The 72,089-nt window shown below is 37.5% G+C and overlaps 2 protein-coding genes, 1 long non-coding RNA gene and 1 other non-coding gene across 5 annotated transcripts; 2 read left to right on the top strand and 2 right to left on the bottom strand.

The window, feature by feature from the left end:
- The first annotated feature begins 9,426 nt into the window (after window positions 1-9,426).
- On the top strand, window positions 9,427-10,750 carry LOC127079106 (uncharacterized). Its single transcript, XR_007787899.1, has 3 exons — window positions 9,427-9,547; window positions 9,650-9,715; window positions 9,856-10,750. It is a non-coding gene; the product is annotated as an uncharacterized LOC127079106 (long non-coding RNA).
- Window positions 10,751-11,215: 465 nt separating this feature from the next.
- On the top strand, window positions 11,216-15,322 carry LOC127113920 (zinc finger BED domain-containing protein RICESLEEPER 1-like). The gene is made up of 10 exons (XM_051046511.1): window positions 11,216-11,312; window positions 11,402-13,408; window positions 13,512-13,578; window positions 13,648-13,777; window positions 13,870-13,996; window positions 14,076-14,166; window positions 14,367-14,454; window positions 14,547-14,668; window positions 14,869-14,958; window positions 15,063-15,322. Exons 1-3 carry the CDS (start codon window positions 11,216-11,218, stop codon window positions 13,565-13,567), a joined length of 2,160 nt encoding a protein of 719 aa, XP_050902468.1. The 3' UTR covers window positions 13,568-13,578; window positions 13,648-13,777; window positions 13,870-13,996; window positions 14,076-14,166; window positions 14,367-14,454; window positions 14,547-14,668; window positions 14,869-14,958; window positions 15,063-15,322.
- A 1,613-nt stretch (window positions 15,323-16,935) lies between these two features.
- On the bottom strand, window positions 16,936-17,007 carry TRNAP-UGG (transfer RNA proline (anticodon UGG)). Its single transcript has one exon. It is a non-coding gene; the product is annotated as a tRNA-Pro (tRNA).
- Window positions 17,008-20,405: 3,398 nt separating this feature from the next.
- On the bottom strand, window positions 20,406-25,951 carry LOC127079111 (uncharacterized). Of its 2 annotated transcripts, XM_051019535.1 has the most exons (3): window positions 25,795-25,951; window positions 25,440-25,493; window positions 20,406-23,649 (listed from the first exon to the last, which is right to left on the bottom strand). In XM_051019535.1, exon 3 carries the CDS (start codon window positions 23,544-23,546, stop codon window positions 20,622-20,624), a length of 2,925 nt encoding a protein of 974 aa, XP_050875492.1. In that variant the 5' UTR covers window positions 23,547-23,649; window positions 25,440-25,493; window positions 25,795-25,951; the 3' UTR covers window positions 20,406-20,621. The 2 variants fall into 2 exon arrangements, with proteins under 2 accessions (XP_050875492.1, XP_050875500.1); XM_051019543.1 differs by lacking the exon at window positions 25,440-25,493 and having other exon boundaries at window positions 25,795-25,930.
- Between the last annotated feature and the right edge of the window lie 46,138 nt (window positions 25,952-72,089).

Here is a 72,089-nt window from a genome sequence, read left to right on the forward strand (position 1 = left end):
CATTAATTTCTTAATTTCTTGTTTTCTCTGTAGGAGTGTTTACAATTGCATTTTGGGACGACCTTTTGCATCCATTCTGGACATCGTCGCCTCACCAGTCCACCTAAAGCTCGGATATCACAATCTACAAGGAGAGCTGACAACCATCAAAGATGATCTAGAGGGAGTCAAGAGAATACACCAGGCTCTCCATAAAGATCGGGGAGAAGGAATAGCCAAGAGAATACACCAGGCTCTCCATAAAGATATATAATTCAATTTGTTTGATTCATGAGTTTACTCGATTGATATTTCAAAAACATTATTTATTTTTTAAATTTATATAATTTATTTTAAATGTATAAAATTTATGTTGGTTGAGCATGTTTGTGATTGTTAGATTTTTATGTTATGGTTTTGTGTGCTGATTCCTTTTTGGCGAGGGTTATGAAAATTTAAGGATAACTTTATGCTTAAACTATTAAATTAATCACGACATCCGTTGTAGCTAGGAACGGTCTTCCTAACAATAATTGAGTATAAAAGTCCTATATAATCACAGAGTCTCACATTAAAATATCCAATTTTGAATGGGACATTCTGCCATGTTCCTATTGGTCTCACTAGTGACCGATCCGCTAAAGAAAAAGTGAAGCTAATTTGCTTCAACTTGTCATTATTCGACTTTTTAAATATATAAAAGGATCTTAAAATTTAAGGATAACTTTATGCTTAAACTATTAAATTATTCACGACACCCATTGTAGCTAGGAACGGTCTTCCTAACAATAATTGAGTATAAAAGTCATGTATAATCATATAGTCTCACATTAAAATATCCAATTTGAATGGGACATTCTGTCATGTTCCTATTGGTCTCACTAGTGATCGATCCGCTAAAGAAAAAGTGAAGCTAATTTGCTTCAACTTGTCATTATTCAACTTTTTAAATATATAAAAGGATCTTAAAATTTAAGGATAACTTTATGCTTAAACTATTAAATTAATCACGACACCCATTGTAGCAAGGAACGGTCTTCCTAACAATAATTGAGTATAAAAGTTTTGTATAATCACATAGTCTCACATTAAAATATCCAATTTTAAATGGGATATTCTGCCATATTCCTATTGGTCTCACTAGTGATCGATCCGCTAAAGAAAAAGTGAAGCTAATTTGCTTCAATTTGTCATTATTCAACTTTTTAAATATATAAAAGGATCTTAAAATCATAATTTTCTCCTAAGTTGCACAAGACTCTTTCAAAGCATGTATCCTTGATCAACCAAGGCCTAAAAAAGTTTCTTTGGTCCCTGAGCTTTGAAGATAACATAGTTAACACCTTGGGCCATTTCCTTTTGTCAAAGCTATTGTTTTGTTAAAATTATCCTTTTCCTTATATAAAATTTCCTTCCTCTAATAGTATTTTATAGGTTGATATTTTTAACAAGGCTTCGCTAAACGTAACATTCAATTTTTTTATGAATTTACTTAATTGTTATCTAACTTTGCCATGGAGAATGCTAGTGGTTGAGGTTAACTTATATTGGGTGTAAATGTTCCCTTTATTTTCTTCCTTCTTATCTTTCTCATTTTTTTACTTTCTCTCTTAATCACTTTCTAATTCACTTTTATTTTTTCAAGATTACTATCATCATCCTCACTTTTCATCTCATTAGGTCCATTTGTTTTGCCCTTTTTTAAAATAATGTTTACGGTGTAACAAAATTTTGTGTAAACAAATTTTTCAAAGAAACTTTTCATAAAAGTTTCAAATGAAAATTTGATTTGAATAGTTATTTTAAAATGTTATTTTAGATATTTCATCATTTTATTGAAACTTTTTTTATATCAAAATTTTATAAAAATCACTTAATCTTGAAGCTATTTCAAATAGCTTTTCATAAAAATTATTTTGAGATATAACTTTTTGAAAAACAATTACGATTTCGACTATATTTTGATCTTAAATAACAAATATAAAAAAATTGTAATATTTTGAAAAACAATTTTATAAAATTCATTTATTTAAAGCTAAATCAAACATATCCTAAATCAAATAACTTCTATTTATTCCTATTGTATAGTCTTATCATATTTAATTGGATTTTAGAGTTGGATTATGATTGACCCAGAAACATATCAAAATGTGGTTCTATGTGTTGCGTAGGTAATATCATCAAAAGATTTTGGTTTTGATGATGACAAATCTTCAAATGATTTTAATCACGAAGACACTTCAAATGGTTCCTAAGGATGACATTCAAACAAGAAAGAGATATCACATGCCTCTTTAGCCAAATATATCAAGTTCCAGATGAAATTTCTAGAGAAAGTTTAATCAAGTAAATGGACATGAAGATATGAAGTTGTGATCTTGGATATGTGAAAGTGTGAAAATTAGCTTGGTCTAGCGCTCGACATTCCATCTAGTTTTTGAACAATTAATTTTAAATGAAATAAGAGTAAGTTTTAGGGTACTAAGGCAAAGCACATGTGTCTGCGCGCGCGCGCACACACACATAAATAATTTCAAACCTCTTCTCTGAAGATTAAATGCCTTACAATCAATTGGGGCAACTAATTAGTTGATAAATAGCTTGTTTAATCAATTGTGAAGGTAAAATACTTTGGCTAATCAATTAAGAGGTCATTCTAATTGATTAAATCAAAATGTAACACCTACTAAATGATTAAGGAGGCTACTAATTGACTAAGTGACGTTAAAATAAATATTTTATATTTTTGTTTGGTTTATCGATTAGTACATAATTTTAATCAATTAAATCATTAAAGAGTATATTGTTTTTGTGAAGACAAGCTTCCTACAAGATTTTGATGAAGACAACATATCAAGCTCCCCATATCAAAAGAATGGAAAAAGAAGATCATTTCAACATTGCTCAAGTTTTTCATAGATCTAGTAAAGGTGTATGGAATTCTTGACAATATACTCCTAGTGCTCAAAAGTTTTTATCAAACATTAATATGACCACTCTAAACTTTTTATATCATGATTATTTGTTTTAAAATAGTGTTTAAAAATTGCATATTCAAAAGTTTTTTAACTTAGAATTTTTTTCAAAGTTTTGGATGTGTCAATCATTGATGCCATATTACAATCGATTGATCAAACTTTCTGTTTTAGAATTTTTCGTTTTTAAAGTTAGACCAATCGATTGGTGTTGTATGTCAATCGATTGATCTTAGTGTATTTTTTCAATATTTTGCTTATGTCAATCGATTGGTTATGAGGGTCAATGGATTGATGCTGAATTTTAAAAAAAAAATCTAAAATGTTATTTCACCATTCTTTGCACCAATTCATCATAACTCTTCATGACAAAAGCTTACATCTTTTCATCAACAAATCTCTAATTTCTATTCTAACCATTGTCATGTTATGATTGAAGGGATGCATTCATACTATAAATAATCCTTATATTTTCATTACAAAATTCACCTCTTTCAAATCAATTTGCAAAATCTCTATACATTCATTTTCATTTATTTTTCATATTAAGATACTTTTGAAAAAGATTTTTCATATCATTTTCTTCAAAAGTACTCTTGAGCACTTAGAGATTATTTTGTTTTGAACTTTCATATTGAAAGATAAGAAGATTATAATCAATTGATTAAAGTCTTATCCAATACAAATATTCATATTCATTCAATTGCTTTGTAAAATCCTAAGTACCAAGGATTGTTTGGTTTTAGGTGTATTGCTTATTATCCAGGATTGTTGGATATAAGTGTCAAGAAAAGGAAGGATTGTTTTCTTTTCTTGTGAGTTAAGTTTTCAAGAGGATTGTTCTTGATTACTTAGTTAGAGTTTTGCTTTAGGAGATCTAACAATAATAAAATCTCTTACACATTGTAAGGGGACTGGAGTACTTTCAAGTTGTGAGGGGAACCAGTATAATTCCTGGTGTTCTTTACTTTCCGTTCTTTACCGCTTTCAATATCATACCAATCCATAAAAGAAAAGAACATTTATCCATCAAATCCGAATAAATTTCTAAAGTCCTAATTCACCCCCCCCCCCCCCCCCCTCTTAAGCTCATTCCTAACTTACATTTGGCATTAGAGTAGGTTCTGGTAACTTGCTCCACAGATCCAGACAATGGCTTCCGCAAGCGTAAACCCGGTGTTTAAAGATGGAGGTAGTAGAAACAAACCACCTCTATTTTCTAGAGAATACTTCGACTTCTGGAAAATCCGCATGAAAGCACATCTAGAAGCACAAGGAGATGGTATATGGGAAACCGTAGAAAATGGTCCACATAATCCGACAAGTGTGGTCAATGATGTTAACACCCCAAAGATCAAAAGCTAGTATGATGAAGACGATAAGAAGAGAATACTTAATGAGAAGAAGGCCATAAATATTCTTCAAAGTGCATTAAGTATGGACGAGTTCTTCCGCATATCTCAATGTAAATCTACGAAAGAAATATGGGATACTTTGGTGGAGACTCACGAAGGAACCACTGAATTCAAAAGATCCAGATTAAATACATTGAGTCAAGAATACGAAATGTTCAGAATGCAGCCCGGAGAATCAATTGTTGCTTTACAGAAAAGATTTGTTCACTTAATGAATCGTTTAATCACTCTTACAAAGACCTTCACAAATGATGATCTCAACCTTAAAGTGCTACAATCCTTGACGAGAGAATGACAACCTAAAGTTACGGCCATATCAGAGAAGAAAAGCATTTCTACAATGATGTCCGCATCGTTATTCGGAAAACTCCAAGAACATGAACTTGAACTTGGACGACTTGAAAAGCATGAAAATCAGGAAATAAAATCCAAAGGAATTGCTTTAAAAGTTGAATCAAAGGAAGAAAAATATGAGGCCGCATTGGAGGAAGATGAAAAATTTATGCTCTTTGTTAAAAGGCTTGGTAAGTTTTTTGGTAAAAATGACAAACCTTTTCATGCTAAAAGAAATAAACATTTCAGGAAAATGGAGGCTTCCACTTCCACATAAGAAGTCACATGTTATGAATATGGAAAGCAAGGTCATATAAAACCATACTGTCCAAGACTCTCAAAGAAAGGAGGCTTTAAAGGCAAGAAGGATTTCAAGAACAAAAAGGCGTATGTTGCATGGGAAGATAATGAGATAAGTTCTTCATCCGAATCGGAGAGCGACGAATGTGCAAACTTAGCATTAATGGCTTCACACCACTCTGACAATGAAGAAGATGAGGTTAGTAGCAATTTTTCTCTTTTCGATAGTGATGCACAAGGTGTTATAAATGAACTTCTTGAAGAATGCAAAATTCGGTATAAAACTATATCATCTCAAAAGAAAACAATTTTATCTTTGGAAGGAAAAATGGTGACAATTGAAAGAGATGTCAACGATGAAAAATAAAAGATGATTAGTGAAAAACAGAATTTTGTATGTAAAAACTGTGAGTCACTTTCTTTCCAAATTGTCCAATTAAAAAGAGTTCTCGAAAGATATGAAAAAGGACAAATTGGATTGGAAGGAGTCCTTAGCCAACAAAGATATTCAAATGATAAAAGTGGTCTTGGTTACTCAAAGTTTTCCAAACCAAGTACCAGTAAAACCGTTTTTGTTAAGGCTAAGGATCAACCATCCAAAGTGAAAGTAAACAATCCCATAGTTGTTCATCACTATCCTAAAAAGAAGAGATTTCCTAAAAAGAAATCTTATGTTCCTAGATATAGAAGCAACTTTGAACCTACTTGTTTTTATTGCGGAATAATTGGTCATACACCAAATGTGTGCTATGTTATAAATTTCAGCGTAGCAAGTGGGCATTATGTATGGGTAAATAAAGACACTAATTATGAAGGATCCAAATCAATTTGGGTACCTAACAAAACTTAATTCTATTTTGTAGGTATGCTTAAAAACCACTTTAAACCTCTGGTATCTTGACAGTGGTTGTTCCAAGCATATGACAAGAGACATTAACAAATTTTCAAATCTAGCATTAAAGGCCAAGGGTTATTTCACATATGGTAATAACGACAAAGGGAGAATTCTTGGCATAGGCAAAGTTGGAGCACCACCTTTCACATCCATTGAAGATGTCCTTTATGTCGAAGGACTAAAGCATAATCTTCTAAGTATTAGCCAACTTTGCGACAAGGACTTCAAAATCAAGTTCACCAAAGATGAATGCTTGATTGAAGATGAAGTCTCTCATGAGGTAAAACTCAAAGGTACAAGAATTAATAACATATTTATGATTTCCCTTGATGATGTTTCTTTGAAGGTAAAATGTCTTATGGTAAACAATAATGAGTCATGGTCGTGGCATAAAAGATTTGCACATATTCATATGGAACATTTGAATAAGCTTATAAAGCATGATCTTGTTATTCGTTTGCCCAAGATAAAATTCGTCAAAGATAGGATTTGTGATGCATGTCAAAAGGGGAAACAAACCAAATCAACTTTCACATTAAAGAATGTGGTGTCCACTATAAGGCCACTACAATTGTTGCATATGGACTTATTTGGTCCATCAAGAACAAGAAGCTTCAGAGGTAATGTATATGCTTTAGTCATTGTTGATGATTTCTCTAGATACACTTGGACTTTCTTCTTAGTGCTGAAAAATGATGCATTCAAGGCGTTCAAGAAATATGCGAAGCAAATCCAAAATGAGAAATCACTAATTATTGCCTCCATAAGAAGCGACCATGGTGGAGAATTCCAAAATGCCACCTTCGAAGAGTTTTGCGAAGAACATGGAATATTTCATAACTTCTCGGCACTAAGGACTCCTCAACAAAATGGAGTCGTGGATATAGCGGGGTTTTCGTTACCTTTAGGTTTATTGACTAAACCAAAAGTAAACATACAATTCGAGTCGCCACCGCACTTTTATTTGTCCAAAGGAAAGGCTAAAAAGAGAACAAAAGCCAAGTAAGAAGTTTTTCAAATCAAAAACTAATAAAAATGTCAGAGATCTGGGTAAGGGGGTTGGTTATGAAATGGGAAGGTTTTACGCACCCAAAACATCCTTAGTACTCTAAGGGAACCCTTTTTGCAAATATGTGTTGTAGGTTGGTATTTGTGAAAAGATTTTGTACAAACAAGATTAAAGGGATGAGAAGAGAATAGATTATATTTACAAATTTTGTTGTTTGAATGGATGAACCCATTGCCTACGTACCATCACAAAGAAGGCTCAAAACCTCGTAGTTCGGGGTAAAAATCTCAAAGATTGGTGAATTGATTTGATCAAAAGCCTTAAGGTCTTTTGTTATCAAAGGGAGAAAACTCAACCTAAACCAACAATCCACCATGTGAGGAAGGCTTCAACATACTAGTGAGGGGTTAACCCTATAATAAGTATGGAAGACTTATAATCCAATCACTAAGAATAAGGTGAGATTTACATCAACCACTATGATAACTCAAACCTATGACTAATGTTTATGAAAAGGTTTTAATAAGATGGCCATTGGAACCACAAAAGCAACTTGAAGTGAGTTATATTTATAAGTTAAAGGTATGAGGCCTAGTCGCTCTTGAACTCCTTTAAGCATAGGTAAGTCCTAATTCTAAGTCCTTTCTCCTTTTTGCATTTGGTTCACACCAAAACAATACAAGACAACAATATATATATATATATATATATATATATATATATATATATATATATATATATATATATATATATATATATATATATATATATAATAATGAGCGCAAATGAGCCAAAGAAAAATGACATAAACATAAAATATGTGCTCAAGTGACCAAAATAAAAAGCAATATGAATAAATGAGCAAGAAATAAATGGCATTAAAAGTAAAGAGCAAGAAATTAAATGCTTAAATTAAAGTTAGTAATTAGTGAAGTTATGTTAGTTTGTCATAAGACAGTGTAGCGCTATGTTAAGCAATCGTAAGTGGACTAATGTAGTAGTCACACCTATCTGAGGCCGGTCAATAAAAATATAGGCAAATAAACACAAGTTAAAGATCATGACTAGTAAGTCAAGCTCCACAAACTTGTCATGCCAAAACAAAAGGGGAAGGGCCTTGTATGGACTTTAGGTTATTTGCTTGACCAAGAAGCAACCTATCTTGGACACAAAACAACTCACTTGATCATGGATCAAGTTGAGTTTGGTTTGGATCAAAGAAGGTTAAACCTCTCATTTGTCAAGACCAACCATAAGACATTAAATCATTGGCCATTAATGAAAAGAATGGGATGAAGATGAAAGGGAGGGAAAAAGAAGATAAATATCAAATCCAATTGATCAAATGTGGATCGAACCAACATCAATCAATGCCAAACAGAAAAGAAATGAAGATTACAAGTCAACAAGTCACAAGTCAACAATAATTTTTTGATATTTTTTTGAATTAAAATAAAATGCAAATATAAAATAAACAAGTAATACGTATTTTGCATCATAAGAGAAAGTGGAAGTTCATTATTTTAACTATAAGATATAATCAAATGAAGTAGAGAAATGGAACTTCAAATATGTCTTATTGAATTTCACTCTTACAAATAAGTAGTTACATAATATCATAATAATTGAATGAAGTTTCAAAAATGTAAGTTTGGTTATATGATCTATAAGACTATTATACATGTGTTTTTGTTCGAAAGACAGAATCGTTGTACTCTTCATTCAATTATTATGATATTATGTAACTACTTATTTGTAAGAGTGAAATTCAATAAGACATATTTGAAGTTCCATTTCTCTACTTCATTTGATTATATCTTATAGTTAAGATAATGAACTTCCACTTTTTCTTATGATGCAAAATACGTATTACAATAATGAGAACTACTCCAACATGGTAATGATTATAACAACAAGTGATTTAAAAGATATTATCTAAGTAAATGATGTTAATGCATAAATGTGATTAGGAATGTGGATAGATAAAGACAAATAAAGGAAAGCAAGCAAATAATGTAAATTAAAAAAATGATTAGATAAACGTGATTGTATTGAAATACTGTGAAAAGCTTATAATAATGAATAACAAAAAATGAAAACTTAAATTGAGAAATAAACTTAAATTGCAAGATAACAAGTACAAAAGATATAAGTTGTAATTCTATTGAAATTTTGTGTGTCTAAATTGAAGGTTTAAGTATATTATAGGAGCCATAATGGCCAATCATATTGAGGTGACTACATAGTATCGTAGTCTAACCACTAAAATCATGAGCATAATGGACTACATATTAGCGCTGGACAGAATAAAGAAACCCAGCCCAAACCGACCAAACCATGTGGCCCCTTAGACACCGGTTCGGGTGAGTCGGTTTTTCGGTTTGACGGTTTGAATAATCTTGGGTTCACATGGGTTAAACCGGTCGGTTTAGGTTTGAATTTATGGACCAGATGATATCCTAAACCGACCGGTTCAGTAGAAATTATGTTATAGACCATAAATTCCTAAATCAACCGGTCGGCCCAACCAAAACCAAGACTCTCTCTCAGTCTCAAATCTCAATTCATTAGTTCCACTTCTTCGTGAGATTCATACGCACAAACAGCAACGTTACTCCGCTAGGGTTCATCATTCTCTCAGGTAATCGGTTGATTCTAGGGTTCATCCTTTCAATTTCCAGTTCGTGGTTTCATCGTTTAAGAACTAACTCTTTCTACCTTCCAATTTTTCGGTTGATGCTAGTTCGTGGTTTCATCGTTTAACGAAGAACCGTCGCCGTCCATTATTCAACCACAAATCACCACCGATGTAAGTTACTCCTTATCTTTCTTTCTCTCTTTCCCTCTCTTTCTCTCTGACTATGGTTGAAATGTTAAGTTTGGTTGAACTATTTCTGATGGGTTTGACTTTGTTTTGTTTTAACTCCGATTCTAAAACTGCTTCTTCAGATTGATTTTGTGAAGGTGTTGTCGGTAAATATTGTTCCTACTCAGCTCGCCGACAACTTCCGGAATAAGAAGCCTGAGGTTTTACTCTTGGCCGTTATAAACTTCATGTTATCTATAGCTACTAATAACTAGCTGTTCAAATAAAAAGTGATTTTTAAAAAGTGATTTTTAAAGCTATAACTACTGCTATGAAGAATCATTAGTTACTGCTATGAAGAAATAATCATTTTCTTACACAAGTTTGAAATCACTTTTTTCAAGCATTAACAAATAGGCTCTTTATCATGCTAGTCTTGCATCTGACAGAAATAAGTTTAAGTTGTTATAGAGGAATATTTGTTTTTAGAATTAGTTATTTGTGATTGGGGCAAGTATTTTTGAACTACTGTTTTTGCAGCCTCATTGTTTCTGTTTTATTTTCTATTTATTTTGTACTTTCTTGATATTTCAATATGATTATAAAACTATTTCATTGTTCAGTTGTTTGGGTTGTGTGGCATTATTAGTTTTGAGTAAGCTAAGCTATACTTGATGGTTTGAGTTTTGTGGTATGGTTCACATTAGTTCTGGTTTTGTTTTGAATAGCTTTTATACTGATTATTATGGCTTGTTTGAATATTATGAGAATGGTTGGACATATCAAGATATTACGATGCTTAGGTGTTGGATCATAAGTCACACTTCATTTTAATAGTTGTTGCTTTTAATCCTAGGATTTAAACCTTTTAATTATAAATTTGAATTGAGGAATTCAATTTTTATATCTTCTCCGTTAGAGAATTCTTACTTCCCCCAATGTTGAAAACTTTGTTAGTTCATGTAAAGTTTATTATTCTCTTTTCTCATTTCATCTATTTGTATAGATATATAAATATAGATGATATACTTAAATTTTTACCTTAGCTGCATATTGAAATGTTTTTTTTGTCAATGTCTGAACCTCATCAGTCTTTTTGATTACGTTATCTAGTAATTTATATGCTGTTTCTGTCATCATATTTGGTTTATAGGGTGAAAGTATGTGCAAATCAGGCCTAACATATGTTTATATGTACATCTTTTAATTTGAAATTTGCTTTACACAATAGATCTGTCCAACTGTAGTTTGTTTTGGAAGTCGTGTTATTTAATTTGAAATTTGCTTTAACACAGAAAAGATGTAGACTAACAACCAAGTTTGTTTACAAAGTCTTGAATATTCGATAAAAATAAAAAAAGAAATGAAAATTTTAATAATTATGAGGCATGGTCAAGAGTGATTTCAATCTTGGTTGCTTCTAATGGATATCTGGTAACACAATGTGCTGTTATTGTAACGAGGAACAATATTCTAAAGGTAATTGGATGAGTCCTGCCGCCAATGGAGCGCGGCAAAAGTAGCTTGCAAGGAGTTGGAGTTCCTAGCTTGCAAGGAGTTGGAGTTCCTAGCGGAGTTGTAGATCAAGGAGTGAGTCAAGGTAATGCCATCACCTGTCATTTTTATACTGAGTGTTTGTTTAATAAGTGATACATGTTATGCTGTCATTTTTAAATGTATGAATTATAGGAGCAGCTGCTGGTACTGCACTCCCTCCACTTCGAAAAAGGAAACTTAATGCTAGTGGTAGTAGAAAAACTTCTATGGTTTGGGAAGAGTTTAACATTTTACCGGATGAGCCTGAACCTATAGCCGCGTGTAAACACTGTCATAAAAGGTACCGATGTGACCCTAAAACACATGGTACTTCTAACATGCTAGCTCACTCGAAAGTGTGTTACAAAAACCCTGCCCTTTTGTTGAAAGACCCCAATCAGACAAACCTTGTAAGCGGCGAGGGTGGGTTTTTAGTTCCAACTAGTCAAAGGTTTAATGTTGCAGCCTGTAGGAAGGCCATTAATACCTTTGTTATCCTTGATGAACATTCCTTTAGAGTGGTTGAGGGTGTTGGTTTTAAGCAAATGTGTAAACAATTGCAACCCCAAATGGCTATCCCTACTAGGAGGACCGTTGCTAGGGATTGTTTTCAGCTTTACCTAGCTGAAAAGTCACGTCTTAAAGCCTTTTTTAAATCTGATTGTACTAGGGTTGCACTAACCACAGACTGTTGGACTTCGATACAAAACCTTAGTTATATGGCCACCACTGCACACTTCATTGACACTGCTTGGAAGTACCAAAAAAAAATTATTAGTTTCTCTTTAGTTCCAAATCACAAAGGTGATACCATTGGCATGAAAGTCGAGGACGTTTTGAGGGAATGGGGGCTTAGGAAAGTGTCTACAATTACCCTGGATAACGCAACAGCAAATGATGTGGTTGTGAGTTATTTGGATAGAAGACTTAAGAGCAAGAATGCTTTACTGGGTGTAGGTGATTATTTGCATATGAGGTGTGCTGCCCATGTCTTGAACTTGGTAGTGAGAGATGGTGAAAAAGAACATGAAGGGTCTATTGAATCAGTTCGCACTGCTGTTAGGTTTGTAAGGTCTTCTCCACAAAGAGCTATGAAGTTTAAGGAGTGTGTTGAACTTGCGGGCATAACTTGTAAAAAAAAACTTTGTCTTGATGTTTCTACAAGGTGGAATTCCACTTACCTAATGTTGGATGCTGCTGAAAAGTTTGAAGCTGCATTTGACAATATGATTGATGAGGATCCTGGATACATCGAATATTTTGACCTCCTTACCGGTCCACCCGGTTCTCAGGATTGGAAAAAAGTTAGGGCTTTTGTGGTTTTCTTACAAACCTTCTATGAGGCAACCAAAGTGTTTTCAACTTCGCAAGAAGTGTCCTTGCATTTAGCTTTTCATAACTTGTCTTCAATTTTGTGTGAGCTTCAAGAAGCTTCATTTAACTTGAATTCTTATGTGGCTCCAATGATTTCACATATGAAGGTTAAATATGATAAGTATTGGGGGGATGTGGGAAAAGTGAATCATTTTCTTTACTATGGAGTGATCTTTGATCCTAGGTTTAAGTTTAACTATATTGAGTGGTCTTTTAATGATATGTATGGGCATTCTAGTGACCTTGCCAAGAAAAATATTGAATGTGTCAAAACTAGTTTGTTTAAACTATATAATTGGCATAAATCTGATCATGATAAGAATGTTGGGGCTAGTCCTTTAAGTGCACCAGGGAGCACTTCCCTTGGAGAAGCATCTTCCCAACCAAAAGAACCATCACCTTTTACAAGGGCTAATGCTTTTAAGAAACATCTGAAGGAAAAAGACACAATTGAAAATGAAAATGAACTAGAGAAGTACTTAGGTAACCCTTGTTGCGGGGAGGGGGAAAATTTTAGTATTCTTAATTGGTGGAAGGAAAATTGCACCCGTTATCCTATATTAGCAACCTTGGTTCGGGATGTGTTGGCAACACCTGTTTCTAGTGTAGCCTCAGAAAGTGCTTTTAGCACGGGGGGGAGGATTTTAAATATCTATAGGAGCTCTTTGAGTCCAGATATGGTCGAAGCGCTTATATGTACTCAAAACTGGTTGAAGCCTTCTGACAATGATCTAAATGTCCTTAATATGACTGAAGAATATGAGATTAGTGAATCAATTGTTTCAGGTACGTTATTAATGAAAACTTTGTCTCTTTTAACATTATTTTAAATATTTGTTAAAATTAAGCCTCTTGTTATATGTTTAACGTATGTTTAAACAACTTGTAGAGTTTCAAGTAGCTACTGGTGGAGCAGCTGCTCCTACACAGGCTGGGCCTGTTTAATTCTCGCCTAGGTATGAAAAATATAGTTTTGTTTTATGTCTTACATTGGTTTAACTATACTGATTTGATTTGATTTGCAGCTGTGAATTTTTGAATATTTTGGAGTCACTTTGTGATTCAATAAGACAAGCCTTTCTTTTTTGGAGTCATTTTTTGAAACTAAGGATGGAACCGTTTCAGTAGCTACTGCGTTTGCTGGTCATCAGGAAGGTAATGCCTCTGCATAATGTTCATGGATCATTTGTTATGTTTATTTATTTCAGATTGTTGTTATTTATGAGAATCATGTTTATTTATTTCAGATTGTTGTTATTTCATATTGCTGTTGTTATGAGAATCATGACTCAGAAACTTTTTGGGCAGACTTTTTGGGCAGCCACTGCTGCTAGTTTCATAACAATTCAGTGTTCGAAATGTTACATTTTTTTGGTATGCTTCTGTTTTAATCTCATTCGCTTATGTGCTATTTTTTTATCTGAAATATGACTGGTTTTTTTCACTCTTACAGACTTGGGGATTAACAAATCTATATTCATTAAGCCCAAGACATTTCACCTTACAGTACTAATGCTTAAGCTGTGGAATAAAGACAGAGTGGGGTATACTATACTATATGTTAGGTTTGATTATGATTATGATAATTGATTGGTTAAGCATCATTAATCTGTACCCTTAATCATCAATAATACAATTCAATTTTTTTTCCTGTTTTGGATTTGAATGAACTCTTACTCAACCATTTTTCTATATACTTTTTTTATGCATAATGTTGATGAGATTCAATTTTTTTGTTTTGCAGGCATATCAAGAGGAGACTGAATAGCTCAAGCTTCTTGCTGAATGGAAGAGAAAGAAAGGTGGATTCAGAGCTACCATGTTTGTTTTTGGTGAGTACAAGACCATTGTTCTCAAAGTTTACCTACTGAAAAGAGGTTTCTATCAGTGGTAGCAAACCCTGTTAACCTTGTTTCTGTTATAGGAAACTTGGTGGCGGCTCAAGTTGCGACAGAAATCGGTTGGAGCGAGTTTGCGATTTCAATGTTTTCACTAGGAATGGTACATTATTTGCAGGTCAGGACTGTTCAAGAAAACTATAAAAAGGTTAAACATTACATGGTGGATCTACTCATTCCCTTTAACATTCCTTGGTCTAGCTTGTGCTGAATATGCTCATGAAGTGAAAACAAGCATGGCCTCTGGTTTAATGCTGCTGATATGTATTGTGTCTGTTTTGGTTTTTGTTTTTCTCATGCTAACTAATGTTGAATATGATAATGCTGAAGTTCTATCTAATTACACAGAAAGCTGCAATAAAGAAGATGGACATGAAAGCATCAAAAGAATTTTTTGCCGAGCTTAAGGTGTTAACGCGTGTTCATCACTTGAACTTGGTAATAGCTTATGAAAAGAATTTGATTTGATTTTATCTTTTGTTATAGAAATTGTTATGCACTAGCTCTTATATATACGATTGTTGATTGATGATCATCTATAGGTAAGGTTGATTGGATATTGCATTGAAGGTTGATTGGATATTGCATTGCCGGAATGGACTTGTCTCTTACAATATTGAAAAATGCACACACTGCTAGAGAACTAAAATGCACGCCAAAATTGGACTATACTTTTGAATTAGTAACTCCTGCAACTGCACAGCCTTGGTTTTTCACAAGTCTCACCGATGTATTGGACGTTGATTCACATGTAATCTTTTCCATCGATCTTTTGTATTTACTTTAATCCACTTAATCTATTTTTCACACTTTTTTGGCCCCATTGCAATTTCCTGTATTATATACAGTATGAAAACAAAAGATTCAAAGCTCAAAACAAAACTTCCAATTACGAAAATAATTTCAAGCATCTTGCTTCTGCAAATAAACCTTTTCTGAGACCAGTATCAGACATAATAACATATCATCTCTCTTACTATTACTATCCATGCATAATTTGTTGCTCTACATCCCCATTCATCACAGAACTGTGATGATGAACCATATACCACCGTCCATTATGGAACTCAAAGACATTTGTTACATTGAACGGCCCTGTATCCATGTCAGCAAGATAGATATAATATGAGTAGAAATTTAGAATACAAATGTTAACAATGATTGTTCAATCCATTTCCGAAAAATGCAGCAATTTCATAAGTTTTAAGATATATTGTTTTATTTTTTTGTTCATAAGTAAACTAAAAGTTTAAAGACTAGTATAAAATTGTGCTATTTAAATCCTAGATAAAATCCACTTGTGTTGGGTTTATTTTGGAATGAGCTCAATTATTTTTAAAACCGAATAAACCGCATTATGAAACCGAACCGAACAAAACCGAAACCGAACAAAACCGAATTGCAAACCGGTCGGTTTTAGTTATGTTTTTTCCAACCGATGGTTAGGTCGGATTGGGAATTTGGGCCCGAAAACCGATCCAACCCAACCGATGTCCACCCCTACTACATATGCAAATGATAAATTACTTTTAAACTCTAAAGCTTAATTTATTTTAACATATACTTTAAGCGGTGAAGAATACAATATAATAGAAAAATATACAACTAAAAATTAAATTTGGGATATTCTCAAAATTCATTATAAAGAAATAAGTCATGTCAAAAAAGAAAGAATAGACCGTAAAAAAGTTTGAAACCTTTGAGATGAAAGAAGACGAAACAATTGACAACATATTTGTAATACTTACCGTCATTGTAAACAAACTTCAATTTTTTGAAAAAACTTATATAATTTATCAAAACGTCATAAAAATACTGAGAAGTCTTTCAAAGATACGAAGATCCATAATACAAAGATTTGAAAAAGTTGAATGGAAGTCGTCTAGAGACTATTCAAAATCGGTATGACTCATATTTTGGTTTATCTCAACATCAAAAAATATTTAATGATAGGATCAAAGAACCCAACACTCAAAATATTTTCAAACAGAAAAGGAAAATGATTTTCTAAAGACTAAATTTAAAGAACTAAAATGATATTTTGAAATTTGTAAAATCCACTTAAACCTTTTAAAAAAATCATGAGATCTTAAATAGGAATTTTTGACAATACTAGAATAGGTTTTAAAACTTAAATTTTTTTTTATAAAAACTTATCTGTTCCACAGAAAGAAGGAGAGTTATAATATATAAAAGAGAATTTAAAAATATTTCTTTTAAAACTCTTTTTTTTTTTTTAAGAACATGGTATATTTTATACTTTTTCATGTCCTAGACCACACAATAAAATAATAAAGACATTACAAGAACTATCTTAAATGAATCAAATATTTAGAAATATTGTTGAGCTAAGGCTATTAACACCTCTTGTTACATTTTAAATCGAGATTCTGTCTTTCATTGAAAAATTAAAACGGGGCATTCGAAGAATCGAACTCCGGACCTCTCGCACCCAAAGCGAGAATCATACCACTAGACCAAATGCCCTGTTGTGTTTTACGTGTGAAATAATAAATTTTATTTAAACATATTAAATAGTATTCATACTAATTATCGAAACACACGATTCCTTGTCCTACCCAATACAAAACCTTATTTGAAATTGTTTAAGTTAAGGTATTAAACTAATATTTTATAAACTTGTGGGAGTGAATTATCTATTCCTTATATTTCGAAGTACTTGACAATCTCAAATTTTTAGAGATTTTATGTAAATTTGTCACAGTTTAACAATAATAAAATAAATTGAGGATTTATAATTTATTTAATTGTAGTTTATTTTTAATAAAATGTAAGTCTATAACACAAATTACCACTGATCAGCTAGTCATAGAATATTTAGATAAAAATATGTTGCTTTGAATAGTGAGAAAAAAGATAGATGAATATTATGATGGTGGCTGAATGGAAGTATCAGGTAAAACACTATAGATGATCCAAATCATTGAAAAACTTATAATGCATTATCATGATTTAAAAGAAAATTAAAATAGAGTTTGTCGCATACAAAAAATAGATAAGCAATTTAGAGTGTTGATGGCGGGTTTTATTTAAACAATTTTTAAGTTAAATAATACATGAAATAAATATAGTTAATAAAAAAATAAAAATAAAAAAATAAAATATAAGAATAATAATAAAAAAATATATTAAAAATATTATTTTATGAATTTATTTGTGATTTTAAAGAAAATTATACATTAATGAATCAACAACAATTAAGTTTTATCTCATTAACTGGGGTGGCTACATCGCTCAATTTTTGCCATAATATTCTATCAAAGTTTATGTTTCTATCCAAATTAAAGATTTTTTTAATAACTTCTGATAATTTTTCTAAATCTTCCATTTTTTTAATTGTTTGTCTTCTTTCCATCTACTATATTCTCCTTATTACATAATTTATCGATCTTCTCTCATGCTCAAATCACCTAAGTTTATTCTTCCACCATCTTTTCCACTATAGGCAATACGTTGACATTTTTTACAATATATTTATTTCTAATTTTATCATGTCGAGTCTTACCACACATTCATCGCAACATCATCATCTCTGCTACACTTATTTTATTCTCATGTTGATTTTTAACCGTTCAACATTTTATCCCGTACAAAAAATTTTAGGTCTTATCGCAGTCCGATAAAATTTTCCCTTCAACTTGAGCGGTATTTTTGCATAACATAAAGTATTTGATGTTCTTCTCCATTTCAACCACCAAACTTGAATTCGATGATTTACATCCACTTCTATTTTACCATCATTTTGTATTATGGACCCGAGATATTTAAACTGTGTTACTTAGGGGATAATATGATCTCCAACTTTCACCTATACTCCGTCTTACTTCTACTTAAGCGAAAACCATGTGTTTCTAAAACTCGTCTCCAAATTTTCATCCTCTCATTTAAATCTTCCTTTGACTCTTCAAGAAGAACTATATCATCTGCAAAAAGCATTCATCTTGATGCTAGCTCTTGGATATGTTTCATGAGTACAGTCGAAATTAAGGTAAAAAAGTATGGACTTAAGATTCAACCTTGATGTGAACCAATTATATTGGGAAACTCATCTGTCTCTCCACCTTTGTCTGCACACTAGTCGATACTCTTTCATATATATCTTGAATAGCTCGAATATAAGCAATCTTAACTCATTTCTTCTATAGGGTTTTCCACAAAATCTCTCTAGGTACTCTATCATATGCCTTCTCCAAGTCAATAAAAATTAAGTGCAAATCTTGTTGGTTCATCTGATATTGCTCCATCACACACCATAATAGATAAACCGCTTTCATGATCGACCTTCCAAACATAAAATCAAATTGATTCCCATAGTTTAGTCTCTTTTTTTAATTTCTGTTCAATCACCATTTCCCATAACTTCATGGTATGACTCATAAGCTTAACACTCTTATAACTTGCACAATTTTATATATCCCTCTTGTTCTTATATATTGGATTTAAGGTGTTTCTTCTCCATTCCTTCGACATGCGTTTTGACTTCATAATTTCATTAAAGAGTTTGATGAGTCACTCAATACCTTTTCTCCAAAAACTTTTCATACTTCAATAGGTATATTGTCTGGTCTAACCACCTTATTGTTACTCATTATTTTCAGTGTTTCCTTTACCTTCTATTTCTGAATCCGACTTTAGTAATTATAGTTTTGATCTGCTTCTCTAATGTCGAGTATGCTGGAGTCCGATGAGATATCATATCCTTCATTAAATAGGTTGTAAAAATACGTCTTCCACCTATCTTTTATATCTTCTTGTATTTGAACCAAGACTTTGCCTTCTTCATCTTTAACACACTCCTTTTGATCCAAATCTGTAATCTTTCATTCTCTTCCCTTAACATGCTTATATAGAAAATTTTCTCCCTCCTTGATTCCTAGAGATTGATATAATCTGTCAAAAGCTTGGGTTCTTATTTCACTCACTGCGATCTTGATCTCATTCTTAGATTTCTTGTACTTTCCCCATATTTCAGCATTTTTACACCTAGACCAAATTTTTAAACAATTTTTTTACTCTAACTTTACTTTGGACACTTTCATTCCACCACCATGATTTTTTACCCCTAATTTCAAAACCTTTTGATTCACCAAACGTCTCATTAGCCACTTTTCTAATCTTTTGGACCATCTTATTCCACATATTATTTGCATTTCTTTGTAGTTGTCCAAACCCTCTCTTCAAAATCTTATGTTGAATTTTTTTTTGTTTTTTATCCTTCAAATGTCATCACTTGACTCTTGACACTACCATATAACTTCTTCTCTTTGTTCTCCCCTTAATTCTTAATATTATAAGACATGCGGGATCCACAATTAATATTTGAATAAGAATAAATTATCTACGGATAATCAATAATTGATCTGGACCGTCCAAATTTTATAATAATAAATTCATAACTTAAAGTGCATTTTCCTATGATGAAAAAGATTATGTTTTTCCACCTTAAATACCATCATCACATTGCAATCTATGAATACCTTAAATCCAAATTTTATAGTTGGTTTTATCTTTAAAAAAAATAAATTTTTTCTTTATATTTTCAATGAATTTTATAAAAACATTTTTTAAAATATTACAATTTTTTAAATCTATCTTTTCTAAATTGAAAGGTCAATTTTAACCTCCTCTAACATATACAACCATTATCGGGAAAAAATGAAAATTAAAACATGATTTAATTCACAATTTTTTGAAAAACTCCCTTAGAAATTTTTTTCACAAAAAAATATAACACTAAAAATCATTTTTTTAAAAACTGAAAATAACGGGTCTTTAAGTAGGGCCTTGGTTTCCTCCAACGAGGAAAACAAATCATCTTGAACCATTTGATAAAGTAATAAGGTAAATAAACTAAACTATGAATATTATCATTTAAACAGGTTTAACATTCATTTTCATCTATAAAAAGCATAGTACTGTCTCTAAGTTTTCTAGACAACAAATTCAACTGGCAGCAGAGAAACAAAACCAAAAACCTGTCCAAATAATTATATCTGTTAGCAAATGTTGCTCCCTGACTAAACAGTTTACAACTAATACAGTTAAACAAGGCTTCTTATAAAACACTCCAGTTCGGTGAATTACTCCTTGCTAAGATAATGTTGTGGTATTGCTCCTGGATCAAGTTCCCAGAAGCCTCTCAGATTGTTGTCATGTTCTTCTGTAAGTTTGAAAGCAGGTATCTTGTGGGAGAATTTGAGCAGCTCATTCATTGAGATCGTCATGGTCATCGTTGATCCTCCGCTATTTAATTTGCCCTTAAAAACTGAACTGTAACCATTTACCTTCTCCAGAAACAAAATGTCTGTCCACATATCACCGTCTTCAATGATTTCCACTATGTCGTACTCCCAGTTTTTCAAATCAGAACGTTTGATTTTAGTCGTCCAGTCCCTATACAGTGCCCAAATTTCACCCTTCCGCGGAAAAATTTCATATTCTTTGTTCTTTTCAACAGAACTAGCATGCACCAGATGTGAAACAGAATTGGTGTTGCTGTAAGTGCATATCTTGGCACTTGGCTTGATTTTAAATCTTCCACAGGAAATGATCATATCTTTATCATCCCATCTAATAACTTTCTTAGGTAGCCGGCAATCAGTAAGATAAAATACTTCCAACTCAATTTTTGGGCCAATCCTCCTAACCCCTTTAATCTGGCCGTAGTATTTTGGAAGTTCATCTTCGTCACCATAAAATGCCCAAATCTGGCCAGCCTCAAACTTTTCATGAGACCTCTCAGCATCAAATTGGTAGAACGAAGGGTCTGGAACTTCAAAAGAATCTTGAACCGAAGCTGATGGAGCACCAACATCATCTATATGATCAACAAGATCCTTCTTCTTCTCTACTGAATTGCTTCTTTCCAAATTCACCTTGGCAGAAGATGCAACGTTCACTTCTAAATCATCAGGAGTGCCAATCTCTTCTATCGGCAAGGATATAGGATCGAGTTCATAAGATCCTTCAGGCACGCCTGCTCTTTCCTGACCAGTCATTTTAAAAGATGGAATCCTATGAGAGAATCTGAACAACTCAGCTGGTGACATTTGAAATGGTTGGTTACCTCCATTCGTAATTCGAGAGAAGAGGCTCACATAACCTTTCAACTTGGCCAAGTATGCAACAATTACTCCCACGCCTTCAACATAATCCGACAAGATCTCAACATATTCCAAATCATACTTCTGATGAGATTCAGCATCCGTATACCATTTAATATCCCAATTCTTAAAAAGAGCCCAAGTTTCTCCTTTTCTAGGATACACTTTAAAAGTAGTGCGGCTAATCCTTTCCCATAAAGTCAGATGAGAGAACATCGGTTGATCTTTAATGGTTACAGTCTTACCAAGTTTATATTTACCACAGGCACTTGGCAGGTTCTCCTCGATCCACTTGTGTTCATCTTCGCCATCAGGATCTGCCTCGAGCCAAGTTATCTGCATCTTGAATCCAGGAGAAAAAACTTTTTTGATTAGAGCGTAGAATCTAGGCATGCCATCTGTATCATCATAAACAGCCCAAATCTGCCCGGGAGTGAAACATCCCTCTTTCTTGTCTTTGTCAAAGTCACTGAACTCTGGATCAGGATAAACAAAACCATCCGAGTGATTTGATGATTTGGAGTCTGAATGCTCTGAAACTTCATCTATCTTTGAGCTGCCCGCTGTTTCTTTTCCCCCCACCTCCTTAATTTTCACATCTATATCTTTTAAGCTCTCTTCAGAATAATTTTTTTGCTTTTGCTGCTTAACCCCTTTCAAATCATCTTTCAGACCAGCAGCCAAACCATTCTGATCATCCGTTTTAGTTTCCTCATTATTTTCACGATCACTACACGGTGAAGCACTTTCCTTACCCTGTTTTGAAGGTTCCAACTCACCTTCATCGTCACTTATATTCTCGTTGTAGGAAACCTGGTGCTTTTGCCGTGTAGATCTACGTGGACGCTCTTCTCTAGAAGTCGAAACACCAGGAAAACCGTTGCTAAAAAATGTATCATCTTCAGATTCAGAATCAGTGCTGCCTATAGACTCAGAACTTTCACTGGAATGTACTACATGCTTTCTCTTTCTCTTTCCATTTGGCTTTACAGAGACATTTGAAGTAGAGTCTTTCTTATGATGAGATTCCTTATTGGACCTCTGAGCATGCAGACCACCTTGAGATCCAACGTCAACCTTAAAAGTACCAGGATGCGGAGTATTGTTCTGATGGCCAAAAGCTTTATGACTTGAATTAGTTGCCGGTTTGGTACCCTGTGCACCCACCTCATATGCAACGAAGGGCTTACTGCAATGTTGACAGCGAAGAGATCTATTTAAAACTACCCTGTAATACTCAAACTTCACTGAACAAAATGAGCACATAGTCCAAAAAGTAGGCTGGACACCACCATTAAGCCCCTGCTGAGTTGGCTGCTTAGACTGCTGAGTTGGCTGCTTAGGCGGCTGTGGTGGTGGCGGCTGTGGCTGCGGCGGTGGCGGCTGCTGAGGATTTAGGTTTGTGTAAATGGGCCGGAAATTAGTTTGCATCACAGGATTAAAATTCACAGGAACACTCCGTTGATGAGATGGCATGGCAGTTCTGCTCATTGAAAACTTGCTTAAGGTCATGTTAAGTAATGCTCGTTTTTCTCTATCCAAAAGAACTCTTTGAGCTTCTCCAATCAGCTTAAATGCAGATTCTGCACCAGCAAACTTGTTTTTGTCGGGATGGAGTTGAAGAGCAAACTTCTTGTACTGCTTCTTAATTATTGCATCATTATCATTGCGATCAATTTGTAAAACTTTATACCAGTCCACCACATTTGTAGTACCCAGTAATTTTTGCTCAGCAGAGCAATGCACATCACAAACAACAAGCATTTGAGTGATATTCTCCAGATTGGGATATAGTTTCTGAGCCTTAGTGATAATTGTACGAGCCCCTATGAAATCTTTGCTTTCCATTTTCTTTTCAGCAATATCCTTGGCCCTTAAGGCCTCTTCTTTATTGCAGTCCATCAAAGTCCAAATTTCAAAACCTAATGAGTGATGACAGCAAGTTCTATACCCAACAAAGCATAAATCCCCTCCAAAAACTACAGCCCTCACATTCAGATTGACCCTGCAATTTATGTACAACTTATAAATATTATATTCCACATCAACCAAAAACTCTTCAAAAAAGGAAGGAGTTGTTGATATTGCAAACAGATTTCTAAACATAAAATTTATGAATCAGTATTTTGCCGACCACCACAAGTAGAACTAGATAAGCAGTAAGATTTTCACCCAAAAAAAAAAAGATTAGCAACAAGATATTCTTCATATCTTATAAAAGGTGGGATATCTGAATTAATCATACACAACAAGGAGAATATAGAAGAATTACCAAAATAAGATATTTTCTTCCTCTTTTAACTGAACTACATTTCTTGTTTGTTTTGGGGCCACTCAACCCCAGGCGAAAAAGATAGAGTAAAAGTGCACAAAATCAATACAAATGTAAGGGTGAGAATGATCAAATCTAACATCAATAAAGCTACGGGTGAGGTTTGTTAATCTGAAAATAATCAAAACACTTTGCTTAACAGACTTTAGTTTGACTCACAATTTCTCACTGCCAAACTGCAGGTGTAAGCCTTCAGGTGGGCTTACAACATACCCACTTTCTATGGCTAAACCTTTCAACTAAAAAAATTAAATGAATGGAAAAAAAATTAAGACTGTGTAATCTCTTTTGTTTCCCTTATTTTCTCTGTTCCCCCCTCTCTTGAGCGTGATTTCTATGTCTAGTCTAAAACTGTCATCCCCAAATTTGCTTCGAATCAAAATCGGACTTGATGCAAATCTAAACCAGAAGATCCTTCTAAAGTCTCTCTGCTTTATCAAGATTCAGAATTGAAACATCTACATTTCTCTACCAGATTAATGATAAACAAGTTAAAAATAGCCAATTTAAATTTAATAATCAAGAATAGTTCGATTTTTGACGTACAAAACAAGAAGGAATTAGGTAGGGGTGGCTTTCAGCAAAGAAATTGGATGATGTGGGGTGCCGCATATGACACGGAGGGCATAAAACTTGAATCTTAATACGCCGAATCAGACATATAAAAGGAAATAACACATGGTTGTGAGAGAGGGAAGTGAGCAAAAATATCGAGAGAAAAATAAAAACAAGCAAACACCGACACGTTCAACAAGAGATATACATTTCTATACCAGATTAATTATAAACAAGTTAAAAATAGCCTACTTAAATTTAATAATCAAGAATAGTTCGATTTTTTACGTACAAAAACAAGAAGCAATTAGGTAGGGGTGGCTTTCAGCAAAGAAATTGGATGAGGTGGGGTGCCGCATATGACGTGGCAGGCATAAAACTTGAATCTTAATACTCCAAATCAGACATAAAAAAGGAAATAACACGTGCTTGTGAGAGAGGGAAACGAGTCAAAATATCGAGAGAAAAATAAAAACAAGCAGACACCGACACGTTCAACAAGAGATATACGTTTGTGAACAGTGAACATGTGCTTTTTTAATTGAGGAATTAAATGTTGATCTCGTTCCTCTCATATATATAGATATAAAAACAGTGAACACGTGCCGTTTTTAATCGAGGAATTAAATGTTGATCGTTTATTATGATCAAACAGTTAATATTATAGCATCTTAAACAGTGTATGTATACATATATGAGTATTTCAACCCAACTAGGATATATATGAGTATTGCCTCCAAGCTTAAAAATTTCTAGGTCCAGTGAAAATAGTCTACAACATTTAAAAAAACAGCTCAACAAGTCTTAACAGATAAAAAGCTATACCTACACTATCACAAATCAAGAAGAAGAAAAAAAAAACATCAAAGTTCAAAAACCATCTCAACATAAATAGTGATCAAACTTACTATGCCAATGACACCATTTACAATACCAAACAAGCAATGTTCAACTTCCAAAACCTGAAAGAAAAAAAAAATAATTTACATGCAAAACCCTAATCATTTCACAAATCCAGAAACGGTCAACAGGTAAGATAATATTCTAATTAATACTGAGAAGACTTCAAAAAAATTAAAAAAACTACCATAACAACTAAGTAAAACACTGAATCATCAACGAATCAATGGGGAAAGTTCAATAAATTTGAAGATATGAAAATTTTAGGGGGAAATTATTAAAACCCTAAATTCGGTAAAGGGGAAAATGAAACGAGTTAAAGATAAAAAAAAAATTTGAAAAGAGAAAGGGGTTTGAAGAAACCTGGTAGGGTTTGGAATTGATGAAAGGAGAACCGAAAAATGAAAGGAAGAAGGAGAAAGAAAAATGTGCGAGTGTGTTGGTGCGAGTTGAAAAAACACCTTCGCAATAGTACCATTTTGTTATTATTGATACTAGTAGGTAGTTAGAGGGTTTTGTTTTGTTCCTATATTGCCATTGTGATTCTTGAATTTCAGTGTTGTTTTCATTGTAATTTCTTCCAACTTTGAGGGTATATTGTCTAAATTTGATCCAACGGTCCATATTTTTTAATATATTATTTTGATCCAACGGTTTATATTTATTGTCTGAACTTGATCAAACGGTCTATCTTTAGCATTTGAATTTGATCCAACGGTCCATATTTTTTAACTATTAATATTATTTTTAATATATTATTTTGATCGAACGATCCATATTTTTTCTAATTTTGTTTTTCAAGTATGATTTTGTTTAATCATTCAACCACTCTTTTTGAATTTTTTACTCAAATAATTCACTTTTTTTAAAAAAATCTAAAATAACCCTCTTCTTAGATTATTTCCCAAACTACCCCACTTTAAAAAAAACGTTATAATGTAGGTGTCAGATCAATTGAATTCGCTACAGCACATGGTGTTGTCAATCCAATTGACGCCCATGTGTATAAAGTGAGAGGATGCGCCAATTGGTCTGGCGCCTTCGTGTATTGTGTAATTTTTTTTATATAAATAGATGTGTTGGGTGATTCATTTTTTCACATCTTTTTTCATTATATTGCAACACATGTTTCGTCTTCATCGCCGCTATGGAAAAGTGATTTATTCGAGAGACAAGCCTCTGATGGAGATGTTGTTCTATAACATTTGTCGTTTCGAGCAACTAAATGGGGAGTTGGTTCGTTGGTTAGACGAAAACATACTTAAAGGCGAAAAAATTAGAAGTATTGAGAGACTCGATGTTGTACGTGGTTGGGTGCGAGTAAATAATGATAAGGATGTTTGGACCATATGACATCAATTTGATTTTTATGATCAGTTAGAAATGTTGTGGTTAAGTATTTTTATCTGTTTTGATATTTGTTTTTTGTGTTGTTTATTCAGACCTGTTCGATTTTAAGTGTGTTTAAGTTGGAGTGATGTTTGTTGTTAACCTTGTTATATATCAAAACGCTATTAATATATCAAAATTAAAGGTTACAAACATTTAAAGGTGTTAGACGATAGTACCGATCTAGAAGGGGTTGAATAGATCAGTTTTTGAAATTTAGCGCTTTTTAAAATTGTTTTCAACGGTTGCAGAAGCACCCTAGATTATAATCGTCTAAACGATCCGTTAATGAAAAGATCGGATATGCATGAAACCGAATGGAATAACTACGATAGAGAAAATCAACCACTATCTAACTCAATCGATTAACTACCACAATCCTTGTTATTGTTACCTCTAACAATACGTTAACACAATAAGAGAACAAGTAAAATATTAATAGATTTGTGTGAGATTAGTTTTATCAAACACTTGGAGTGCAGTTCACACCAAGTATCAATTTCACTCAAATTAAAAGTCAATACAAGAGAACAAATGATCAACACCAATCAACCCTTAGTGTTGTTGCAGATCCTATTCGGTTCTCTCCCCTTGACTCGAGTTGAACTAAGTCCTTCAAGTGCTTCGACCAAACCTTCGGTTACAGCTACCTTATTGCAAGAACGCTACATTCTCTAAAACTTCAGCTCGGTTGATTTCAAATGCAAGTCTTGAACCCTAAGCTTTCTTCACAATCCTCCGGTTACCGTTACTTGTTTGACCAAACCCGTCGTTCATCAAACTTTAGGCCAATTTAGTATTTGAAGGTGCCAATAAAATATTGGCTTTGATTCCTCTGATTTGCACACACAACTTCATGTTATGTTAGATGAATGATATGCATGAGTGAAGCGATGTGATTAATATATGATGATGATTCATGCAATGATTAAGCTGGATGCTCATATAAAGGGAGGAGAGTATTTTAGGCTAGTATAATGGTCATACAGATGTGATTCTCTGACACTTACTTCAAGCTGAACAGTTATTGTCACACCTTTGGATCATGTCTGAAACATAGAGGGTTCTTGTACATGCGTAGCTTGCCTCTTCCCAAATATACTGAATATTTGCACCAACTTCCTCAATCATAGGTTATGGAGTAGTCTCATCATCTAAAGATCTCAAATTGGCTTGCTATAGTGTCTCAAAACTGTATTCTCTTGATTAACCATTTCTGGGAGTGATTGACTTCTCGTGCTCCTGGGGTGGCCTGCCCCAATATGAGCCTTGAAGTAACGTTGCCCATATTCAGCTTATTCAAAGATATTTGTAGAATCTCGATGTGGTTGCCCCATATTGACTGACTACTGAAGATATTTGAGCTATAAGATATTAGAAGAGTTGCTCAACATTCTCATTATGTAAGCTTTCTTGATGTCAAGTGATTGTTTGCATGTAAAAATCTCATTTTGAAAATGATAAGTGTAGTGTCATGCTCATGCAAGTTTTGAAACTCAAGTATGTTCACTAAGATTATGATATATAGTGAATGAGTCACTGATTAAAATGCCATATCAGTATCAATACAAATGACAAGAAAATCGTTAGGAGTCAACTTTGACACGATCTTACCATAGTATGCTTTTGAAATAAATCATGCTTCAATTAGGTCTTTTGAGGGTTGTACTATGGTATGGTTCACAGTTTCAGAAGGAAATGCTATAAGGCTCAAAACCTATTCTAACCCACCCATTCTCCGTGATGTTCTCCAGTCTTACATTCAGTTAGCTCGAAACAAGCGTTTATCTTTCAGAAAATGATTTTGAATATTAACAATGATGATTAAGGAACCCATGAGAATTTGGAGCGACAGACACTCACCTTCTGCTTTTGTTTGTGGCGACAAAGATTTGCTCTTGGTGAAGATTTTGTTATTGATCCTCTTTTTCTTTTGTTTTACTTTCCCTTATTTTTTTCCTGGCTGATCCTTTGGGTCTGCAGCACACCATGATGCCCTAACTTTTGCCTAAGTCAATCTTGTTTTCAAGCTTTTGACTTAGCAAGCTCTTCATTTGCTTTTGATTTTTTCCTTTTGTCTCATCTTTTATTTTGTATTGGAGCAAATCCTGTGACACTTTGCTTTCTTGACTTGTTGCAAGGTTCATGACTGTCTCACTCCTTTTGTTGGTAAGGGATAACCATTCTGAATTTGTGATTGTATCCTCTTGAGAGGGATATGATATGATTGATCACTTTGTGAGATATTCTCCTTCTTAAATTTGAATGCAAGTTCAAACTAACTGAAGACTACCCTTCCCCTAGTTAAACATAAGGGTTTTATGTATGAAGAAAGAAACTCCTACCTCAAGGCCCAAAAAGGTTGACTAGGGATTATATTCCTTATATCTTCGGTGTTTAGGGATTTCAATAATGCCTTACATCATCAGCACGATTTTATTCAAAATCATACATATAGAGATCATGTGTACTTTTTATTTCATCATTCTCTTTTGATTTTGTTTGAGCAACAGTTTGATACTGATAAATAAAATATGAGTGAACACGAATGAATTTAAACAAAACATGCACGTTTATTTCATTATTATTATCATATAGAAACCAAACAAGTTTTACAAATGAACAACAATTAACAAACAAGAAAAGATTACAAATCAGATATGATTGAACAATATTATATTGCTAGCCTTGATACTCCTTTAAAGAGGTAACTGAGTCTGAGCAATCTTCACCACTAACTGCATTCACAACTTGTCCATAATGATCTGGCAACAGATTGGTTATGACATTGGGCTCTGCCTCAAAGAATGACAAGATCTTCTGATCAATCAGCTCTTGTACTATGGATTTGAGAGGCCAACAATCCTCGATAGAATGGCCTATATGCCCGGCATGGTAGGCGCACGAGTCATTAGGATTATGCTTTGAATAACACGGGAAAGTGGCAGGCAGAATCTCCTTTGGCATGATTTACCCTTGTTGAACAAGATATGGGAGTAACTGAGCATATGATACGGGGATCTGGTCACGCTGAGGATGCTTTCTATCATAACGTTTGCCCTAACCTTGACTTTGGTTTCTGTTATCTTGCAGAGGTCGCTGATTATGAGAAAGTGGAGCCTGTGGAGGTTGCTTGATTTTGCATTTGTAACCTGGTGGGAGCCATGTCCGGGTTATATTTGTATTTCTTGAGAAAGGCTTCATACAAGTCCTTCCAAGATCTAATTTTATTATGTTATAAGCCTATATAGCAATCTAAGGATGCCCTAGATAAGTTGTCTTGGAAGCAATGGATAAGGAGCTCATCATGATCAATGTAGGATGCCATCTTCCTAAGATACACGATGACATGACTTCTTGGACAGCTTAAACCCTTGTATATTGGTAGGTCTGGTGTTTTGGACGTGGGAGGAAACACCACAATAAGAACTAGACACAAGTCCTTAGCATCCAAACCGTAAGCGAAGAAACCTTTGATGGCTTTTATCCTCTCATCTAGCAACTGATAGTCTGCTCGTCCATTCTGATTTGGACCAAAAGCAATCTGATTAGCAGGTTGGAGATTAGTTTGATGTTTTGGAAGTTGAATATCCTGAGAAGATGCCTGAGCAATGACTGAAGGAGAAGTAAACTAGGGATACCCTTGAGGATACATCAATTCTGGATTAACCGTTTGACCAACATTCTGACCATACTGACCATAATATGGAGCATATGATGCCCTAGAATACATAAACGGAGGTGAAAACTTAGAAGATGCCTCAGGATAAGGAAGAGGTATTTGAACACCTTGATTCAAATTATGAATAGTAGGCTAAGTAGCTCGAGGAGGAAGACGGAAGTGAAGGCTAGGGCCTCTGTATTCGTCTTCTTGTCATTAGGAGTTTCAATAATAATTGGTGCAAAAGTTTGAAGAGCATGTTCTGGGTTGATCTCACAGTTGTCGACACTAACCATTTGAGGAAAGTGAGTGAGGATGGGCAACAGAATTCCCATTGGCAGGATGCACAACAAAGGGTTGATCTGGCACAAAAGCATTCCCATTAGCAACTCAAGGAGTAAAATTTGGAGGCAACCCCCAGGTGTATGCAACAACATGCCTATTAGGATCTGGCTGACAAATCGGCTGGCTTACCGCAGGTTGAATTACAGTGTCCACAACAGCATCAACAGAAGAGGTGACAACGACGACATCAATAACCACAATAATAACAGGGTTGGTAAAATGAAGGTAGCATCCTTCTGGGTTTGAAGTTACTCCAATATAGTGTTCATGTTACCTTGTAAGGTGTCCATTTTGCCTTGGAATTGAGTCAAGGTTTCCATATAGGTAGCATTCTCTTATTTCAAATCCACCATAATTCTCGACTTGTTAGCTCTCGTGAGGTACTGGTGATCAGTCACCATATGCATTAAGTTTTCGTTACTGATTCGACAAGAAACCGAGGATTTTGAAACACTGTGCAAGCATTTTTGATACTTTTCGAGATAATTTTACTTCCGGTATAATATTTAAGCATTTCCATTCATTGTTATATTTTATTTATATTTTCGTGATTTTATGTGTGGGATAACTATGTTTTTGTCCGACAGGTCCAGGTAGAAGAACCAGGGAACTCAGAGCCAGACAGTGCGAGATTCTGGCAAGCAAAGGAGTGGAAAAACCGGATACAGGAGGACTGACACGACCACCCGTGTCACCTAACACGAGCCGTGTCAGGCAAAGGAGGGTGTGGCAAGGAAGACAGTGGCCTGACACGGCCACCCGTGTCAGCTGACACGGCCCGTGTCAGGCATCATCCCCAACCGTGTCAACATACCATAGGCGTGTCACCAATAACAGTAGGCTAACACGGCCACCCGTGTCAACCCGAGCCCAAAATTTCCCTTTTTCTCAGGCTTTTGTTCGTCGGGCTTTTTAGAGAGATTTTTGGACATGTCCACCTGCTGCTTGGAATTTTCATTATAAAAGAGGACCTTTTGTCTAAGGAAAACTCATCTTGGAAGAAGGCAAAACACAGTATTGTGAAGCAATCAAGTATTACAAAGAGCAAGGCGTTTGGAGAGCTAAATGTTTTCATGAGCGGGAGCTATTGAAGATCAAAGTCATCCAATTACTTGTAATGTATAATTTTTATCTTGCATGTGTTTTAAGCAATATGAGTAGCTAAACCCCTCAATGCTAGGGGGTGTCCCTGATTTAGAATTGTAACGAATTTGAATTTACATTTGCATTTATAATATTATTTTTACGGTAACCTTTTGATGTGTTTATTGCTTTCTCTTTCGGACCAATCGAGATTGATTTGTGGTTTTCAATTAGGCTGGACCGCCATTGATAAGGTTTTCATAAGGTTACTCTACAGTAGATATCACCTAGGACTAGGGATACCATGTATGAACCAGAGTATTCTTGATATTATAAAACTTAACTTCACCTTAATTTCCTATGGACATGGAAATTAGGCTAGATTGATTAAAGGTTTTCTCACCAAGGACTTTGGAGAAAATACCATTGAGCACTGATAGTAATTGATATTTGTTGATGCAATAGTGACTCAGAGTTGTTACAGAGATAAATCATACATCTTCCCTAACATTGTTCCTTTTTCCCTGTAAACCCCTATTTTCATTCTTATTTGCCTTTACCTTTATTCTTATATTTTTACATCTAAAAACCAAACTAATACTTTTTATTTAATTAAATGATAATTTAAACTCGATATTGACGTGCAGTCCTTGAGATCGACGTTCGGGGAATTTCCCCATTATTACTATAAAAGGCAAAATAATACACTTGTTATTTTCCCGATTAAGTTTTTGGCGCCTTTGCCGGTGACTGCCATAATATAGAGTTTAATTTTAATTTCAATTAAAATTGTGTTTCTCTGCAATAAAATTATTTTTCTATCATTTATAATTTACTAATTTGTGTATGCGAGGAGAACCTTCAGCTGAATTTCTTTTTGACGCAGAGATCGAGAGAACCCTTCACCGAAGACGCAAAAATCAAAGAGTGGATTCCAAATAAGAAAGTACCTCTGATCACTCAGAAGTCAAAGAACCAATGGCTGAAGTTCCTCCAATTCCACCTCTCCCACCTCCGGAATGACTCTTAGGTGAATATGGAGGTGCAAACGCACCGGGTGGTCGACTGACCATTGTTAACCAACCGGTGAATGTGACGAATTTTCAACTACATCCTAGCACGATCAATCAATTGGAAAGAAAACCTTTCACCGGAGAGGTTAATGAAGATGCCAACAAACACCTGCAAAGATTTCTGACCATGAGCACCACCTTGAAAATTGATGGTCACACTGATGAAGCAAAGAAATTAAGAATGTTCCCGTTCACCTTAGCGGAAGATGCGGAAGAGTGGTTCTACTCTCTTCCAGCCGACAATATCACATCATGGGAAGAGATGGAAACTGCATTCTTAAATAAGTACTTTCTAGCATCAGTATTCCTGAGAAAAAGGTATAAAATTCTTAATTTCAAACAGAAGGATGGTGAATAATTGGGAGACGCCTACAAAAGATTCAAAAGGGTCTTAGTTGCATATCTAACTCATAATATGGATTAGACCGAACAAATGCAGATGTTCGTTAATGGGCTGAAAATAAAAACAAAATAGTTGATTGATACAGCAGCCGGTGGCTCAACAAATTTCTCAACAACCACTGGTATTAAAAGGATTATTGAAGCTATAGCTGCCAATGAGCATCTAGAATTATACGACAGGCGTACTAGTCAGCCAGAAGGGGTGATTGATCTCAAATTAAAGACAAATAAAATCTGTCTGGAAGACACAGTTGATGTCGAAGTAGACAAGAAGTTGAAAGTTATAAATATAGGTACTCAACAGATAGCTCAGGTCCAGCCGGCCCAGGCTAGCACTTGTGAAATTTGTAATGGACCTCATCACCCGGTCTATTGCTTTGCTACCCCCCCCCCCCCCCAACAAATTGAAGAGATCAAATTCTTGAAGCAGAATAATCCCTATTCTAACACGTACAACCCAGGTTGGAAGAATCATCCAAATTTTTCCTAGAAAGATCAAAGAAGGAATGTTCTGCAACAAGGTACATGGCAATATCAGACTCGGTATCAACAACAACAGCAATAACAGGCACCTAAAAAGGCTGAATGGGAAATCGCCATTGAAAAATTAGTCGCCCATAACATGCAGTTTCAAGAAGAAACAAGGACTAATCATTAAAACACCACAACCTCCATCAAAAATCTCGAAGTACAAATGGGTCAGATAGCACAACAATTAACTTCAAATTCTCAAGCCCCGGGTACCCTACCTAGTGGTACGGTAACAAATCCGAGGGAACATAACACTATTAACACTGTCGTAACCCGAAGTGGGAAGTCAACGGAGGAAAACAGTATGGAAAAAAATGGATTGTTAGAAGTGGATTTAGAAATCAAAGAAACCAAGGACCAAGATGAAGAAGTGATACTACCACCTGTCAAGGAGAAAGAAAAGGTTCTAAAATCAGTCATCAAACTCCCTTACCCTCCAAGACAAAAAAAGAAAGATCAACATGAGAATTTTTTTGAGAGGTTCCTGGAAATGTTCAAAAAGTTGGAAATAAACATCCCTTTTTCCGAGGCATTAGAACAAATGCCAATATATGCCAAGTTCATGAAAGACATCATCTCCAAGAAGCGTTCCACTGATATGGACCCGATCATCCTAACTGAAACATGCAGTGCTATTCTCCAAGGCATGAAAATCCCTATGAAAAAGAAAGACAGAAGATCGGTTACTATTACATGCACTATTGGTGATAGAAAATTCAAGAAGGCTCTGATTGACTTAGGAGTAAGTGTAAGCCTGATGCCACTATCCATCTATAAAAAATTAGGCATTGACACTGTTCATGATACTCAAATGACACTTCAGTTTGCGGATCACTCTGTTAGGCGACCCTATGGGATTGTGGAAGACGTTCTTGTAAAAATTGACAAGTTTGTTTTCCCAGTTGACTTCGTCATTCTTGAAATGCCTAAAGATGGGGAGATTCCTCTCATATTGGGCATACCATTCTTAGAGACAAGACGGTGTATGATAGACATCGAGGAAGGAACAATGACCTTCAAAGTATATGTTGAAGATCTAAAAATAGATGTAACGAACACAATGTAATACAAAGATGATATCGGCACAAGCCACACTCTAGAGATAATAGATAAAGTAGTTGCTCAAGAAATTGAAAGGCATATACCCTAGTCACCACTATAATGAGTCTTAAGTCTATCAATTTTTGAAAGTGATGAAGATGAAGGAGAGTCTGAAGTACACGCTATGATGGAAAAACAACCTGAATGGATTAGATCTAGACCACACCGGTGGGAAGATTTAAGACCTCCACCACCATCAGATGTCACTAAAGAACCAAAAACAGGGGTAAATCTGAAGCAGCTACCAACAAATCTGAAGTATGTATTCCTGGATACTGAGAAAAAATATCCAGCTATTATCAATGCCAGTTTACAAAGTGCCCAAGAAGCAAAACTCATTCAAGTGCTAAAAAATACAAAGGCGCAATCGGATGGGCAATTGAGGACTTGAAAGGTATAAGCCCGGCCGTTTGCATGCATAGGATCTTAATGGAAGATGATCACAAACCGGTGGTGCAATCACAGCGAAGACTTAACCCAACCATGAAAGAAGTGGTACGTAAAGAAGTTGTAAAACTATTGGATGCAGACTTAATTTATCCTATTTCCGATAGTTCCTGGGTAAGTCCAGTCCATGTGGTACCAAAAAAGGGGGCACTACGGTGATAAAAAATGAGAAGAATGAGTTAATCCCAACCCGAACTGTTACAGGTTGGAGAGTATGCATAGATTATAGAAGACTAAACGTGGCAAAATGAAAGGACCACTTTCCGTTACCATTCATTGATCAAATTCTGGAAAGGTTAGTCGGACACAATTACTATTGTTTCCTAAATGGTACTCGGGGTATAACCAGATTGCGGTTGCCCCTGAAGATCAAGAAAAGACGACATTCACATGCCCCTATGGTATTTTCGCTTATAGAAGAATGCCATTTGGGTTGTGCAATGCACCAACCACTTTTCAAAGGTGTATGACATCAATCTTTGTTGACATGCTCGAAAAGCATATGGAAGTATTTAAGGATGACTTTTCAGTATTCGATTCTTCTTTCGATAAATGTTTAACTAACTTGTCACTTGTGTTAGAAAGATGCCAGCAAACAAATTTGATCTTGAACTGGGAAAAATGCCATTTTATGGTACATGAAGATATAGTGTTGGGACACAAGATCTCCAATCGAGGTATCAAAGTGGACATAGTAAAAGTGGAGGTAATAACTAATTTACCACCTCCGGTAAATGAAAAAGGCATCTGAAGCTTCTTGGGACATGCGGGATTCTACCGTAGGTTCATAAGAGATTTCTCCAAGATCGCAAAGTCACTAACTAGTCTACTGGTGAAGGATACACCATTCATATTTGACAAGGAGTGCAGGCAAGCCTTCGAGACTTTGAAGAAGGAACTTGTGTCAGCGCCCATAGTTATTGCCCCTGATTGGTCTCTCCCTTTTGAGATAATGTGCAATGCTAGTAATAATGCAGTAGGGGCAGTATTAGGGCAACGAAAGGAGAAGCTCTTTACATGTGATCTATTATGCAAGCCACATATTGAACCCTTCTCAAATGAATTATGCAACCACCAAAAAGGAACTACTGGCGGTTGTGTACGCGTTTAATAAGTTCAGATCCTATTTATTGGGATCAAAGGTAATTGTGTATACTGACCATGCTGCTTTAAAATATCTTTTTGCCCAACAGGAATCAAAGCCAAGGCTGCTACGATGGATCCTATTACTACAAGAGTTCGACCTAGAAATCAAAGACAAAAAAGATAGTGAAAACACTATTGCTGATCACTTGTCTCGGATGACTTCGATTCAAGAAATAGAAGAAACACACCCCATCAGAGATAAGTTCACCAACAAACGTATCCTAGTCGTTACGCATATCCCATGGTTCGCAGATTACGCAAACTTTGTGGTAGGTGGACTAATACCTGATGACTTTGACTCTAACAGAAGAAAAAAGTTTTTGCATGATTGCAGATTTTATGTGTGGGACGATCCATTCCTTTACAAAAAGGGATTAGATGGTCTGGTAAGGAGATGTGTTCCAGAGGAAGAGCAAATGGACATCCTAAAAGCCTGTCACAACTTAGAATATGGAGGATGTCGCACCTCGAAAAAATGGGGATACGACTTCAAAGCGAAGCGCGATCGCACGCTCGCAATGATGGACTGAACAGAGTCGCCACCGAACTTTATTTATTCCTAAAAAGGAAAGGGGAAATATCGATAAAACCCAAGACAAAAAGAAAGGATAAGATATGGTCATCGCAACCAATATCAGGGTTCGGGAGTCGATTACGTAAGGGGAAGGTATTAGCACCCCTCACGTCCGTTGTACTCAACGGGAACCATTAGGTCAGTTGTGTGCATTAATGTTAGTTGAAATGTTAGGCTTTTCTAGTTATTAGGTGGGAAAGAAAGAATAAAAGAAAGGAAAATGTTTTTGGATTTTTTAACGAAGGACTAAACCTAAGTTTTTTATTAGTGGGCCTGACAAGATTTATAAATCCTGCTCCTACGTATCTCAATAGAGAAGTCAAGGCTTACGTAGTTCTGGGTAGAAAAATGTTTGTTTGTTGGTCGATTTTAGCGAAAGCTATATTGTATTAATCGACGAAAACATTGTTTTACCCAAAACAGATGAGGAGTGGACGCATACCACACATCGAACGGATTTATAGATCTACATTCGGAAAAGCGTCGTTTATCTCTACTCAACAATCGTGGCCGAAACATTGTTTTGTATCACTTAAGACAATATATCTTTCATTTATGAAAAAGGTTCTTTGATTGGTCGCACGGCGGCGAAAAAAGAGTTTGATTGGTTGGATGTATTTTGAGTGATGGCGAGAACTTGGATGAGCGAGATATACATCTCGAATCCTAGCCTCAGGAGTGCATGGTATACACCATGTTCCATTTCCATCTTTATTGAAAGAGTTTAAGATAGGAATTAAGTATTTTGGAATTTGATTGAGAAAGGGTTTGAAGAAACCGCATTAACAATTTTTAGACGATGGCGAGAGTTGAGATTGGCGAGGCATACGTCTCGAATCTTAACCTCAGGAGTGCATGATATACATCATGTTCCATTTCCACCTTTATTGAGAAAGTGTTAAATAAGAATTAGGTATTTTGAGTTTTGTTGTGAAAATAACTTGACCTAGATCAAGTATTGATGGACGTTCAAGAGAAATTTGAATGAGTGTTCGAGAGAACAAAGTGGATAAACATGGATGATGGCGAGAGCTAGGATTGGCGAGATATACATCTCGAATCCTAGTCTCAGAAGTGCGCGGTATACACCACGTTCCATTTCCACCTTTATTAAAAAAGTGTTAAATAAGAATTAATATTTTTTGAGTTTTTGATTATGAAAAATGGCTTGACGTTGGATCAAGCATTTGATGAAGTTTGAAAGAAATGGAATAGAATAGGAGAGAGAAATGGATTGATTTGTTTGTTGAGAAAATACTCGACGTTGGATCGAGTCATATTTTTTTGTATTTTTTGAAATTTGTTGATTTTATTCTTGTGTTAGTATCTAACTAAAAAGTCAAGTAATAAAGAAATAAAATAGTACAAGATTATTACACATCGGGGGAGTGGGGTACACTTTGTCAAATGGGGATTAAAAAAATCATGAAATAAATAAAATCGGGCCCAAACAAATAACGCATGAGTGTAAGTGCAAGGGAACCGACTCATTGTAAGAAAGCCCAAGAGTAAGCTATGTGAGGTTGATGGCGATGCTTAAAAAAAGCCATCGACTTACAAGGGTGTGAAAAAAGGGCTCGATATTAAATCGAGGAAAGTATGATTTTTTTTAGTTTTAAAATGGTTTTGCATGCATGATGGATTTAATAATAAAAAAAAAGCATGGACATAAGAAATATTAAAAGAAACAAAATGCTGAAAGACAATAAAACATTAAAAAAATAAAATGTTGAAAGAAAAGAAAACGAAATACTAAAAGAAAATGCTAAAAAAAGTGTTACGTACAAGTATCAAACCCACTCCTCCAAAGACTTAGAATCTACACTCTCTCCACTAGACTGCTTATAAACTAGATGTTATCTTAATGCTAGCTTAAATATATAAACTAACATAAACTAAAAAAAAGAATTAAAATACAAAACTAAATAATAAAAAAAAGTTAGTCTCTCCTAATTAAAAAACCAGCCGCTCGGCTGTTGGTTTTTCAAAAAGAAAAATGGATTGGGAATACTCTCTAATTTAAAGGTAATTAAGTCCTAGTTAAGTTCCAACTTAAAGCATGTTTTTCTGTTTTTTTTTTAATAACAATAAATGAATAAAAAGTGACAAATGAATAGTAATGAGAAGAAAAAAACTTTCAATCTACTCTCTCGTGCCTTTCCGTCTCTCACCTTCGTTCTCTGTACTCTCTCTATCTCACTTCACAAAAACCGCCCTCAAACTCGCATCTCTCTCTCGCGATGCCCTCTCTCTCGCGATGCTCTCTCTCCGTCTCACTTCTCACGTTTCTCTCTCTTGCTCTCTAACAAATACTTCCAGAAAGATTCAAAGCCAAAAGAATCTCACCTTCGGTTGCGGCGACGGTGGTGATGGAGTTTAAAGCTTCCCTATTTCGCCTCCCTCTTCCAGGTATGTACCGATTTTTTTAGATTTAGGGTTCTTAAAAGTTCTCGCCGTTTTTTTTTCCCTCCTTCTCTCTGAATCGCTCTCATCTATTTATGCCAGGCTGATTAGGGTTTCGGTTGGTGTATAAAGGTTCAAAGGAGAAAGCTTTCAGAAGTGCTTTTTCATGCTCAGAAGTGCTTTTCCTATCTGATGATGGATTTCGAAACGGTAATTTTGAACTTAGCTTTCTTCTAATCCCTTTTGTCCCAATTCCAAATTTGGGAAATTTCTGAAATTTTCAATGCTTTACTGATTACCTTATTTTTTAACTTTTACTGCAGTGAAAATTTGGGGTAGTTGATGAATGGTGGGGTTTGCATCTCACGACAGACACAGAAGAAGGTTGGCGATGCCATGAGTGAAGAAGACCGACGCTACTACGGAGAAGAGACGGCAGAAATAGAAATGTAATCGTCAATTTCACCGGGAAGAGAGGCCAACGCCGCGGCTTCGTCGAGGTTGGGGTAGATGGTCAATTCAACAAAGCACTTGTGCTCTGCTGCTCTCTTATGGAATGGTTTGTGAATGGACATAGGTAACAGTCTGTTGATAAACCAGGGATTATGTGGTGTTACTTTGGACTTTGAGTAGCCTGCATCGCGATTTAGTCCAGTTAAGCTTGCATAATGATGAGTTGATTAAACCTGCTGTTGTGGTTTGTTACAGGTCGGAAATCATGCAGTCATTATGCTCCGCGTTCTCATGTGCATCAGATGCAGCAGCGACGTTCTAACATCTGCGACACTGATGCTTTCCTCCCCCTAGGATCACCGGCGTCAAGAAGTCTTAGCCTCAACAGTATTTCCATCTAACCTCCCAGGATCCTTGAAAGGTTACAGCAATGCCCGGCTTATGGTTTGGACGTTGCCGCGTGCTTTCTGTTACAGCATGCCGCTGGTGTTTTGCTGTTGCACTGTTTGGTTTTCAAGCTACTGCGTTTTCTGTTGGTGGTGTAGCTGGTTGTGGTGTCGTTGCGGCTAAAATGCCTACTAGCTCACCAGCAAGGAACAGTATCTCGGAGAATGGCCATCAAATTCTAAGATTTCCCTCTACTTAATCCAGTATCGCCCTCCAGTACAATCAAACGAGAAAGGCAAAGCACACTGCAACATTTGAATAGATCTCCAATAAGAATCACTAGAATCGGCATTAAGCAAAGCAGGCATTGGCAAAGGCAGTGAGAGAAACATTGCCATTTGATTTTTTTGATGGTACAAACTTTCAGGCTGGAAACTTTAGAACTTATATAGTCTTCAAAATTAATATGCTTCAATACTTGTTTTCTAAAAAAGATTCTCAGTAGCCTTGATCTCCACTTGAGAAGTCCCTAATTCAATTCCTTTTCCTTCAACACTGAAAACCTTGTAACGTTATGTACTGAACTTTGAACTCCATTTCTGTTGAATCTGTAGGTAAAGCTCTCTGAGATTTAAAGTTGCTTGTTTTTACTGCAGGCCATGGGAGACTTTGTAGTGTGTTGATCATCCTTCAAATGAGTCCTTCAACTCATTTCCCCATTGTTTGATTTACAAGGCATCTGAAGACTTTAAAGAAACTTTAGAACGTGAGCCTTATCCTCTCACTCCTGAACAAAGATGTAAACTTTTTTTGAGAAGTTGTAACAAAGATGTAAACTGTCTTACTGGGAACGAGTTGCCGAGATTAGATACCGGAACAAAACCTGGGATACGTGATTACAACAAGAAGCACTATAAAGTTTAAAATGCCGGTGATTAGCTTTAGTGCCTCAAATTTGTAGTTTACGGTTGTTTGTAATTAGATGCATATTATAATCCTTAATTTTTTGTAGCTGTAATTGTTGAGTTCCAAGTAACATCTCTATATGCCATTCCTTTGAAAACCTTGTTAACACCTTCTATGCTCATGGAAACATGCTTGGCTTTAACATGTAAAATGTGCTCATGATATATTAATGGAATGAAGTGTATGAGAATGTAGCATTACGTACCATGCTTTTTTTTATATTGCCTTTTTATGGATATGCAAATGAACATAAAATGTGGATAATTGAGAAGTTGGTTTATAAAATGGAAAGGATTTTTTTAGGCATAATCCAAAACTAACTTAAATATCAATTTAAATAATAATAACAAATCAGTAAAAACCAAATTAAAATCAAATTAATTTATAATTCATTTAAAATTACTTGGATATCAACTCTAACATTCATTTGGAAATAAAAATCGATTAGAGTTTTAATCATTAGTAAAAATAAATAATTAAGATTAAATTGACAATTGGAATTAAACTTAATTTGAAATTAAAATCAAATTAAAAATAAAAAGGAGTCAAGATATTAAAATCCATTTTATGTTGATGAATGTATGCAAGTGAACCTTAGGCCAAGTGCAAAAATGGAAAAATTTCAGGGTCAAAATCGGGGTATGACAGTTGCCCCTATTTAAGTATCTTCAACTAGAGAATATGAAGCAGGACACTCTTCATATGATCATAGTGGGAGATGATTAAATACTAAGAAGACCCGGATTTTGATCCTGAATCCCCATGACATGATATGATATGATATGATATGATATGATATGACATGATATGATATGATATGATATGATATGATATGATATGATATGATATGATATGATATGATATGATATGATATGATACGATATGATATGGATGATTTTTTTTAATTTTCTTCCCTGCTAGGGATATGGTGGACCCTTGACAGGGGATGCTACTAGACAGACCAATATGTGGGGGAATACCGACGATCCACAAGGAGACAGACAAATGGTAAGAAACAACTTGCTGGAAAAACAGTCCTGCTGGAGAATCAGACACACACCGGGGAGTATTCAAAGTGAGATTTGATAAACGACACTTAGAATACAACCGAATAAAGAAAAAGATGCTACAACAAGTTCATATATGACCTGACAACGCTGGGGAATAATCATAGAGAAAAACTCTTCAGAGCAGGTTCATGTATGACCTGGCACCGGAATAAGGGTTCAACGACAGGTTCATATATGACCTGAATGGTATTGAACAAACTAGAGAAAAAAATCTTCAGAGCAGGTTCAAGTATGACCTGACACCGGAATAAGGGTTCAACAACAGGTTCATACATGACCTGAATGGTATTGAACAAAAAGAAAGACTCTTCAGAGCAGGTTCAAGTATGACCTGACCCCGGAATAAAAAGGTTCAACAACAGGTTCATACATGACCTGAATAGGATTGAACAAAGAATCTTCAGAGCAGGTTCAAGTATGACCGGACCCCGGAATAAAAAGGTTCAACAACAGGTTCATACATGACCTGAATAGGATTGAACAAAGAATCTTCAGAGCAGGTTCAAGTATGACCGGACCCCGGAATAAAAAGGTTCAACAACAGGTTCATACATGACCTGAATAGGATTGAACAAAGAATCTTCAGAGCAGGTTCAAGTATGACCGGACCCCGGAATAAAAAGGTTCAACAACAGGTTCATACATGACCTGAATAGGATTGAACAAAGAATCTTCAGAGCAGGTTCAAGTATGACCGGACCCCGGAATAAAAAGGTTCAACAACAGGTTCATACATGACCTGAATAGGATTGAACAAAGAATCTTCAGAGCAGGTTCAAGTATGACCGGACCCCGGAATAAAAAGGTTCAACAACAGGTTCATACATGACCTGAATAGGATTGAACAAAGAATCTTCAGAGCAGGTTCAAGTATGACTGGACCCCGGAATAAAAAGGTTCAACAACAGGTTCATACATGACCTGAATAGGATTGAACAAAGAGAGAAAAACTCTTCAGAGCAGGTTCAAGTATGACCTGACCCGGAATAGCAAGAATTGGACTTTGACCGTAAGCAATAGACTACAACCAGCTTTTAACGGATTTTGCCAACAACAATTGGACTCGAAAATGACTGCGAAAACCAGATGTTGGTTTAAGGATACCAAAGACAAACTGGAATTAGAGGTCCAAGGACATGAGGTCGACAACAAGACCTGGGTCAATGCACAATGAGCACGAAATACCTTTCGGCTATGCATGATTTGAATTTCTTTTTATGCATGATATATGAATGATCATGATTATGAGAATGCTGACACTGGGCAGACTGGGAGTTTGTAAAGGCTTTTTATGGAAGCTCATGATTCCTCAACACCGAGAACTCAACCAAATATTTTATGATAGATGTTGCCAAAGGAGGATTCTATCCAGTTTGATAACCACAACTTTGCCAATGGGATCCTTTTGGAGGATTAATGAATCGTGCTAGCATAATTTTCGGGCACTCGTCTTAAACTCAATAGTTGTTGACGTATGGCAGAATTTGTTTGAGCAGTTTGAAAGCAAGAAGAAAGAGGTTCTGCCCCTCTGTGGCTCATCTTGCCCCTATTTATTGGGACTTTGGCAATGTTAACCTTGAAAGTGGGTTTGGAAACAACTTGCCATGAGACTACCTCGAGATGGCTTGCTCCAAGTGTTTGAAACTTGCAATGGTCCGAACTTGACTAACCAAATGTTGAAATGGTAGACTTTTGATTGACTTTCCTTGGATAGTTGGACTTATTGAGCTCTGAGGTGGCTTGCCCCAGTCTAAGTCTTGAAGCAAATTACTCTTGGCTAACTGAACCATGGAGTGATTGGACTTACTGAGCTATGAGGTGGCTTGCCCCGGTCTGATTCTTGAAGCAGATTACTCTTGGCTAGATGACCCTTAGGGTGATTAGCTCGAATTAACTGACGCTCAAAGTGATTTGCCCCTGAATAGACTTCTTTCACTCCATCAAGTTCATCAACTATATTTGGAATTTCTTTGATGTTAAGTGTTGACTCGCAAAGAAGATTGTTCATTCAAAAATGGTAATTTTAATTCCATGCTTATGCAAAAATTTGAAATCAAAGTTTATTGATATGAATGGGTGAAATACAGTGAATGAGTCATTGATAAGAACACAATGGTGATCAAGTCATTCACAGTATGCAAGTTGGTGCCATCACATGATTAACAAAAATCGTTTGGAGTCAGGTTAACACAACCTTGTTATAGTATGCTTTCAAAATAAACCCTGCCTCAATTAGGTCTTTTAAGGGTTGTAACGTGGTCTGGTTCACGGTTTTTTTAAACAAAAGGATATAAGGCTCAAAATTTATTTTTAACCACCCCTTCTTCTTGATGATCTCCAGTTCCTACGTTCAGTTAATTCGATACACGCATTCGACTTCCAAGAGGGTTCGAAGGTGTGAAGGGGATTCAAGACGAATTTTCTTGAAATGGCAGTCACCTTATTTTGTTTTTGTCGAGGATTTAATGACCTCTTTTGATTGATTTATTTTATCCCTAATTTTGCCTGGACCGCTTCTTTGAAGCTTTTGGTCCATCGGGATGCCCTAACTTTTGCCTAAGTCATCTTGTGGTATTTGACCTAGCGGGCTTTTTTCTATTTTTTTAAAGGTGTTGACTGCCACATTATTGGTGGATGAGGATCAACCAACACTAATTTAGCTTTTCTTAGCTTCTTCGACACTCCAACATGTCCGCGAAGGATAACATGTGGTTGAACCTAATTGGAGGGTATACATATGGACAATTTTTTGAAAGATCGGACTGCATGATCAAACTATCTGAACATAACTACCATGCCCCAGGTTAAGATTAAGGGTTTTAGATCCGAAACAAACACCAACTTCTAGGCTCAAAGTGGTTGACTAGGGATTAACTCCTTATCTCTTCAGTGTTTGGGGATTTGAAACAATGCCTTACATCATCGACAAGGTTTTACTCAAAAGCATACCACAACAATTTCAGGTGTTTCGTTTTCATCATCCTCCCTCCAATCTTTGTTAACACAACAGTTTGATAAACAAAAGTGAATGAGAGGAGAATTTTTGTTTTTTTAACATAAATGAAAAACGAGTGAATACGAATGGATCAATTCAAAAGATGCATAAACATTTCATTAATCTTACCAATTCAAATAAAACAACAATGTTTAAGAGCAAATAAAAACCAACATGCAAAGAAACTACAAAAGAAGTGTTGAAACAACCAAATGATTGCCAGCTTTAGGGAATTGATTTCTTCAAACTTGAAGATTGGGATCAACCAGCTTTTTGACATTGGCATGATGATCTTCAAATTCTTTTCCTTCAATCTCATCGTTGAACGCAACCTTCTTGAATCCACTACTCACTTCTCCTTTTCTTTCATTGGTATGGGTCGTGACATTGGAAATCCAAGGCGGTATCTCAATGCTCTTACCAGGAAACAATGATAGCTCATTAGCCACATCCCTGACATCTTCCTTGTGGAACAAAACCTTGAGGGTTTTCAAGGGTCCTTTCCCTTTCTCATTACCTGGCCCAGAAATCAAGGTATATGTACTTGAGCCTTGCTCCTTGAGTGTTGGTGACCCTATGTTAATCAATCCTTGCAGCTTTAGCTTAAAACTCTTGCATTCCTCGATGGAGTGCCCCATTGTTCCAGTATGGTATTCACACTTGATCTTCGGGTGATCTTCTTCAAAGACTAAACTCTTCTTGTTAATCAGTCCTCGTACCAAGGCTTTTAGCGCACAGCAAGAATCTAGGTTATGTCCCAATGCCCCTTTATGGAATTCACACGTTGCATTTGGATTGTACCATGGTAGGTATGGTGACACAGGCGTGAGAGCTCGAGGGGTCACCAAAGCATTCTGGATCAGTAGCGGGTAGAGCTTGCTATATGGCACCGGAATCGAGTCATTGTGATCCTTGTTCCTCTTGTTCTGATTCTGATTTTTGTTTTGAACCTGGTTTTGGTGACCTTGAGAAGCAATAGCCAGAGGATGTTGATGATGACGTCTTGAGGGAGGTCCATATACTGGTAAATGAGGAGTTACCTCATAGAATTTCCCTTGACTTGGGGTAACACCAGATGGATGTGGTGTAGTAGCTCTCTTTGTTGCAGCAGCGTATATTGGGTGACCCTCTTTTCTCAACAAGACTTGCAGGGTTTCCAAGACCCATCTCATTTGGCTCTTCAAAAGATTGAGTTCCTCCTTCAGTGCTTCTTGGCTTTTCCTTAGGTCGTCCATCATCTCCCGAGACATGGTTCTTTTTTCTAAACGCGTGTTGAGAATCACTTTGCTTCACGGACAAAAGATGGATGAGTTTTTTTTTTGGTATTTTGTCTGGAGAATGACATGCATTATGATGCGATGCAAATGCAATGGAATGCGAATGAATGCAATGCAAGCCATGCACATTTGTTTTTTTTTTATACACGAGTCAAAAGCCCGAGGTACTGATGAGTCTGATTGTTTTCCAAGAATAGGTTCTCACCGGGTAAGATCTAAGGTTTTGTTACAAAGGATTCCCAGAGTCATTGATTCACAAGAATGTTTGACGCTTACGGGAAATACTTTCCGGTCGTCAACTCCATCAAGGGAATCTATTCTGGGTGAGGTTCTCGTACCGACCCTTACGAGGTATCCACCTCGGGAGTCTGTACTACGCAACCATCGACTGGGTTCTAGACAGAGTACTCAGAGTCATGGATTCAAAAGACTGTTTGACGCTTACGGAAAATACTTTCCGGTCATCAACTCCATCTAGGGAATCTATTCTGAGCGAGGTTCTCGTATCGATTCTTACGAAGTATACACCTCGGGAATCCATACTACGCAACCATCATTTCTAGTTGGCCAAAGGTTCAATGTTCTAAAAGGTTCTTAGAGTCATGGACCCCTTTGAAACATCGAAGCTTACGAGGTATACACCTCGGGCGACAATATTTGCAAAAGGATCTACTCTAAGTGAGGTTCTCGTACCGACTCTTACGAAGTATACACCTCGGGAGTCTGTACTACTCAACCATCGTCCTATCTTATGTTTTTTCACTCTAGACTCGGGTGTAGAGTCTTTCCCACATGGTTTGCAATCAAAATCCAAGTACCAACAATCACAATAGAACCAATATTCAATAGATATATCAATATAACAATAAAGATATTAAAAAGCAATAAATAAGGGAAAGCCACACAATTAAACAAACAAAGGCACACAAACGTCCTAACTAGGCTTTACTCGCTTAGGAATATGATTTCCCCAGCAGAGTCGCCATCTGTCGCACCTCGAAAAAATGGGGATACGACTTCAAAGCGAAGCGCGATCGCACGCTCGCAATGATGGACTGAACAGAGTCGCCACCGAACTTTATTTATTCCTAAAAAGGAAAGGGGAAATATCGATAAAACCCAAGACAAAAAGAAAGGATAAGATATGGTCATCGCAACCAATATCAGGGTTCGGGAGTCGATTACGTAAGGGGAAGGTATTAGCACCCCTCACGTCCGTTGTACTCAACGGGAACCATTAGGTCAGTTGTGTGCATTAATGTTAGTTGAAATGTTAGGCTTTTCTAGTTATTAGGTGGGAAAGAAAGAATAAAAGAAAGGAAAATGTTTTTGGATTTTTTAACGAAGGACTAAACCTAAGTTTTTTATTAGTGGGCCTGACAAGATTTATAAATCCTGCTCCTACGTATCTCAATAGAGAAGTCAAGGCTTACGTAGTTCTGGGTAGAAAAATGTTTGTTTGTTGGTCGATTTTAGCGAAAGCTATATTGTATTAATCGACGAAAACATTGTTTTACCCAAAACAGATGAGGAGTGGACGCATACCACACATCGAACGGATTTATAGATCTACATTCGGAAAAGCGTCGTTTATCTCTACTCAACAATCGTGGCCGAAACATTGTTTTGTATCACTTAAGACAATATATCTTTCATTTATGAAAAAGGTTCTTTGATTGGTCGCACGGCGGCGAAAAAAGAGTTTGATTGGTTGGATGTATTTTGAGTGATGGCGAGAACTTGGATGAGCGAGATATACATCTCGAATCCTAGCCTCAGGAGTGCATGGTATACACCATGTTCCATTTCCATCTTTATTGAAAGAGTTTAAGATAGGAATTAAGTATTTTGGAATTTGATTGAGAAAGGGTTTGAAGAAACCGCATTAACAATTTTTAGACGATGGCGAGAGTTGAGATTGGCGAGGCATACGTCTCGAATCTTAACCTCAGGAGTGCATGATATACATCATGTTCCATTTCCACCTTTATTGAGAAAGTGTTAAATAAGAATTAGGTATTTTGAGTTTTGTTGTGAAAATAACTTGACCTAGATCAAGTATTGATGGACGTTCAAGAGAAATTTGAATGAGTGTTCGAGAGAACAAAGTGGATAAACATGGATGATGGCGAGAGCTAGGATTGGCGAGATATACATCTCGAATCCTAGTCTCAGAAGTGCGCGGTATACACCACGTTCCATTTCCACCTTTATTAAAAAAGTGTTAAATAAGAATTAATATTTTTTGAGTTTTTGATTATGAAAAATGGCTTGACGTTGGATCAAGCATTTGATGAAGTTTGAAAGAAATGGAATAGAATAGGAGAGAGAAATGGATTGATTTGTTTGTTGAGAAAATACTCGACGTTGGATCGAGTCATATTTTTTTGTATTTTTTGAAATTTGTTGATTTTATTCTTGTGTTAGTATCTAACTAAAAAGTCAAGTAATAAAGAAATAAAATAGTACAAGATTATTACACATCGGGGGAGTGGGGTACACTTTGTCAAATGGGGATTAAAAAAATCATGAAATAAATAAAATCGGGCCCAAACAAATAACGCATGAGTGTAAGTGCAAGGGAACCGGCTCATTGTAAGAAAGCCCAAGAGTCAGCTATGTGAGGTTGATGGCGATGCTTAAAAAAAGCAATCGACTTACAAGGGTGTGAAAAAAGGGCTCGATATTAAATCGAGGAAAGTATGATTTTTTTTAGTTTTAAAATGGTTTTGCATGCATGATGGATTTAATAATAAAAAAAAAGCATGGACATAAGAAATATTAAAAGAAACAAAATGCTGAAAGACAATAAAACATTAAAAAAATAAAATGTTGAAAGAAAAGAAAACGAAATACTAAAAGAAAAAAGAAAATGCTAAAAAAAGTGTTACGTACAAGTATCGAACCCACTCCTCCAAAGACTTAGAATCTACACTCTCTACACTAGACTGCTTATAAACTAGATGTTATCTTAATGCTAGCTTAAATATATAAACTAACATAGACTAAAAAAAAGAATTAAAATACAAAACTAAATAATAAAAAAAAGTTAGTCTCTCCTAATTAAAAAACCAGCCGCTCGGCTGTTGGTTTTTCAAAAAGAAAAATGGATTGGGAATACTCTCTAATTTAAAGGTAATTAAGTCCTAGTTAAGTTCCAACTTAAAGCATGTTTTTCTGTTTTTTTTTTAATAACAATAAATGAATAAAAAGTGTCAAATGAATAGTAATGAGAAGAAAAAAACTTTCAATCTACTCTCTCGTGCCTTTCCGTCTCTCACCTTCGTTCTCTGTACTCTCTCTATCTCACTTCACAAAAACCGCCCTCAAACTCGCATCTCTCTCTCGCGATGCCCTCTCTCTCGCGATGCTCTCTCTCCGTCTCACTTCTCACGTTTCTCTCTCTTGCTCTCTAACAAATACTTCCAGAAAGATTCAAAGCCAAAAGAATCTCACCTTCGGTTGCGGCGACCGTGGTGATGGAGTTTAAAGCTTCCCTATTTCGCCTCCCTCTTCCAGGTATGTACCGATTTTTTTAGATTTAGGGTTCTTAAAAGTTCTCGCCGTTTTTTTTCCCTCCTTCTCTCTGAATCGCTCTCATCTATTTATGCCAGGCTGATTAGGGTTTCGGTTGGTGTATAAAGGTTCAAAGGAGAAAGCTTTCAGAAGTGCTTTTTCATGCTCAGAAGTGCTTTTCCTATCTGATGATGGATTTCGAAACGGTAATTTTGAACTTAGCTTTCTTCTAATCCCTTTTGTCCCAATTCCAAATTTGGGAAATTTCTGAAATTTTCAATGCTTTACTGATTACCTTATTTTTTAACTTTTACTGCAGTGAAAATTTGGGGTAGTTGATGAATGGTGGGGTTTGCATCTCACGACAGACACAGAAGAAGGTTGGCGATGCCATGAGTGAAGAAGACCGACGCTACTACGGAGAAGAGACGGCAGAAATAGAAATGTAATCGTCAATTTCACCGGGAAGAGAGGCCAACGCCGCGGCTTCGTCGAGGTTGGGGTAGATGGTCAATTCAACAAAGCACTTGTGCTCTGCTGCTCTCTTATGGAATGGTTTGTGAATGGACATAGGTAACAGTCTGTTGATAAACCAGGGATTATGTGGTGTTACTTTGGACTTTGAGTAGCCTGCATCGCGATTTAGTCCAGTTAAGCTTGCATAATGATGAGTTGATTAAACCTGCTGTTGTGGTTTGTTACAGGTCGGAAATCATGCAGTCATTATGCTCCGCGTTCTCATGTGCATCAGATGCAGCAGCGACGTTCTAACATCTGCGGCACTGATGCTTTCCTCCCCCTAGGATCACCGGCGTCAAGAAGTCTTAGCCTCAACAGTATTTCCATCTAACCTCCCAGGATCCTTGAAAGGTTACAGCAATGCCCGGCTTATGGTTTGGACGTTGCCGCGTGCTTTCTGTTACAGCATGCCGCTGGTGTTTTGCTGTTGCACTGTTTGGTTTTCAAGCTACTGCGTTTTCTGTTGGTGGTGTAGCTGGTTGTGGTGTCGTTGCGGCTAAAATGCCTACTAGCTCACCAGCAAGGAACAGTATCTCGGAGAATGGCCATCAAATTCTAAGATTTCCCTCTACTTAATCCAGTATCGCCCTCCAGTACAATCAAACGAGAAAGGCAAAGCACACTGCAACATTTGAATAGATCTCCAATAAGAATCACTAGAATCGGCATTAAGCAAAGCAGGCATTGGCAAAGGCAGTGAGAGAAACATTGCCATTTGATTTTTTTGATGGTACAAACTTTCAGGCTGGAAACTTTAGAACTTATATAGTCTTCAAAATTAATATGCTTCAATACTTGTTTTCTAAAAAAGCTTCTCAGTATCCTTGATCTCCACTTGAGAAGTCCCTAATTCAATTCCTTTTCCTTCAACACTGAAAACCTTGTAACGTTATGTACTGAACTTTGAACTCCATTTCTGTTGAATCTGTAGGTAAAGCTCTCTGAGATTTAAAGTTGCTTGTTTTTACTGCAGGCCATGGGAGACTTTGTAGTGTGTTGATCATCCTTCAAATGAGTCCTTCAACTCATTTCCCCATTGTTTGATTTACAAGGCATCTGAAGACTTTAAAGAAACTTTAGAACGTGAGCCTTATCCTCTCACTCCTGAACAAAGATGTAAACTTTTTTTGAGAAGTTGTAACAAAGATGTAAACTGTCTTACTGGGAACGAGTTGCCGAGATTAGATACCGGAACAAAACCTGGGATATGTGATTACAACAAGAAGCACTATAAAGTTTAAAATGCCGGTGATTAGCTTTAGTGCCTCAAATTTGTAGTTTACGGTTGTTTGTAATTAGATGCATATTATAATCCTTAATTTTTGGTAGCTGTAATTGTTGAGTTCCAAGTAACATCTCTATATGCCATTCCTTTGAAAACCTTGTTAACACCTTCTATGCTCATGGAAACATGCTTGGCTTTAACATGTAAAATGTGCTCATGATATATTAATGGAATGAAGTGTATGAGAATGTAGCATTACGTACCATGCTTTTTTTTATATTGCCTTTTTATGGATATGCAAATGAACATAAAATGTGGATAATTGAGAAGTTGGTTTATAAAATGGAAAGGATTTTTTTAGGCATAATCCAAAACTAACTTAAATATCAATTTAAATAATAATAACAAATCAGTAAAAACCAAATTAAAATCAAATTAATTTATAATTCATTTAAAATTACTTGGATATCAACTCTAACATTCATTTGGAAATAAAAATCGATTAGAGTTTTAATCATTAGTAAAAATAAATAATTAAGATTAAATTGACAATTGGAATTAAACTTAATTTGAAATTAAAATCAAATTAAAAATAAAAAAGAGTCAAGATATTAAAATCCATTTTATGTTGATGAATGTATGCAAGTGAACCTTAGGCCAAGTGCAAAAATGGAAAAATTTCAGGGTCAAAATCGGGGTATGACAGAGGACATTTTAACAAAGATAGAACCGCAGCAAAAGTCCTATAGTCTGGATTGTATTGGCCTACACTATTCAAAGATGCACAAGAGATGGTAAAAGAGTGCGACATATGTCACAGAACAGGAAACATATCCAAGAGAAATCGGATGACTATGTGTCAAAATGGGTGGAAGCAGTAGCACTGCCCACGAATGACGCGAAAGTGGTAATAAATTTCCTCAAGAATTGTATCTTTGCACGGTTTGGGGTACCAAGAACACTGATTAGTGACGAAGGTACCCACTTCCTCAACAAGCTGATGGCGACCTGCTAAGGAAATACAATGTCAAGCATAGAATCGCCACACTGTAGCACCCCCAGACTAGTGGACAAGTTGAGGTATCAAATCGGCAGATCAAGCAAATCCTATAAAAGACAGTTAGCACCTCACGAAAAGATTGGTCAATCAAGCTAGATGATGCACTCTGGGCATACCGAACATCGTTCAAAACCCCAATAGGTATGTCCCCATACCAACTGGTCTATGGTAAAGCTTATCATCTGCCGCTCGAACTAGAGCACAGGGCATTATGGGCTATCAAATTTCTCAACTATGATCTGTCGAAAGCAGGTAAATCTCGTATCCTTCAAGTACAAGAGCTGGAAGAATTTAGAAATCGAGCATATGAGAATGCCAAGATATACAAAGAGCAAACCAAAACATGGCATGACAAGCGCATTCAGAAGAAAGAACTTCAGGAAGGACAATTGGTCTTATTATTTAATTCAATGTTGAAGTTATTCCCATGGAAACTAAGGTCAAGATGGTCGGGACCCTTTATGATACAAAAAGTATTTCCGCATGGAGCCGTTGAACTAAGAAATCCCGCAGACGGAGACACGTTCAAGGTGAATGGGCAGAGAGTTAAACCGTACCTACAAGACCAGGAGGGTGGTCTAATAGACAAAATTCGTCTCACCTAAAAAGACAGAGAACCGTCGAGCCAAGTGACGTTAAACGCAACGCTTTGTGGGAGGAAACCCACACATTTTAAATCTAATCAGTATGTATGTTTGTAGGTTTACACAAGAGCTCTATAAGGAGGGAACGTCACTTCAACAAATGTCTAAGTCATGAAAAAGGATAATCAACGTGGCCAGAGGTACCAAAGGTTGAACAGGAGAAAAAGCCAAAAAACAGCCAAAAGGGCAACCTGACACGGTCACCCGTGTCAACTGACACAGGCCGTGTCAGGATGGTGCAAATTCAGGCCAAAAATATGAAAAAAATAGTGGCCTGACACGGCCACCCGTGTTAGGAACACTGAAAGGGAAAGGAATTTTTTTGTCAACAATAGCCTGACACTGACGATCGTGTCAGCTGACACGGACGGTCGTGTCAGCTGACACGACCCATGTCAGGAGCACTGAAGGAAATATTAAAAGTGTGGTGATGGACAGTAGCCGGACATGGCCACCCGTGTCAGCTGACATGGCCATGTCAGGCAGGCGGAATTTTTGAATTTTTTTTGGAAATCCAAATTTTGCAGTGGGCCCCACCTATTTACTCCACCTTAACCACACTTTACCCCATTTACCTTATCATTATCAGAGTTTTTTCATTACACTCTCATCATTATCATCATTCTCACTCTCTTTCTCTCTAAACCTCACAAACCCTATTAAACCTCACAAACCCCATTACCTCAAAGCTTCCATAACCACCACTTCCACTCTCTTATTACCAAAACACCGTTCACAAATATTACTCCACTCGTCATCCCCGTTCTAACCATGGTCTCAGAATTTTCTAACTCCCTATTTCAAATAATTTCTATTTTTACAGGTCCAAAATACCCTCGAGGAGAATTCTCACCGGAAAGTAATAGCTTGCGGAGATATCGAGGTCACGAAAGCGATCAAGTCAGAACCTAAATCCACACAACATCGTGTTTGACAATCCGGAACAAGAAAAGAGGTATCAAATTGACCGAAAATGGAAACTCACACCGATAAGGTACATGTGTGAGCATGCTCTAAACGCACTATGTCTCAAAATGGAGGTATACCAGATGTTTCACGTTTTAGGAATGCTAGAGTTCATGAGCCTGAAAGCGCCGACATACGAGCACATCACATTTGAATTCCTCAGCACGTTGGAATTCCAACTCGAAAAGAGGTGGATAGACACAACCAGGTATTATTTCGGCACTTTGTGTTTCCGCTTGTTTAATAATTATCATAAATTGTCGGTTGAGGAATTGGCAGGGATACTCCGTCTCCCTCTGTACGGACCAGGAGCAGTCCCATATGGGTTCTCACCTAAGGATTTATGGATTGCCATCACCGGGAGAACGGATTACACCTCCAAAGGTGTTAAGGCCTCCGGCATCCAGAATCCATGTGTCTGGTATGCTCAGAAGGGTTTGGCCTACACCTTGTTTGGAAGAGGGGATAGCACAGGAGCATCTACTCAGAGAGAGCTATTTTTTATGTACTCGATGGCACAAAACAAAGCCATCAATGTAGCTGCCTTTGCAGTTGACTATCTGGGCAGAGCTGGCCGAGCAGACTCTAGAGGCATCTCCGTGGGTGGCATGATCACCCAAATAGCTAAGCATTTTGAGTATCAAGCTGTGTTACTTGAAGACACGCAAATTGCAGGTAAGACCAAAATTGACATTGTCATACCCCAAAATTTGCCCATTAATATTTTAAGACATTTTTCAGGGGCACTCCGACTCATTTTTATGACACTGATCTTAAAGGAACGAAGGCCCAGCTCACGAATGGCCCAATCCAGAAAATGGCCCAAACTGGCCTGTTCGCTACACGTTCGCTACACGCTCGCCTAGCGAACGTTCGCTACACGCTCGCCTAGCGAACGTTCGCTACACGTTCGCTACACGCTCGCCTAGCGAAGCTGACAGATAACAGAAAATTCTGGGCTTCACTCTGAGCCCATTAGGTCACAAAAAAGAGCATTATAAATACCAGCACTTCAGTAATGAAAAAGGGGACGAAAAAGGACGAAAGGAGAACCCTAGCAAGCAAACCCTAGCGCTCACAGACGGAAAACCCTAAAGGAAACCCTGAGGTAAAAGCCGGCGGCAGCAAGGTCACTTCCGCTCAATTCGATCCGATCGGCCAACTCAAGGTTACAAGTCGATTACAAACAGGTTGGCATTGCTATTACTACCTTATGTTCTTAATTTGCATATGGTATCATGATTGAATTTATGAAACTATCTTAAGTTTTACATATGAATTTAAGTATGCATGAACACCTGAATGTCTAACCACATAATCTCTGTAATGGATGCTATAAGGTGTGAAGCTTGCTGACATGATGCTGTTATCAAAACCAGAATCCGCAGCCGCTCGCTAGCACATCGCTAAGCGAGCATGCAGCGAGTATTCGCTAAGCCCTCGCTAGGCGAGGCAGCGGCGACCGGGACAGTCGCTGATTTTTCTGTTCTGTCCTTTGCTAACCTGTCATGTTTCTATCATAGCCATGCATTGTTTATCTGACCCCACTGCTGTTCTGGTTTCTTTTGCGGTGCAATCCTTGATTGCATCCTGACTTGGTACTCTAACCCGTTTGCTGAATTTTGTAAAGGTTCACCTTTCCCAGGAAAAGATTGCTGTCTAGGTCTTCCACTTTATTTGTGGGATACCCTTGTGGAGTTTCACCCTAAATTACCTAATTAATTTTAATGTATTAATTTTAATGTGGAGATTCATCCTAATTACCTAATCGATTGTAAAATACGGCCTCTAAATATGTGATCTTGGACCTCTCTTTATTGCCTTACGATATTACGGTATTACGGTCATGTCCCGCGAATGTAGGGATACCCTTAGCAAAGACCCTTCGATTAAATCATCATGTCCCTTTAAAATAAATCATAGTCCCTCGGATGTTGCCTTCGAATATATGATTTTGTCCCTCGATGACCCTTCGGTGTAGCCTACGGTTAAATGATGATCGTCCCTTCGAATGCTAAGGTATCCTTATAACTGTTGCCTTCAATGACCTATCGATGACCCTACGATGACCCTTAAACATCCAAAGGGTAAAATTACTTACTTCTCAATAGTAAGGACAGTTTTACCCTCATAAGGATAGGAAACGTTCATAACGACCTTAGGAAGGTATAACTCTCAATTGCTGGATCATAACCTAAAACATTTCCCACCCCTCACACTTTGCAAATCCTAGAAAATCACCACTTGGTATACATTCATACTAGAATCATTACCAAGTTACATTTTTCTAAACCGTTTTCAAAATCAAACGAGATAAATACTTTGTATACATTCATACGAGAATCATTACAAAGTTAAACTCTCTTTTCGAAACATTTTTTAAACAATTCACGAACACTTTTCAGACAAAAATATAAGTGATCCAGCAATTAAGAGCCCATGGATAACCATGGATACAAAGGGTGCTAACACCTTCCCTTTGTATAATGTACCTCCCGAACCCAAAATCTATTGAGGTCTTTCCTGTTCTTTTCCACCTTTCCTTATTGGATAAAAGAAAAGTCGGTGGCGACTCTTGCTATCCGCGACATTGCGATAAAAAGCAAAACACCCTAAGTCAGTTCACCGTGTGACAGAATTGGCGACTCTGCTGGGGACACTTTAAAAAGAGAGGTTACCTTAAAAACAAGATCACTTATTCCAAATTGTCTGATTTACTTTTAAGGGATTGCTTGGGTATTTTTGAGTGAAAGATCCTACACCTGGATCTAGTGTACCTTAGGTAAGTAGCAATAGATCATCGCGACTATCCGGCGTATACTGGAATGGTTAAAATGATGGCTACGGTTAATGTGACACTTTGGATGTCCTGATGTTCCTCATGTTCACTTGAGGAAAAATTTGGCTTCCGCGTGGTGTCATTAAAGCATTAACCAGACCTTTAGAACCCTAATTGACTCATCCTGGCCATTAGAAAGTAGTGAGATAACTGACTTCGGTTCCGACTGGGGTTGGTTGAGACTCGATACTACACTCTTTGAGATTGGACTTTAGGGAAGTTTCGGTCAACCACTTGGTGTTGCACTGAAGTGGACTTGAGGGAAGGTCAATGATTGGAGATCCTTTTAGAACCCGGTTACTATTCTAGGACAGGTTGAACCAACTAAACTTCAGTGGGGAGGGTACTTACCTATGGAACTCACGCAAGCCTTAAAACCTAGGAATGATGGTTGTGTGACTTGCTTGTGCTTGTTATTTATTTAACCTCATAACATCATAACATCATAACATCATGACATCATAACATTGTAATAACCATTTCAAGGACTTAGGGATTTAACTTTGCTCTGTTTTGTAAGGCTATGGCTCCCAGGAAGACCATCCGGATCAATTTTGTAGCAATCGCTCCTCAACTCAAGAACTTAGTGTCAGAACTTTCCGATCATGCGCAGTTCATCAAGAAACACGGTTCTCTCCTCAATTTGGTTACCACTGGTTTCAAAGAAGATATGATGAGAGTTTTATTCCAGTTCTTCGACCCTAAACATCATTGCTTCACATTCCCGGATTATCAGTTGGTACCTACACTGGAAGAATTCTCCAGACTTCTTGGGATACCTATCCTTGATCAAATACCTTTCAGTGGTTTAGAAAAGGTTCCGAAGTCTGAAGAAGTTGCCGCAACTTTACACATGACGAAGTCCGACATTGAAGCTAATTGGGTAACAAGGAGTGGAGTTAAGGGTTTACTTGCCAAATTCCTGACAAATAAGGCCCGAGAATTCTTAAAAGTTATGAATGTCCGTGCTTTCGAAGACATCCTGGCGTTGCTAGTCTATGGCTTAGTGTTATTCCCTAATCCAGACCAATTCATAGACATGAATGCTATTAAGATATTTCTCACTCACAACCCTGTACCTACCTTGCTGGGAGACATTTTGCATTCCCTCCACACTCGTACCATGAAGAAGCAAGGGACTCTCATGTGCTGCATACCTTTGTTGTCTAGGTGGTTTATTTCGCACCTTCCTCAATCAGTCTTGAAGAACGAGCAGAATTTGAAATGGTCTCAAAGGATAATGTCGATCTCCCACCCAGACATCTGTTGGTGTCCTCAGTTCAAGGAAAATGTTACCATCATTGACCGTTGTGGCGAGTTCCCTAATGTACCACTCCTAGGAATAAGAGGAGGTATTACTTATAATCCTGCTTTAGCTCTGCGACAGTTTGGTTGTGCTCGAAGAGATGGTCCACATGAAATGATCATCGAAGGCATCATGTTCGACTATGACAACGATTCCCAAGGCCTCCGTCAAAGATTTGTACGAGCTTGGGGCATGGTGAAGAGAGGTACGTTAGGACAGAAAAATTCTATTCCTATGGAACCTTATCTCAGATGGGTACGCGCCAGAGCTCGTAAACTTGTCATGCCATATCTTGCAATCGGACCTCAGATTGTGGAACCTGAAGCTGAAGGAGGTGCTCCTCAGATCATTCCTTATTCAGATATGCCTACCAATGTTGAGGAACTAAAGAGATCCTGGATCCAGTTGAGAGAAGAAAGGGATACTTTCGAGACTCAGTTCGTCGCAGAAAGGAAGAAAGTGCTAGAACTTACCAGTCAGCTTAATGAGGAACGAAGACTCAATGCGTATCTTCGCCCAAAAAGAAGTCGCCCCTGGGAGACTTGAGCTTTCATTGTATTTTTATTATTATTCCTTTTGTAATGAACATTGATCAAAGAAATCAGCAATAAACATGTCTCTCTTGTTGGTAATTTACGCAAAGCTAAATTCCAAAAGTCCTTGAAAACATTTCATACATTGCATAGCATAACATAACACTGCATAACAGGTATTCTACAAGTTCAATGTTCTCACGGTCTTCATTACAAACAGAAAAATGGATCTCGAACAAACTGTCAAAGATCTCCAGACTCAGAATGCTCAATTCAAGGAGATGATGCTATGCTTATCCAAGGGGCAGGAGGAACTGAAGGCTCTTTTGCTCGAAAAGAAGAAAGACAAGAAAGCTGTGAGTTTCATTAACCCGGGAAGAAGGCGTAAAGGACAGGCCACAGGAGTCAAGTTTGGAATCCCGAATGGTCCAGAAGAGGGGGCGGAGAATGATTCAGAGGAAGAGAATGCTGATTTCTCCAACCCTGAGGATGACGATGAAGATTATGAAAATGAACAGTACTCTCCAAGAGATGATAAGTACAAGTTGCTGGAAGAACGTATGCTAGCTATGGAGGGTCAGAAGGCGCCCGGTCTGGATTTCGAAAGTTTGGGTCTGGTCTCCGATGTGACCATTCCTCGCAAATTCAAAATCCCCACTTTCACTAAGTACGATGGTGCGTCTTGTCCTCAGATGCATCTGAGAGCTTATGTGAGAAAGATTCAGCCGCATACCACTGACAGGAAGTTATGGATCCATTTCTTCCAAGAGAGCTTGTCTGGCACACAGTTGGAATGGTATTATCAGCTCGAGAGCTCTGACATCCGCACCTGGACTGATTTAGCAACAGCTTTCTATAAACAGTACCAGTATAACTCTGAACTAGCACCTACCCGGCTACAGTTGCAGAATATGACTATGGGATCTAAAGAAAGCTTTAAAGAATATGCTCAAAAGTGGAGAGATTTGGCTGGCAGAGTCAAACCCCCTATGACTGACAGAGAATTGGTGGACATGTTCATGGGCACACTGACCGGCCCATTCTACAACCATCTACTGGGAAGTTCTTCATCAGGTTTCACTGAACTTATATTAACAGGTGAACGTGTTGAAAGCGGCATCCGAAGTGGAAAGATACAGGCGGCTACCTCTGCAAGCACCAAAAGGTCCTATCAGGGGAGGAACGAATCAAATGCTGTGTACGGTCAAAAGGGTCGTAACAAGAAAAACCGTGACCACGACATTGGAGCAGTTACGATTGCAGCACCACCATCTCAAAACTTCCAGCCCAAACAAGACAGGCCAAGAAGGCAGTTCACCAGGATCAATATGACCTTGGCACAGGCACTGCAGGGAATGCTAAAGGCAAATTTGATCACCCTCAGAGATCCTCCTACAAATCCCAACACTACCTCTTCTCGTTATAATCCCAATGCCAGGTGTGCATATCACTCCGATAGCCCCGGGCATGATACAAACAATTGCTGGTCATTGAAGAATAAGATTCAGGATATGATCGAAGCTGGAGAAATTGAGTTTGAGCCTCCGGAGACTCCTAATGTCATCACTGCTCCTATGCCTAACCATGACAAGACTGTTAATGCTATGGATGACGATTCTCACATTTCCAATGTGGCGGACTTAACATCTCCTCTCCCGATCATAAAGAGGAATTTATTGCAAGCTGGTTTATTTCCAGGTTGTGCTGAAGATTGCAATCTCTGCATACTCCGGCCCGAGGACTGTTTGAAATTGAAGAATGGTATTCAACGGTTGATGGACGATCGTACAGTTCTCTTCGAAAGGATTCCTAAGGCGGAAAACCCTATTGAAGAAATATCTGTGATTGCTAGGTCCAAAGTTCCAGTGAAGATTACCGCTACCAGGGCGCCTGTGAAGATTACTGTTGAGCCCAGGGTTGCTCCCCTAATCATCATTGCACCTGGCCCGATCCCGTATTCCTCAAGCAAAGCTATTCCGTGGAATTATGGCGGTGATGTTTACGTTCATGGCGTGAAGCAAGTGGATAATGCTGCTAATACTAGTGGCATTGTTGGGACTAGTAAAATTACTCGAAGTGGAAGGATCTTCTCTCCAGAAATCTCACCTCCTGTCCTTGAAACTCGAGGAAAGGAACCAGTCAATCCTTCTCAGTCAGAGACACCGGTCGAAGTTACTCCCGAAGATGTTGCCAAACAGGAAATGGAAGAAGTGCTGAAAATCATCCGCAAGAGTGATTTCGATGTGGTAGAACAGTTGGGGCATACCTCGTCTAAGATCTCGATGTTATCCTTGCTGTTATCTTCTGAATCTCATGCCAATGCATTGATAAAATTCTTGAAGACTGCTCATGTGCCTCAGGAGACATCTGTCGATCAATTCGAACATTATGTTGCTCACTTGGCTGTTGACAATGGCCTGGGCTTTTCCGACACTGATCTGACACCAGCAGGAAAGAATCACAATAAAGCCCTGCATATCTCCATTGAGTGTAGGGGAATCACTTTGTCTCATGTGTTGATCGATAATGGCTCTTCCTTGAATGTGCTGCCGACAGCCGTGCTGGCTAAGCTGGATTGTAAAAGCATTGAACTGAAACCTAGTGACATTGTGGTATGTGCTTACGATGGTGCGAAGAGTGTTGTCCATGGCGAAGTAGTCCTGCCTATCAAGATAGGACCTCAAGTCTTCAACACTACCTTCCATGTAATGAATATTCGTCTTGCCTATTCCTGCTTACTGGGACGCCCTTGGATTCATGGGGCAGGCGCTGTAGCCTCGTCTCTCCATCAAAAGTTGAGGTATCCCACAAAGGGAAAAATTGTCACCGTGTGTGGAGAAGAAGAGTACATTGTCAGTAGTGTGCATACCTTCAGATACGTCGAGATGGATGGTGAATTCATTGAGACTCCTTGTCAGTCATTTGAAGTAGTTCCTCCGACCAATCCTGTCCTTAAGCCAACTTCCTGTGTACCCAAGGTTATTCGTGCTCCTCCTGCTATGATTTCTCTGAAGGACGCTCAAGCCGTGGTTGAAGATGGTGGTCGTACTGGCTGGGGTCAATTGATCGACGTACCGTACAAGTCTGACAAATTTGGCCTGGGGTTCAGCTCTGACAAGAGTCAAATTAATGCTGTAGAAGATGCTGACAGCGATTGCAACCTGGATAGCTGGATTTTCCCAACAATTGGTGACGGACTCAATAATTGGAAGGTTGAAGACACTATCCCGATTTCCTTTAGTCAGGAGTAATTGTTATTGTCTATTTTAGTGTTGCAAATTTTTGTTTTTTTTTTTACAATTGAACTTCTCCAAGCGTTGTGTCTATGCCCGGGGCACAATAGCTAATTTGTTAAGGGTTTTGTCGTTTTCATAAGCATATTCATATTCAATAAATCAATGGACTTTTTGCATTCAAATATTGCGCTCTTTGTCTTTTCTGTCATCTTCCAAACAAGCTATGTTTTCTTACACACACTCACGTAACAAATTGCAGATCCATACCCACTCTGGATCCTGTTGACAATAGTTCTACTACTGTTCATTATGACTTTGAAAATCCGATCTACCAAGCCGAGGATGGAAGTGTGGAAGATTGTGAAGTACCTGGAGAACTTGCCAGACTGTTACTGCAGGCAGAGAGGACTATACAGCCGCACGAGGAGTCAGTTGAGATTGTAAATCTGGGTACCGAAGTAGACAAGAAAGAAGTCAAAATAGGAGTAGGCTTGGAAAACAGTGTCAAAAGAAGGTTGATTCAGATGTTACATGACTATGTAGAGATTTTTGCTTGGTCTTATGACGACATGCCAGGACTGGATACTGATATAGTAGTACATCGGCTGCCAACGAGGGAAGATTGTCGTCCTGTTAAGCAAAAGGTTCGTCGCATGCGTCCTGAAATGTCTGAGAAAATCAAAGCCGAGGTTATGAAACAATTTGATGCAGGTTTTCTGGCTGTTACTTCTTATCCTCAATGGGTTGCTAATGTGGTACCAGTGCCGAAGAAGGATGGCAAGGTGCGAATGTGTGTAGACTACAGAGATTTGAATAAAGCGAGTCCCAAAGACGACTTTCCACTTCCGCACATTGATGTTCTGGTAGATAACACCGCTCAACACAAGGTGTTCTCATTCATGGATGGATTCTCAGGTTACAACCAGATTAAGATGGCGCCTGAGGACATGGAGAAAACTACGTTTGTGACGCAATGGGGCACGTTCTGTTATAAAGTAATGCCATTTGGTTTAAAGAATGCAGGGGCAACGTACCAGCGTGCTATGGTGGTTTTGTTCCATGATATGATCCATCATGAAATAGAAGTGTATGTGGATGACATGATAGCCAGATCTCATACTGAGGGAGAGCATCTCGATCATTTATACAAACTGTTCGAGAGGTTGAAGAAATACAAGTTGAGGTTGAACCCGAACAAATGCACCTTTGGGGTAAGGTCCGGCAAACTCCTGGGCTTTATTGTCAGTGGTAAAGGGATTGAGGTTGACCCGGCCAAAGTGAGAGCTATTCAAGAAATGCCAGTTCCCAATACAGATAAAGAAGTCAGAGGTTTCTTGGGACGCTTGAATTACATTGCCCGATTTATCTCCCACTTGACTGCTACCTGCAAACCCCTCTTCAAACTACTGAGGAAAAATCAAGAGATGAGATGGAATGATGAATGTCAAGAAGCTTTCGACAAAATCAAGGAGTATCTTCAAAAACCTCCCATTCTGATGCCACCAGTTGAAGGAAGACCTTTAATCATGTACTTGACCGTGTTAGAAAATTCAATGGGGTGTGTGTTGGGACAACATGACGAGTCTGGCCGAAAAGAGCATGCCATATACTACCTTAGCAAAAAGTTTACCGACTGTGAAACAAGATACTCACTGCTCGAGAAAACTTGTTGTGCTTTGGCCTGGGCTGCTCGCCGACTAAGACAATACATGTTGAATCATACCACTTTATTGATTTCTAAGATGGATCCTATCAAATACATATTTGAGAAACCCGCTCTCTCCGGAAGAATAGCAAGATGGCAGATGATTCTAATAGAGTACGATATCCAGTATACTACCCAGAAAGCAATCAAAGGAAGCGTACTAGCCGATCATTTGGCTCATCAAGCAGTGGATGATTACCAATCTATGAATTTTGAGTTCCCAGATGAGGATGTCATGCTTGTTACTGATTATGAAGAACCTGGACCGGATGAAGGACCCGAACTAGGATCCCGATGGACTATGGTTTTCGATGGGTCTTCTAATGCATTGGGCAATGGTGTTGGTGTGGTAATCATTTCTCCCGAGGGTTACCATACGCCTTTCACTGCTCGACTATGTTTTCATTGTACCAATAATATGGCTGAGTATGAAGCATGTATTTTGGGACTCAAGGCTGCTATAGACCGGCGGGTCAAGTTTTTGAGTGTGTACGGAGACTCAACATTAGTAATCAGTCAGATCAAAGGAGAATGGGACACTAAACATCCGAATCTCATCCCTTATCGAGAGCGGGTGTTGACATTAATCCCATACTTTGAAAAGATTACATTCGAACACATTCCACGAGAAGAGAATCAGTTGGCAGACGCATTGGCTACCATGTCATCTATGTTCAGAGTCAGATGGGGCAGCGAAGCTCCCATGATCACCATTGAACGGTTAGATGAACCAGCGTATTGTTATGAACTTAACGCTGATGGAGTAGAGGAGAAACCTTGGTTCCACGAAGTAAAAAGATATTTGGAAACTCAGGAATACCCTGAAGAGGCATCTATCAATGACAGAAAATTTCTGAGGAAGTTCTCCGCTAAATTCTTTTTGAGTAATGGATTATTATACAAACGTAATCATGATTCGACTTTGCTTCGCTGTGTGGATAAAAAGGAAGCAGAAAAGATTATGGAAGACATGCATGATGGTATTTTTGGGACTCATTCTAGTGGGCATACGATGGCCAAGAAGATTCTGAGATCAGGGTATTATTGGTCTACCATGGAAGCTGATTGCCACCATCACTCCAGAACCTGTCACAAGTGCCAGATATATGCGGATAAAGTACATGCACCTCCTGCTCCATTGAACGTGTTGACCGCACCTTGGCCCTTTGCAATGTGGGGAATTGATATGATTGGGGAGATTAAACCTACTGCTTCTAATGGACATCGCTTCATCCTTGTCGCTATTGATTACTTTACAAAGTGGGTAGAGGCCGCCTCATTTGCTTCTGTCACCAAGAATGTGGTGGCACGGTTCATCAAGAATAGTCTTATTTGTCGGTATGGTATCCCTGAAAGGATTATCACCGACAATGGTACTAATTTGAACAACAAGGTGATTACTGAACTCTGCACGCAGTTCAACGTAAAACACCATAACTCTTCTCCGTACCGACCAAAGATGAATGGCGCTGTAGAAGCCGCTAATAAGAATATCAAGAAGATCATACAAAAGATGACGGTGACGTACAAAGACTGGCATGAGATGTTACCGTTTGCTCTTCACGGTTATCGCACTTCAGTACGCACTTCGACAGGAGCAACTCCTTTCTCTTTAGTCTACGGAATGGAAGCCGTTTTACCAGTGGAAGTTCAGATTCCCTCTCTAAGAATCATGAAAGAGGCGGGCTTAGATGAAGATGATTGGATTCAGACTCGACTCGATCAGATAAACTTGATTGATGGGAAGAGACTTGCGGCTGTTTGTCATGGACAGATATATCAGAAACGCATGACCCAGGCATTTAACAAAAGAGTCAAGAGACAGGTGTATCAAATTGGCGACTTGGTGGTAAAGCGCATCACTCTACCACAAGGTGATCCCAGAGGCAAATGGATTCCCACGTACGAAGGGCCGTTTGTAGTTAAGAAGATATTCTCTGGTGGAGCCATGATACTAGATACAATGGACGGCGAAGACTTCCCGCATCCCGTGAACGCAGACATAGTCAAAAAATACTACGCATAAAAGAGACCCGCTAGGTCGACGTATCTAGGCAAAAGTAAGGGCATCTCGGCGAACCAAAAGGGTTCAGGCAAAATTTAGGGATAAACATAAAAAAATGTACACCCGGCAAGTCGAAAACCTGAAAAGGCGGCTTGGGAAAAAAGGGGTATCCTGGTGGATTGAAAACCTGAAAAGGCGGTCCAGGCAAAAATTAGGGATCAAAGCGTATGACTATGTCCCGTTCTCAGACAGCTTCATCCAAGTTCAAAGGACTGAACAAGCTAATCACTTCTATCCGACAGCAGGAGATGAGAGGCTTGAAGACATAATGGCAGTAGTGGAATTAAAGTCAATAGGACGTTTGCGGCATAGCTTTCTCTTTGTTTTCTTGACAATTTCCTCTTACTAGGATTTTTGTCTCCTTGTACACAAATTGCCTGTTTATAGGCCCTCTTTCGAAATCAATATAATTTTAGTTTCAAAAAAATGCTATTGTTTTACTTTCTCTGTTTTGTTTGCATAAACGTCCATTGATTTAATTCGAATTAATATATGCATTTGGATATGATCGATGTTTACCAAAAATGCGTGCATAAAATAGAAATAGCGATTACTACTAGGCTTCAGGATCGAGGAGAAGGTCTAATCATGCTTTCCAATGAATCCGTTGCTAATCCTATTCCCCAGCAAAGCCAGTCATTCCCAGAAGAGAGTGGCATTACTAGACAAATGGGTCATCTCTTCCACCCCCAGCCGGGCTTCTGTTGAACATTTCTACCATCAGACAGAAATCAAGCATCTCCGGCTAAGAAAGGGTCATCGATACCAGTATCTCCCAACCAGAAGATTGAGATTTATTTTCCCCAGTAGAGTCACCTGGAAGAACTTTTCCGATGCATAATTCATTCATTACATCATTTCACAACATACGCATGCATACATTGTTCGCATTTAGTTTCAGAAGCATAAAACATCTCATGCATCATGACATGGCATGAAGCTAACTTTATTTTTCAGGTTAATTATCCTCCTGATACAGTCAAAATGAAGATCCATTCAGACGGATATCTTTATCGATTACATTCAAGATTCAAATACATTCATTCTGATAAGCACTCCGATATCCTCCTAATGGTGGCATCTTTAAGCCCATCCCAGATATTCATTGCAAATACAGCATCTACAAATACGATCAGATACAGTCTAACGTACGGTTCATTCTGATTCAGCCCAACATATAACTCCTTCCACTCAGATACGATCTAACGGACGATCCATTCTGATCTTCAACTACTCCAACACGGTCTAATGTACGACCCAGTTGGACCTTCATTTCTCAGGTACTGCCTAGCATACGGTCCATCCTGATTCATCTCAACATATGACTCCTTCAACTCAGATGCGATCTAACGTACGATCCATTCCGACCTTCAACAACTCCAATACGGTCCAGCATACGACCCATTTGGACCTTCAAGGCCTCGGGTGCTACGTAGCGTACGGTACCTTCTGAAGTGTAGTCTGGCGTATGACTACCCCTTTATTATCAGATGCAGCCTAACGGACGGCTCGTTCTGCTACTCAGAGACGGTCTAGCTTACGACCCGCTTGGAGGTTCATCCCCTCAAATGCTACCTAGCGTACGGTACATTCTGAAGTGTAGTCTGGCGTATGACTACCCCCTTCATCATCAGGTACAACCTAACGGACGGCTCAGTCTACAACTCAGATACGATCTAGCATACGATCCATTCTGATCCTTCACCCCCAGTAACGATACAGCCTAACGAACGGCTCGTTCCGCAACTCAGATACGATCTAGCGTACGATCCATTCTGATCCTTTATCCCCAGCGGCGTATGACCCATTCTAACTCCCCAGTGAAGTCGACGGCCTAATGAATGACTCACTATACGGTATGGCGTATGACCCAGTGACACCCATGACTTCAGATATCTTCTAACGTACGACGCACTCTGAAGCTCTCATCATCAAACTTCCTAGATGGCATCTTTAAGCCCATCTCCATCAAGACTAACTAATTGACAAGTGCAAATTTTTGGGGCGTTCTAAGTGTTCAATAATCTTCCACCTCCAGACCACGAATGGCGTACATACCATTCTGACTCTCTCGGTTCAAGAATATTGAACAGGGGCAGCTGTCATACCCCAAAATTTGCCCATTAATATTTTAAGACATTTTTCAGGGGCACTCCGACTCATTTTTATGACACTGATCTTAAAGGAACGAAGGCCCAGCTCACGAATGGCCCAATCCAGAAAATGGCCCAAACTGGCCTGTTCGCTACACGTTCGCCTAGCGAACGTTCGCTACACGCTCGCCTAGCGAACGTTCGCTACACGTTCGCTACACGCTCGCCTAGCGAAGCTGACAGATAACAGAAAATTTTGGGCTTCACTCTGAGCCCATTAGGTCACAAAAAAGAGCATTATAAATACCAGCACTTCAGTAATGAAAAAGGGGACGAAAAAGGACGAAAGGAGAACCCTAGCAAGCAAACCCTAGCGCTCACAGACGGAAAACCCTAAAGGAAACCCTGAGGGAAAAGCCGGCGGCAGCAAGGTCACTTCCGCTCAATTCGATCCGATCGGCCAACTCAAGGTTACAAGTCGATTACAAACAGGTTGGCATTGCTATTACTACCTTATGTTCTTAATTTGCATATGGTATCATGATTGAATTTATGAAACTATCTTAAGTTTTACATATGAATTTAAGTATGCATGAACACCTGAATGTCTAACCACATAATCTCTGTAATGGATGCTATAAGGTGTGAAGCTTGCTGACATGATGCTGTTATCAAAACCAGAATCCGCAGCCGCTCGCTAGCACATCGCTAAGCGAGCATGCAGCGAGTATTCGCTAAGCCCTCGCTAGGCGAGGCAGCGGCGACCGGGACAGTCGCTGATTTTTCTGTTCTGTCCTTTGCTAACCTGTCATGTTTCTATCATAGCCATGCATTGTTTATCTGACCCCACTGCTGTTCTGGTTTCTTTTGCGGTGCAATCCTTGATTGCATCCTGACTTGGTACTCTAACCCGTTTGCTGAATTTTGTAAAGGTTCACCTTTCCCAGGAAAAGATTGCTGTCTAGGTCTTCCACTTTATTTGTGGGATACCCTTGTGGAGTTTCACCCTAAATTACCTAATTAATTTTAATGTATTAATTTTAATGTGGAGATTCATCCTAATTACCTAATCGATTGTAAAATACGGCCTCTAAATATGTGATCTTGGACCACTCTTTATTGCCTTACGATATTACGGTATTACGGTCATGTCCCGCGAATGTGGGGATACCCTTAGCAAAGACCCTTCGATTAAATCATCATGTCCCTTTAAAATAAATCATAGTCCCTCGGATGTTGCCTTCGAATATATGATTTTGTCCCTCGATGACCCTTCGGTGTAGCCTACGGTTAAATGATGATCGTCCCTTCGAATGCTAAGGTATCCTTACAACTGTTGCCTTGAATGACCTATCGATGACCCTACGATGACCCTTAAACATCCAAAGGGTAAAATTACTTACTTCTCAATAGTAAGGACAGTTTTACCCTCATAAGGATAGGAAACGTTCATAACGACCTTAGGAAGGTATAACTCTCAATTGCTGGATCATAACCTAAAACATTTCCCACCCCTCACACTTTGCAAATCCTAGAAAATCACCACTTGGTATACATTCATACTAGAATCATTACCAAGTTACATTTTTCTAAACCGTTTTCAAAATCAAACGAGATAAATACTTTGTATACATTCATACGAGAATCATTACAAAGTTAAACTCTCTTTTCGAAACATTTTTTAAACAATTCACGAACACTTTTCAGACAAAAATATAAGTGATCCAGCAATTAAGAGCCCATGGATAACCATGGATACAAAGGGTGCTAACACCTTCCCTTTGTATAATGTACCTCCCGAACCCAAAATCTATTGAGGTCTTTCCTGTTCTTTTCCACCTTTCCTTATTGGATAAAAGAAAAGTCGGTGGCGACTCTTGCTATCCGCGACATTGCGATAAAAAGCAAAACACCCTAAGTCAGTTCACCGTGTGACAGACATGTCCGCTCTAATTCAACAAGTTATGATTGTTGTTGACCCTACTTACTATTTTGTGCTTATCCATAAGAGGTTTATTATAGCTCTGCCGGATCTGAACAGAGTTGCTATTACTTTCTATGCCAACTGGTTGTATGTGAGCGCTAACCCCGACACAGAGGAAAGCCATGACACTGACCATTTTACTGCAGGTGAGCAGTTTGTAGATGACCAGGTGGATGCCACGAAGGCAGAAGAAGAGGAAGCTCAAGCACCTCTGGAATAGTCTGTACCACCACATCAGGAACCTACCTAGAAGAAGGCAGGTTCCTCTTCCTGGTCCACTGACCAATGGACCTGGGTACAAATCGAAATAGGTGACTTAAGGACGGAACAACAACGACAAGGCATTGAGCAATCCCGACAGGGGGCAATGTTGGATGAGATGAACATCATGATGCGACAGTTGATGTTGCATTTTCCACAACCACCTCCTTAGTAGGGTACTGTGAGTGTTCTCCGTCGCCCTTGTTCGTAAACATTGAGGCCAATGTTTGGTTCAAGTGTGGGGGAGATTTTATGTTTTTTATTGTCATTTTTAGTATTTTGTTATTTTATTTTAGTATGGTGTTATTTTACTTTATTGCATTCTATAGTTGGTTTTTCTGAGTGTTTTAAGTCTGTGGTGATATTTTGGAAATAGTAATGATCACGAGTGGGAGTGAATGAAAGGATCACGCCACTTACCATGGCTTGTTGTGAAGGATCTCCCCAGGAAGTTGACACTGCTGAAAAAGAAAGATCGAACACAACATATACAGCTTAACCAACATAAGTGTATTGTACATTCCGAAGTAAGGAAGAAGTTGCACCAGTCTAAAGAGTATTGTGGATACTGTCAAAGCTTAACCAAACAGGGTGAGTCATAAAAAGCCAAACACATTGATCATCATGAGCGATATTCAGGTTTGTCTTTATCACTCTAAATTTGCATAGACTTTATGGGACTTTCATTGCATGATTACACACACTGAGGCATGTTGTTTGAAATTAACCCCGAGCTTTTCTAGCCATTCTAAATAATTATATCCCTTGTAAACCCCATTTGAACATGTATTTGTTTGTTTGTTTAAACCCCATAAATGTACCCCTTAGCCAAAACACTTCCTTACCCTGTTCAGAGTCATGTTAACACATTTAAACTGTGTTGAAAAGCTAAGTTTGGGGTAAAAACCCCAAGAGTTCCCAAAGCCCAAGAAAGTGAGAAAACGAAAAGAAAAAAAGTGAAATAGGAAATCATCAAGAGAAAAGGAAAAAGAAAAAAATATAACTCGAAGATTCAAAAGAAGCACGAAAAAAGGCACTCAGTGGAAAAATAGAAAAAGAAAAAAGAGAAAACCGAGCAGAAAAAAAACAAAAGAAACCAACACAGTATATAACATCGATTATGAACCAAAAACCACTTGTTTCCCGTTTTGTTTGAATATCCACACCCTAACCCAAGCCAAGTTACAACCCGAAAGACCTTAAAAGCGTGTGTGTTGCGTGTAAGTGATATGAAAAGAAAGACTATTCAAACTTGCGAGTTGATATTGCATACTCTGAATTATGAGTGAAAACACTTAACCTCTAGAGAATTGGTGAGAATGTGATATAAGCTGACAGGTGAAATGGTGCTTGGAAGTGGAAGTGCGATTGAAAACTAACAAGGAAAAAACAGGACTTATGGA

The sequence above is a fragment of the Lathyrus oleraceus genome, chromosome 1 (genome assembly GCF_024323335.1).
Source record: "Lathyrus oleraceus cultivar Zhongwan6 chromosome 1, CAAS_Psat_ZW6_1.0, whole genome shotgun sequence".
Classification (NCBI taxonomy): Eukaryota; Viridiplantae; Streptophyta; class Magnoliopsida; order Fabales; family Fabaceae; genus Lathyrus; species Lathyrus oleraceus.

Bases quoted from the DNA above. Each gene is read 5' to 3' on its own strand.
- LOC127113920 (XM_051046511.1), top strand. From the start codon at position 11,216: ATGGAGCGCGGCAAAAGTAGCTTGCAAGGAGTTGGAGTTCCTAGCTTG. The intron at 11,313-11,401 runs GTAATGCCATCA...TATGAATTATAG, and splicing joins AGATCAAGGAGTGAGTCAAG to GAGCAGCTGCTGGTACTGCA. The intron at 13,409-13,511 runs GTACGTTATTAA...AACAACTTGTAG, and splicing joins TAGTGAATCAATTGTTTCAG to AGTTTCAAGTAGCTACTGGT.
- LOC127079111 (XM_051019535.1), bottom strand. From the start codon at position 23,546: ATGGACTGCAATAAAGAAGAGGCCTTAAGGGCCAAGGATATTGCTGAA.